General features: G+C 53.4%; 4 protein-coding genes and 1 long non-coding RNA gene across 5 annotated transcripts in view; 3 read left to right on the top strand and 2 right to left on the bottom strand.

The window, feature by feature from the left end:
* Ltbr (lymphotoxin beta receptor) overlaps positions 1 to 2,258 on the bottom strand; it is a 6,935-nt gene extending 4,677 nt beyond the window's left edge. Inside the window, 6 exon segments of the mRNA XM_028892344.2 lie at positions 386 to 465; positions 634 to 730; positions 1,088 to 1,240; positions 1,317 to 1,442; positions 1,694 to 1,790; positions 1,917 to 2,258. Of these exon segments, the coding sequence (XP_028748177.1) occupies positions 386 to 465; positions 634 to 730; positions 1,088 to 1,240; positions 1,317 to 1,442; positions 1,694 to 1,790; positions 1,917 to 2,009 (646 nt within the window). The 5' untranslated portion in view covers positions 2,010 to 2,258.
* Positions 2,259 to 8,496: 6,238 nt separating this feature from the next.
* Scnn1a (sodium channel epithelial 1 subunit alpha) lies at positions 8,497 to 31,779 on the top strand. Its single transcript, XM_028892350.2, has 12 exons — positions 8,497 to 10,147; positions 18,095 to 18,368; positions 19,126 to 19,316; positions 23,918 to 24,021; positions 24,346 to 24,509; positions 24,961 to 25,059; positions 25,248 to 25,365; positions 29,362 to 29,440; positions 29,549 to 29,606; positions 29,760 to 29,815; positions 29,966 to 30,041; positions 30,482 to 31,779. The coding sequence occupies exons 1-12, from the start codon at positions 9,612 to 9,614 to the stop codon at positions 30,863 to 30,865; spliced, it is 2,139 nt and encodes a 712-aa protein (XP_028748183.1). The 5' UTR covers positions 8,497 to 9,611; the 3' UTR covers positions 30,866 to 31,779.
* Positions 31,780 to 36,291: 4,512 nt separating this feature from the next.
* Positions 36,292 to 49,619, top strand: Tnfrsf1a (TNF receptor superfamily member 1A). Its single transcript, XM_028892331.2, is given in 11 exon segments — positions 36,292 to 36,633; positions 43,755 to 43,908; positions 44,049 to 44,177; positions 44,450 to 44,599; positions 44,799 to 44,877; positions 47,479 to 47,555; positions 47,678 to 47,791; positions 48,059 to 48,087; positions 48,266 to 48,638; positions 48,750 to 48,818; positions 48,821 to 49,619. Coding segments are annotated over 11 exon segments (1,452 nt in total). The 5' UTR covers positions 36,292 to 36,594; the 3' UTR covers positions 49,060 to 49,619.
* Positions 49,620 to 49,795: 176 nt separating this feature from the next.
* Plekhg6 (pleckstrin homology and RhoGEF domain containing G6) lies at positions 49,796 to 67,185 on the bottom strand. Its single transcript, XM_028892330.2, is given in 19 exon segments — positions 49,796 to 50,006; positions 50,180 to 50,537; positions 50,540 to 50,844; positions 51,705 to 51,847; positions 57,057 to 57,172; positions 57,259 to 57,391; positions 58,904 to 59,023; positions 59,332 to 59,469; positions 59,675 to 59,824; positions 59,970 to 60,080; positions 61,529 to 61,678; positions 62,002 to 62,052; positions 62,285 to 62,380; positions 62,755 to 62,919; positions 64,132 to 64,287; positions 65,503 to 65,708; positions 65,905 to 66,026; positions 66,571 to 66,752; positions 67,100 to 67,185. Coding segments are annotated over 16 exon segments (2,340 nt in total). The 5' UTR covers positions 65,641 to 65,708; positions 65,905 to 66,026; positions 66,571 to 66,752; positions 67,100 to 67,185; the 3' UTR covers positions 49,796 to 49,996.
* On the top strand, positions 57,308 to 60,799 carry LOC114708800. The gene is made up of 3 exons (XR_003736847.2): positions 57,308 to 57,379; positions 59,449 to 59,552; positions 60,045 to 60,799. It is a non-coding gene; the product is annotated as an uncharacterized LOC114708800 (long non-coding RNA).
* Positions 67,186 to 68,311: the final 1,126 nt, after the last annotated feature.

Raw genomic sequence — 68,311 nt, 5'->3', positions numbered from 1 at the left:
GATGACATGGGTATGCCACCACACCTAGCTTTCCAAGTTTTTCTTTCTTCTTTTGGTGGTACTTGTTCTACCCAGGGCCTTGTGCATCCCAGACAATCACTCTGCCCCTGAACTATATGCCAGCCCCTTCCAATTTCTTTAGAAGGATTCTTTCTTTCTTTCTTTCTTTCTTTCTTTCTTTCTTTCTTTCTTTCTTTCTTTCTTTCTTTCTTCTCTCTCTCTCTCTCTCTCTCTCTCTCTCTCTCTCTCTCTCTCTCTCTCTCTCTCTCTCTCTCTCTCTTCTTTCTTTATTTTTTTGTCTAATCCTGGGAGGAAAGATGCACATTTCCTTGTTTTCTGGCATTTTCCCAGACTCTGCCTTGTGAACCTCAGCCCAGCCTCATACCTGGCTCGGATTGATTTCTACAGACGGTGTCAGAGCTGGGGGTGCCTGGAGCTGCCTCCACCAGGCCCTGGTTCTCACATCTGTGGAGGAAACAGGAGTGTGAGCCGTTGCTGCTCTCCTTGGTACCTGGTGCTCCAGGAACACCAGGCAGGGAATGGCCAGGGGAGCACATGGAGTCAAGGATGCTGGGAATGCCAACAGTTGGGCTTCCTGGAGTTGGGGGAAGGATGGGAAGGGGGTACTCTCACCTGGTATGGGGTTGGCAGCGGGCTGTAGGGGAGGAAGTATTCTGGAAGTATCCTGACTTGCAGGGGACACAGGTGATGTCAGTCTCCATATCTTCATCTGGCAAAAGAAAGGCAGGCCGGTCAGGGTGAGTGGACAAGCGTGAGCCCAGCTGTGGGCTTCCTTTATGCCTCCTTGCCAACCCATCTGTTCTAGAGCTGTTACCTTGCCCAGCTTGGCTTTGCAGCCTGCCTTTTCCCCAGGCTTCCCCAGTGCCGACAGGAGCCACATTCTAAGCTCCTCACACCTGTCCCAATTCATGTCTTGGCAGACCCCCTCCTGTGAGCCTTTGCAAGGAATGATAGGTATTTTATGCCAAAAGAGAACTCCAGTGGGGAGTCACCAATGGACACAGCCCAGTGCTCCTTGCCCTTGACACCAGCCTCCTTTCACCGGCTGCCTTCGGTGCCCTCTGACCTGTAACCTCAGCTTCCGTGCCAGGCTTGCATATTACAATTTGTTCGCAGTGCACACACTCATTGTCCAGATAGACGCAGGCCATCCCTGGCTTGCAGCGGCACTCGGGTTTTCGATCGCTGGCGCAGGGGGCAACCTCCTCGAAGCCCAGCACTGGTAGGGAGAGGAAGGAGTCAGAGAGGAGCTGGGGTCCCAGCAGTACCCCTCATCCAGGTGGATCCCTTCTCACCAGAGTCACAGGAGCGGCACATCTGGCAGATGGAGAGATGGTTCCAGTGTTCATTGTAGGAACGATCGGGGCAAGTCTCGCAAACGGTGTCTTGGCTCTGGCTGCATGCGGCAGAGACAAACTTGCCTGTGAGGCAAGTGGGGCAAGAGGGGTATCAGGAGACAGAGTCTTCTCCCACCTCCGCGGCTTGCTGCATGCCACAGAGCCTCTCCTTGGCCTCTTTGTCTTCATGGCTACGCAGCTCCCTCTTCGAATCTCAGTGGCCGCGGGACAATGGCTAATGCTTCTGGGTCTCTCTCTACCAGCCAGTTTTACCAGTGTTGGTATCGCTCTGACCTACCTTAACCACCCAGGCTTCCCGGGGCCACTGTTCTCACCTGGGGGGCAGCGGGAGCAGCAGACTTGATGCTTAGACTCGTAGTATTCCTTGTCCTGGTCCCAGCAAGTTTGGTTTTCTATGCGATATGGGGGCACCTTCCGTGGGGAGGCGGAGACAGAGGAGAACAAGGCAGGGTCAGCTGCGGTGGGCAGAAGGGCCGGAGCGAAGTCTGCCCAGGCCCCCATTCCCGCCTGGCCCGTCCCACCTAGCACCTCCCTCACCAGCTGGAGCTGAGATGCCGTCAGGATCCCGCAGAGTCCCAGCAGAAGTGGCCCCCGGGCCAGGCCGCAGGGAGAGGCCCCAGGCAGGCGCATGGCGGCCTTTCGGGTCGGCTGACCAGACCGGGTGGAGGCCTGGGAGGAAGGTGGGAAGCCCGGACGTCCTGAGCAGCGTTGGCCACGACTTCCCAAGCCTGGCGGCTGGGCCGACGTGCCCCCGGGGGCCGGGAGCGGCCGGGCCTGGCCTCCAGGGCTCCAGCGCCGGGCTCAGGAAGTGGGAGTGGAGAGAGCCGGCCGGGGGCGGGGGCAGGGAGCTCTGGGAGCAGAGGCCGGCCTGTCGCAATCGCGACGGGGGGAAGAGGAACAGGCTTGGCGGCCTCGACGCAGGGCGGGAGGGGGTGGCCGGGAAAGCACGTGAGAGCTGCAGGCCCGGAACCCGGCCTCCACCTTTCTTCTGAAGCCCGGCCCTCCGAGGGGCTGCGGATCGGGACCACCCGCGGGCGGAAAAGGGGCGGCAGAGTCAGTAGCTAGCCATCTGTCAAGCTGACCTCCAAAAGCCTGGGGCAGAGCTGACCTGGGTACACATGGATGTTGAGGCAGAGCAGTGGGCAGCTGGGGGCCGGATTTGCAAAGCGGATGCACCAGGGATTGACACCGGGCGAGACACCCAGAGGTGGCCAGCAGATGCAGCGTCTGGCCAGTCACCCCACTTGGCAGAAACTGAGGGCCTGCCCCACTCTGTGCCTTTTTAAAGAAAAGCTACCACAGTAACAAGCCACCAGGCCTCCACCCTGCTGGCTCACCCATACCACACATTATTGGGCACACAAGACACTGGAGAGCATGCAGCTGGCCTTGAACCTGTCCTTCTGTCCTCTAGGGATCTCTCTCAAAGGGAGAGTGGGGGAAGATGTGAAAACCTAGGTCCTGGTGAGTTGGGGACCTCTGGGCTGGGGCTGAGTAGCCCAGTTCCAGCTTGTGTGCCCATAAGCCTGTGACTCTCTGAACAGAAGGACCTGAGAGCCCAGCCAGTGTGGGTACGTTATCCCTGGAGCAGACCTGCTCAGGGTGCCAGGCTGAGGAGCCCAAGTCCAAGCTTGCTCAGCCTGGTGGCCCTTGTGTGACACCCCCTCTTTCCACCTTCCACTGGCTGCCCCCCCCAACCCCCTCACCCAAACCACTCTCCAAAGTTTAGCCCATGCCTCCAGGAAGCAGCTACAGAGCCCCCAAGGAAGACTAATGTCTGCTTTGGGCTATCTGTCTGCTCCCTACTAGGCTGCGGGCTGGTCTATTGCCTGGTTTGGATATTAAGTCTGGGCTCACAGAGTTTAGCATGATCTGGCTTATGCCACATGCCAGGTACACACTCATGGAATAAACGAAGGCCGTCCACCCTGCTTAGCCGCTCTGGCAGAACCGTCTGATTTTCAGATCCCAGCTCATGTCAGCATCCGTCCTGCCTTCCCTGTGACTCAGGGGAGCCTCGTTTGGGATGAGGGGAAACCTTGAGATAGCTCACCTGAGAACTGGCCTTCTTCACGGTAGATCAGATATCCAGACAGGCCTTCGGTGCAGATGGGAAATGCTGGTGCAGGGGGAGGGGACCTGCCTGGGCTTTAGATTCGTCACTCTGTCCCCTCACTGGTGTAGGCCCAGCAGCCACACTCTGCTGGCGACTGTCTGCATCAATAGTCTAAGGCCAAGGCTGCCTGGCGAGGGATGAGATGCCTGAATAGCAGACTAGCTCTGGCTTCTCTTCCTTCTAGGCTCATGGAGTTGGGGCAGGGACTAGACTCACTTGGGTCTCTTAGGAACATAAAGGAACAGGTGTGTGGCAGCCTAAGATAATCTCCACTCTTCTTTTTATATTTTATTGGGGAAACTTCACATGTACTATCCCAAAAGAGAGAAAATAGTATTGAGATCCACCATGTTGTCACTACCTAGCTTTAACTCGTGGCCAGTCTTTTCTCTTCATGTAGTATGTATATCTTAAAGCTCACCAGTCTTCTCATGTAGATTAGTGGATTCTCACTTCATTTTTCTCACTTGTTTATTTGTATATGTATGTAGTAAGTGTGTGAGTGTGAACACTTTCTCAATCAGGACTCAGGTGGGGAGGTGCAACCGACCTCCTGGTAGCCTACAGGGACCGCAGATAGACAACTCAATGCAAAATGGTTATTATAATGGCCCTCCGTCCTACTTTAGGAATGTAGAGACTTAGGGGTAAGAAACCTTCCAATTCTTAGAGAGCATGGCATCATCTTTGTTTCTTTTCTCTTGTGCTTTTTACTAGCTTCCAGAAACTTTTTATCAATGTTCACTGGGCAATACCAGATGGGAAGACTCCCAGAAGGTGTGAAGGGCTCTTCTCCCAGGCCTCCTTCAGAGAGGCTTGCTGAAAATACCCTTCTTCCTGCAGCCCATGAATACTCCCCAAAGAGAGTTGGTGTGAGTGGGTCCCTCTAAATCCTCCTGTCTTCTTCCTCACATTTCCCTTAGCCAGCTGATGGCCTTAGCCAGCCCAATCAGGCTGGCAGACACTGAGAAATGAACCTACCAGATGAGAAGTGGGCTTCTCCCGTGTTTGGAATGTCACTGGGAATAAAGCCTTACCCAGTTAATCTCAGTCTTGCTAACTTTGCTCCCTAGAAGACATTTGGCAATATCTTAAGACATTTTAGGTTGCAACTGCTTGGAATTCCCACTGTCGCCTAGTGCACAGAGGCCAGGGATATTACTATGACCTACAGTGCAAGACAGGCCCAGACAACAAGGAATTGCCTGGCTGGGAATGCCAGCAGTGCTGAACTTGTTAAGCCCCGTACTAACCGGAGGACTAAGTCTCTAAGGGGGAACTCCTAAGCATCATCTTTCCAGGTCACTGAACTGAGGATGGCAGAGAGAAATCTCCTAGTCCATCGGGCAGATCTATACCACGTAAAGGGACATAGAAGGATGCCGTTTGAATAGTAGGCAGTCCTGTAGGTAACACTAAATCTAAGAGTAAAGGGGTTCATGTAAGTGGGCGACTCATTTTTATCCTAGAAAGCATAAAAGCTGACAAGGGAAGAAGTGAAGGAAATCTCGATAAACTAACGTACCACAAAGCAGTGTGCTGTCTGAGAAGTTCAGATGCCTGATGTTTTCCCAGTGCACACTCCTCTCTGTCAAGGACAAACCCTGGATCTGAGCCGAGGTGTGAAATCCTGCTGTCTGCTGAGGGGTAGACAAGCAGAGACCATTAAGTTATGGCATGCATTTGCAACTTCAGCACTTGGAGGTTGAGGCAGGAGGATTGGGAATTTGAGAGCAGTGTGGGCCACAGAGTGAGGGTCTCGGAAACAAAAGAAAACAAGAATAGTAATTACTGGTCACTGAAGTTACTGAAATTAGCCTGGCACTTGTCCTCAGAGAACTCATAATATGATCTACACATATGTAGGCATGTGCATGTAAACACAGGTGCATGTGTGGGCCAGTTCATTAAGAGTAAACAGCAGGAGGTGTTGAGGTAGGCTTTGCCTGGCAGTGTGGAGGAGAAAGTGGTTCCTTCCAGTCATCTATCTCTGGGATGAAGAGTCAAGAAGACCTGTAAGTTCTAATGCTCAGCCCACTGCAAACCCTGAAGGGTCCCTTCTTTCCTGATAGCCACTGCAGTTTATGGCCATGCTAACAGTCGGCAGGTGGCTGGTATGGGGCAGGGAAGGCAGACTCTTATTTAAGGGATGGTTTGGAGCTTTGGGAGAGGCAACAGGAAGCCCTGGGAAGGGGATCTTTCTCAGGCAAGGTAAAAAATGCCCCTGACATGCCATACAAGACTTACTATTCTGGAAGGCAGGAAAGCAGCATCAGACTTGGGAAACAGCTCACCCTAACCCTGGGTGGCCCTGAGGTCTTGGTTTCCCTCAGGTACTGAACAAGGGGATAGATGCAGTCAGCTGGCAGGGCCTTTGTCACAGCTGACACACCACTTCCTGCTCCTTCATTTTTCAAATGAGAGCCCTGGGGCCTGCAGAGGTGAAAATGTCCTTTCTTCCTTCCTTCCTTCTTTCCTTCCTTCCTTCCCTTTCTCTTTGCTTTTCTTTTTGAGACAGAGCTTCACTATGTAGCCCTGGCTGTTCTAGCACTCACTGTGTAGACCAGGCTGGCCCTGAACTCATAGAGATCCACCTGCCTCTGCTTCTCAAGTGCTGTGACTAAAGGATGCACCACTATGCTTGGCTTAAAAATGTCTTTTCAAAGACAATTTAAAAATAAAAATGGAGCTGGGCAGTGGTGGCACAGGCCTTTAATCATAGCACTCGGGAGGCAGAAGCAGGTGGATCTCTGTGAGTTCAAGGCCAGCCTGGTCTACAGAGGGAGTTCCAGGACAGGCAGACCTGTTATATAAAGAAAACTTGTCTAGAAAAAAAAAAGCCAATAAATAAACAAACAAACAAAAATGGGAGTCATAGAGTGATACCTATGATATGGTCCCACTTATGATTTTTTTTAACCTTTTAGAAATGCATATGAACCGGCATAGTCATATCTGTAATTGTAGTACTTGAGAGGCCGAGGCAGGAGGATCATGAATTCAAGGCCAGCCTGGGTTATAAAGCAAGTTTAGGTCAGTTATACACTGAAACCCTGTCTCAATATACAATACCACAAAACATGTTCAGTATAAAAGACACACAAAGAAATAGATAGATGAACAAGTCATAGTGGGTCCCTTTGGGCTGGAGGAAAGAGAGAAATAGGAAGCTTTTTGTTGTTTTACGTACTGCATTGCTGGGAAAATATACTAGGACAAAAAATGTGTCTGCAGCCCCAGCACTTAGAAAGCTGAGGCAGGAGCATTACTGTGAGCTCCAGGCCAGCATGGGCTACAGAAGGATCCCCTGGTTTGGGGAGGGGTGTGTGTGTGTGTGTGTGTGTGTGTGTGTGTGTGTGTGTGTGTGTAATATTTGAAATGGGGCTCTGACCAATTCTATTACAGGCCTCAAATATCTATTCTCACAACAGGCTTGCACTGGCCCATTCCGGATCTCTAACACTGTAGTCTCCAGCCAAGCCACTCTTGCACTCTGTCAGGACACGCCAGCGTCACCACACTCTTCAGAGCAGACATTCTCACAGAGTCCTTGAGATGAAAACTATTTGTCATGCCGCCTTAAGCCAGTCCTTGGGTTTCAGGCCCAGTTAGCAAACAGAAGAGGCCGGGAGGAGCTGGCTTCTCAGAACCTCCCAGATCAAACAGTCGGGGAACCGGGCACCTGGCCTGTGGGACACTAGTTTAAAGACTCGGTTCAAGGAAGAATGGAGTTTCTAAGGGTGGCCAGGGCTATGGAGCGGTGGGCACAGTTCAAAGACATGCAGCCAAGGAGACAGTAGCTAGAGAGCTGATAAATCCCTGGGCTCTGTCTGGGAGTGACTGAGCCCTCCTGGCGGTCTGGTTCCCCAGAGTCTATGGCTGGTCTGTCTCAGAAGGCAGATGGCAACCCCAGAGGAGAAGATTTCTGAATTCTGAAGTTTATAACTGCTGCTATTTTGCTCTGTGACTTCAGAGAACTGGTGTGTTGTTTGGGAGGGTCAGTTTCTTCACCTGGAAAATGAGGAAAGAGCCAGCCTCCCTCTTCTTATGGGAGGGTTCATGAGTGTGTGTCAGGGCATCTGTCCAGCAGCTTAGTCAGCAGGCGGAACCCTGGTGGTCCACAGGCTCTCGGTTTAAGAATGAGGCGAGGGGGACCCTCCTCTTCTTTATCGGGTAAATGCCAGTCTCCAGGGTGTCCCTTCAAATGGGTCCCTCCTCCTGCCTCCCCCAGGCTCCCCCCTGCACTTGCTTCTTATCTCTCCAGAATCCTTATCTCACTATATTTCAACTGCTTGCTATGCAGACCTAGTTCTTCCCGTGAGCTTCTGTGGGTGCTCAGGTCTGTGTCTGCAGGTCTGGGGATAACAGAGAACACTTGTGTCTGTTGCTGCTGGAGAGAGCGTGAATGGTAGGAGGAGCCAGTGGGCATTCTGGGCGCTGGGGCTGCCCTCCCCAGGGCTCAAGTGTGGCTATCACGGCAGGCACACTGTGCAGGGCCTGGGCTGTGTGAACGGCGCTCCTGTGGCTCCTCTCACTGTCATCTCTGCGTCTGAGCCTGCCTCTGAGGCTTCCAAACCTGTGTGCTCACTACTTGATGCGTGCATCTCTCTTCTCTTGCTGGCTTAGGCTGAGAGGGAGACTTGGGAGAAAAGCACATCCCTGATGTCACACATCTTTTTCCTTCTAGGACAGTGTACTCAGCCTCCTTGTCCCGGATACCAACATGGACACAGCTCCCGCTCTCTCCCAGTGTCTGCCATCCCTGCCGTCCCTGGGCTCTGGTCTGTGCCCACAGAGCTCTGCCGGGCCCCCACACCCACATTACCTCTGGTGCCCACATTCCTGCAACCTTGTGACCACAACAGGGGACATTACACATTCCTGGCCTAGCAGCCAATGGTGTCAAAAAGAACAGAATGTCCTAGGACCTGGCCCAGCCCCCTGCTTCACTCGGGCCCCTCCCAAGTCTGGACAGAGCCAGGTAGGTGGGGTGAAGAGTTCAGAGGGAAGAGGATGGGGAAGAGGACGGTGGGGCCAGCAGGCACTCCCAGTTCTCGGGGACCCCTTCTCCTTCTCCTCCAGGGTCCTGGGTGTGAGGCTGACTTGGGATGACCTTGAGGGACCCCATCAGAAGGGACCCTGGTTTCTGGAAGTTCACTTAAGTTTCTTTTCCCTGGCTGTCTGGCCTGACGGGAGTGTCCCTTTGGGGCTGGCTGCCTCCTCTTCCTCCTCCTCCATCCTCCTGTCTGTCTCCTCTTTCTGCCTTCCCTGTTCACCGGGTTTCCCCAGCTAGTCTCAGTCATCCTCCTTCCGCCTTGCCTTCCTGGCTTTCGTGTGGAGACTCCTCTCTCCCCGCTCAGGTTCTCCAAGCCTCACCAATCTTCAGTCCCTAGTCTCCCTGCCAGCCAGTTCCCCATCAATCCCTGGCCCAAAGTCTTCGGCAGGTAGGTACCTGCTTCACCTGTCCCCACCAGCCCTCCTCCCTGGGGAGCTCCCAGACCGGACTCCTCCTTTGACCCTCCCCCTGCACGCTCACCTTTAATTGAGATGCTAATGAGGCTCCCGTGGTTCCCATCCCTGGCGGCCGGGCAGGCTCCGCGGCCAGGCACTGCACCTGTCAGGTGAGAGGGTGGAGAAGGCTCCGCTGCCAGATTCAACTGGAAAGGAACCAGTCACTGGCCGGCCACACCTGGGAGCTGGAGGCAGGAGGCAGGCAGCTCAGGTCTCCTGCAGCCCTGCGGTTCCGAGGGAGAGGAGGAGATAGCAGGGAGCCGGAGGCCAGAGAAGAGGGCCCAGGAGGAACCAGGGAAGGCAGGGGAGGAAGTGAGGCAGGATCAGAGAGCCTGGCACAGACGGGAGACCCAAAGAGAAGCAGGAGGCTGCTGGGCCAAGAGGGCGTGAAATCACACCGCCAGGGAGGAAAAGGGCAAGAAGGAGAGGCTGCTAACTGAGGCACAGCGCCTGCTGTGGAGGACCAGGAGGCGCTAGCGGGCAGGTGAAGGTGGCTGGGAAGCTCTGTGGCTACTCCAGAGGAGCTCGGTGCTGCCTGCCTGGCCCCAACTGCAGAAGGTCAGCTGGCTCCTGGTAGGACAAGGGGAGAGTGGACTGAGCGCAGGATGCGGGCACGGTCAGGGGCAGCCCGGTTCTGCCTTCACGCTGATGATGCCGGAGCGCACCAGAGCCCCGAGCTCAACCTTGACCCAGACCCTCACCTCCCCGACTCACCTAAGGGCTCCATGAAGGGCGGCAAGTTCAAGGAACAAGACCCGTGTCCCCCTCAACCCATGCAAGGGCTGGCGAAGGGAGACAAGCGAGAAGAGCAGGGGCTGGGTCCCGAACCCCCAGTGCCCCCGCAGCCCACCGAGGAGGAGGAGGCGCTGATCGAGTTCCACCGCTCCTACCGAGAGCTCTTCCAGTTCTTCTGCAACAACACCACCATCCACGGCGCCATCCGTCTGGTATGCTCCAAGCACAACCGCATGAAGACGGCCTTCTGGGCCGTGCTGTGGCTCTGCACCTTCGGCGTGATGTACTGGCAGTTCGCCTTGCTCTTCGAAGAGTACTTCAGCTACCCTGTCAGCCTCAACATCAACCTCAATTCAGACAAGCTGGTCTTCCCGGCCGTCACTGTCTGCACCCTTAATCCCTACAGGTCAGTCAGTCCTGGGCTGTTTTCCGGGTGCCACAGGTGTGTGTGTGTGTGTGTGTGTGTGTGTGTGTGTGTGTGTGTGTGTGTGTGTGTCAGTGGTACAGCATGTGCTTAGCATGCACGAGGCCCAGAGTTCCACCCTCAGCAGCACAAAAACAAGCAAGCCCCAAAGCAAACAAAAGTGGTGATGGGGCTGTGAGGCCAGTGAGCTGGCTGAGGTCAAGGTCTTGCAGGTGCCGTGGGGGTAGATAAGATCTTTGTACAGAAGGGAAGTTGGCTGTGCAGTGGAGGAGGTAATATGGGGGTGGGATGCAGGGTAGGAGAGTGGGATGGGAAAGTCTTGTTGTCACATGTCCCCAAAGTCCCAGGCTGATGTATGCAGGTGAGCCAGGCTCAGTTGCCTCAATCACCTGCCCGGGTCGCTGACCCTTGAGGGCTTTGGTGTGTTCTCAAGTTTTGGGTTTCATCAGTGCTCTTGGCCAGTTTGGGTCTGGAAACTGGACTGTTGCCATGGAGAAGAGAGGAGGGCCGGGCTGGGTGTTTGTACACAGCATTTGTCTTCCCTCAGTTAACCAGACACACTGCTAGGCACCCAGCAGGAGAGGCCTGTTGATAATCCAGTGGCCTTTATCGAGGGCCAGGTGCTTTACTAGGTACGGGATGGAAAGGCTAAAACAGGGTGGGAGAGGTAGGCGTGTAAACAAATACTGTAGCACACCGTGATTAGTACAATAAAAACCAAGCTGGTCTGCCTTCAAGGAGTGTGAGGTCTCTTATGAGTGTTTGAACGAGGGTGAATGTGTGTGAGCACACACATCAGGAATGCAGGCAATTATGGAAGGCTGGGATTGGTCATACGCTGCGGGTGGAGGCTCCCTCAGGTAGCCTGTCAGGTCCAAAGATGTGTCATGGATTAACAAGGGTTGGGAAGTCCTATCCTGGAAAGGAAACCTGCCCCCGTATAATGAACACAGCAGGAGTCACTAAGCTGAACACACGAGGCTCCTAGAAGTCCTCTACAGTTTCCTTGTGTCATTCTCAAAGACGTGGGACACGGGGACCAGTAGTATTTTACGTATAGGATAATGAGGCCAAGAGAGACAAGTCAACAGTCACCCATTCTGACCGAATCCTGATTCATCCTGTTTGTTTGGTCCCCAGACTCGGCCTTGTCTTATACTCAAGAGATGGGACTCCGGATAAGTGAAGTTTCCAATCTCTGTTTACCTTCATTTCAAGGCCTGGGCTGTTCCCTCCCATGGCCTCATTTTCCCAGCAGGCTTTCTTAGCTCTTTTTCACCTTAGGCCAGGCAGGGTGGGGGACATAACAGGCAGAGAAGTTCTGGGAGGGGCGGGGCCAGGGCCTGGAACGAGGTTGTAGACACTCAATGAATATTTGTGGTCACAAAGATGAGGAGATATGGGGAAGGCTGGGGTGAGTGTGTGGAGGCCTGCATATTTTCTAAGGTTCTGCTGGGTGCATGGCCTTGGACAGGCCAGGATAGAACTCCAGGGAGTGGACACCACACTGCCCCCAGACTGGGAGTAGCTGTCCACACAGGAAATTTCCCTCTTCCTGGAAGATGATTGCAGGAGGGGGGCGGGAGGGGGGGAGAACACACAGAGGGGAGAGAGGGCAGAGGGAGGGGGCAGAGGGGGGCAGAGGGAGGGCTCCCAAATACGGGGGGGGGGGACTGAAGACCTACTGTGTACTTGACTCAGTGTCGGGGGTCTGTAAACACTGCTCCTCAACCCTGAAGTCTGGGGAGTGGGCGTTTTTTATGGATTTGCTTCGCTGCTTTCTTTTCTTTAAAGACAGGATCTCAGTGCAGCGCAGGTTGGCCTTGAACTCCTGGGATATTAGGGCACTTGCTACCACATCTGTGCTATTTCCAGTTTTCAGATGAAGATAATTGATGTTCAACAAGATGAAATAATTAGACCCAAAGCTGTATAGCTAATAATGAAGAAAAATAACAGTAACAATACCGTTAATCCATATTTATGTCCCAGATGGTTTTCCAGATGAACTAAATCTGAATGAAATGTTATAAATGGGCCAGGTGAGGCAGCTTATGCCTTTAACTCCAACACTCTGGAGGCAGAGGCAGCCAGATCTCTGTGAGCTACAGGCCAAACTAGTCGACATAGTCCCAGGCCAGCCAGAGCTACATAGTGTTGTTAGCTGTCCTAAAGACCCAGCCTGAATGTATGTAGTGATTCCAGCTCAGCTGCCCCGTCCACCTGCCCAGGTGTCTGACCTTTAAGAAAAGGAATATTATTAAATGATTTCATCCCCACAACAGACTTGGGAAATATGTACCATTGTTCCCTCCATTTTATAGATGAGGAAACAGTTCTACTCAGACAGGCAGGCAAGCAGTGAAACTAGGGTGAACAAAAATCACTCCCATCTAAGAGCTAGTGCCTCTCTGGTTAACAGTCAAGTCCAAGATCAAGTGTGACTTCAAAGTCCCCTCTCCTATGACAGCAAGGCTCATGGACAGTGGAGACCATGGACTTTCTTTTCTGCACATGGCAGAACAAGGGGCTTGGCATGGTGTGGCCCAAGAGAGGGCCATTTCCTCAGAGAGCCGCAGAAGGAGGTGGGCTCTGAGCTGGAAAGCCACCCTTGACCTGCACTCTCTTCTCAGTCTAGATGCCAGGCTTTCCTCAGTGTCTGGCAGGGAGAGCCCAGACTGAGGCCCGAGACACTGGGCTGGCCAGTGGTCAGGTCCTTCTCTGTTCGGGCACCCTGGTGCTGGGGCCAGAGTTGTTCAGTGCGAGAGTTCTTGTACAGGCAGAGCTGCGTGCGCTTGTGCCTCGGTGGGTGCTCCCGTGTCCTGGTGCCAGTAAAGAGGGTCTCTCCTTTTCACCTGGGCTTAACTGGGTTCTGTTCTGGGGGCTGAACTCGGGTTGCTCAGCTTGTCAGCAGGGCATCTCACTGGCCCCTGTGGAGCTTCCGGAATAAGAAGGGCAGACGAGAAAATTGAGGCTCCAAGAACCTAAAAGTAAAAAGAAACTAAAAGCCACCAGCTGTTGAGAGGAGTAAGAATGGGAATCCGGGTCCTTAGTGCTCTTTTGGTACTGTCCTTACAACCAAGAGGTCACATGGTAGGTGAGTGGCAGGCGTAACCCCCTGTAATGGCGCTTATCTCTGATAACGAATACCCGTGGCAATAAAAAGTGATGCTTAGTCCTTTTCATATGGTATTAGCCCACTGGCAGGCAGGAACTCTTTGCCACCTATGTGGGGTTCATACTTCAGTGACAAGGCGAAGACCTCGTTATATTGCTGAGGAAAAAGTTTTATAGCGTGAGTTGTTATTTTTAGGGACTGGGTATCCATAAAAGATGTCTTAGGTCACCAGGGGTCAGATTCTAAGTGACCTGGGCCAGCTCATTAAAATGTGGAATTCTACACAGCATCATCCTGAGGGAGACTGCAGCTGGGGTTGTGGTGGCCAACCCCAGGAATAATGGATCCTGCTTAGCAGCAACAGCCTGTGTGGAGGCAACAACAGTCCTGCTGTGAGCCAGAGAGCTCTGCATAACCATCTCTCTCAGCATGGCATCCACACTCACCGCACTGGCTGTCCTTCCTCTCAACGGCTCCTGAGCACCTTTGGTTCTTAGATTGCTGTCACTGGCACTGAACTCCGTGTGTGATCTCAGAGCTTAGAACCCACTCAAGAGAGAGAAGGGCTACTTGTTGGGCATCTACATGTGAATGTACTGTGATACAAGCTGAGGCTGTAGGGTCTGTGAGTGTGCCTCCTTAGCATTGTTCGGAGCTGTTTGGGAGACAGCCTGGGAAAGTGATCAGAGAAGGTCAAGACTTTGCTGGATGAAGCACAGAGTAGGGCTAAGCACACGGTACACACCGCCAAAGAAGGAGACAGGCTTGTCTCTTGTCCTCAGCTCTGCCAAGTATTCCAGAATGCCGGCTGAGAACGCTCTGGAGGTCCCTGGGTGGGTGTTTTGGAGCCCATCAAATAGATCAGGATGGAGGAATAGACACAGATGGGAAAAGAGGCGTGTCAGCCCCCAGACCTCTTAGGATTCCTGTATCCTGCCAGCCTGTTGATTACAGAGAAGGAGAGTCAGAGGGGAGGCTAGCTTCAGAGAAAAGAGATGCCAACTCCGAACACTCATTAGCCAGGAGTAGTGGAAAAATCAGGGACCGGGGAGTCCAACAAGCCTGGGCTCAAAGCTTAGCATCAGTATTTCCCTGGTGAGTGACCCGAAGGTAGCCGCCTATGGATGGGCTTCGGTGTCCTGAGTTATGGAACGAAGAGAGTAAGGTCTGATGGAAATGGACTGGGAGCAGGGAGTTCACCCACCTCCCACAGGTGGGTTGCCTGACAGGAGGGAGGGCACTGAGCATGGCCCAGGAAGGAAGTCAAGGCCAGCTGGGCGGACCATCTTGCAAGCATCCCGATGCAAGTGTCTTGACTCCTCTGTCTAGCCCTGGTCTCAGGACAAGCACTGAGTGTATACTGTGCCTCGCTCCGTGGTCAGTTCAGCACTAGTGCCAGCCAAAGGCTCTGAGTCCTGTCAGATGCTTAGTGACGGGATGTCAGGAAGGTGACACGGGAATACTGTCTCACATCAAAAAAGGAGAGAAGTGTCCTCGGGGAGGGAGCCATCCCTGCATGGAGCTGACCCAGGTGCAGGATGGAGGGCTGGGAGACCAGACTGTTGGGGTGTGTGTTCAAGGGTTGGGAGACCAGACTGAGGGTACTGTTGGCACTCAGTCCAGAAGGGGCCGGAGGGAGCTGAATGCCGGGATTGTCACTGAGAAGAATCTGGCTCAGGGATGACATGGGCTCAGGTGGAGACAGAGAAGTGGTGATACAGTGATGAGGAAAAGGGAGATGAAGGTGGTGACCGTGTCATAGGAAAAATTCCAGCAGAGCCGGGGACCGGATTCTTCCTGCATGACTTTGAAAAAGCGAAGAGACACTTCCCTGGGCGTCAGCTGGATTCCTTACCCACCATTACGTAGCTGGGGCACCAGAGTGCCCTTCCAGCAGGGGGCAGTGTGTGTGTGTGTGTGTGTGTGTGTGTGTGTGTGTGTGCGCGTGTGTGTGCACGCGCGTGCAATCTAGTAGTCTTTCTGGGGCAGAATAGAGGATACCAAAGGTTGGAGCACATTCTGACTCAGGTCCTGGCCATTTTATCTTGGAAAAGGGCATCACAATGGCATTAGCCCAGATCACTGAGCCGTATATGTAATGGAAGTGCCTGGCTCCTCAGAAGTGCTCATAGTAGCTGCCATGGCTATTCTTGGAATCATCAGTGCCGAACCAGTCTCTCAGAAGGCCTGGGACACACACCTGAGAAGGGATGAAGGGCTGGGGACAAAGAGGAAGATGCCGAGGGTCCAGCCAGCTGGACTTTCAGGGTGAAAACAGCCCAAAGGGGAGGGCTGGGAAGCTTTGAACTGGATGGTGGTACATTAGGACCATGGATGAGATTTTAAATAGCCTTGGGCTGCAGGTGAGGCCCAGTGGTCGAGGGTGGATGGAGTGCCCAGCATTTATGAGGCCCTGGGTTTGACCCTGGGGACCACAAAAACAAACAAAACAAAACGCTATTTGTGTCAGACCCCAAATGCACAACCCCATATCTCTGGCAGTAGAAGCTTGTTTTCTTCTTCTTCTTCTTCTTCTTCTTCTTCTTCTTCTTCTTCTTCTTCTTCTTCTTCTTTCTTCTTTCTTTCCTTCTCTTCTCTCTTCTCCTTCTCCTTCTCTTCTCCTCCTCCTCTCCTCCTCTCCTCCTCCTCCTCCTCTCCTCTCTTCTTCCATAGTTTCTCTGTGTAGCCCTGGCTGTCCTGAAACTCACTCTGTAGACCAGGCTGACCTCGAACTCAGAGATCCGCCTGCCTCTGCCTCCCAAGTGCTAGGATTAAAGAAGTTAATTCCCACACTCGACTCTTGAATTTTTCTTTACGTGATATTTAACATTCAAGATATTGGGGGCTGGAGAGATGGCTCAGAGGTTAAGAGCACCGACTGTTTTTCCAGAGGTCCTGAGTTCAATTCCCAGCACCCACATGGTGGCTTACAACCATCTGTAATGAGATCTGGCACCCTCTTCTGTATACAATAAATTTATATAAAAAAAATACCTTTCATTAATATAAAGAAAATTATTTCAAGATAATTGGAACATTCAGTTCACTCAGTCCATTCCTCTTTTACGTATATTACATATGTTGTTTTTTGAGACAAGGTCTCACTATGTAGCCCTGGCTGACCTAGAAATCACTATGTACACTAGGTTGGTTGACCTAGAACTCAGAGATCTGCCCGCTGCTATCTCCCCAATGCTGGGATTAAAGATGGGTACTGAGAATTGAACCGGGGTCCTCTGCAAGGGCAGCCAGTGCTCTTGACCTCTTAAGACATTTCTCCAGCCCCCTTTACAGTAAATATTTCCAGTAGTGTAAATCCTCCAGCTGTTTTCTTTTCCATAGTTGTTTTGGCCACAGCAGGTTCTTTGGAAACAAGCATTATGACGAGTACCTGCAAGCTCAGCTGCTCCTGAGGCCACGGAAGGAAGATTCCAGATTTGAGGCCAGCCTGAGCTTCATAGAGACTCTTTGCATTTCCATAGAAATCTCAGAATCACCTGCCTGCCACTTACTTTTAAACTGTTTGCTGAATTTGGGGTCTGGATTGTATGGAGTGTAAAAATCAAGTTGGGGGACATGGTGACAGCTAGCACATGAACAGCTGTATGATTCCTTATGTTTTGTCTCTTGGTCTTCAGCAGGGTTTCAGTGTGCTCTTCAGTGTAAGAAACCCAGCTTCTCTTTTATCAGACTTACTCCTAAACTGACCAGATTTATGATGTTATTTTCTAAAATTTTTATTTTTATGCACATGTGTATATCTGTGAGCGTATGCCACATGTGTGCGTGGGGTTGGACCAGAAGAGGGAGTCAGATTTCCCTTGAACTGGAGTTACAGGGGCTGTGAGCACTCAAATGTGGGTGCTGAGAACTGAACTCGGGTTCTGGAAGAGCAGGTTCTTGAATGCAGGACCATCTCCCCAGCCCCAGTGTGGTGTTATTTTCTTTTCTTTTTTTTTTTTTTTTTTTTTTTTTTTTTTTGTTTTTTGTTTTTCGAGACAGGGTTTCTCTGTGTAGCTTTGCACCTTTCCTGGAACTCACTTGGTAGCCCAGGCTGGCCTCAAACTCAGAGAGATCCGCCTGGCTCTGCCTCCCGAGTGCTGGGATTAAAGGCGTGCGCCACCACCGCCCGGCTATTTTCATTCTCTATTTCTTTGTTGCTAGTATTTAGGAATACAATTAATATTTGTGCATTGGTTTTTGCATCCCGGCCTGTCTTAATTTACCATCCGTACTTTGTTTCATAGACTGTAATTCTTAGGCCAGTTATGTGGATGTCCATCATGCAGACAATAATACGGCCAATACTGAGTGAGGAATGTAAGAATTTATATGGAACAGTGTTTGGGTCCTCCCCAAATCTCATTAAAGGGAAGCCTCTGCAGAAGGGAAGGGTGGGTACTACATCCGGTATTTTTACAGCAGTTCAGGGAGATTCTGAAAGTGCATTTGCTGAGAAGTCTTGATTTGAAGACAGGGTTGACAGGCACTCCCAAAGGCCACCCTCCCCAAAGGGGCGGTGACGACCAGGGCTGCCAGGCCATGGGAGTGAAGAACCCCCCACCCCACCCCCAATCCCGGGCAAACAGGTAGCAATAATCGAAGTCCTGGCCTAGGCTTCCACTGAGAACACATCTGCTTACACCCCTACCCCAGACAGTTCTGGAGCCACACATCTGCTTACACCCCTACCCCCAGACAGTTCTGGAACCATTAGAACGGTTACTGATCCCTCCCGTTTATGGAGAAAACCATGGCTCAAGGGCGGCGGGCCACCCCTAGACCGATCTCCTCCCCATTGGCCGTTTCAGATACACTGAAATTAAAGAGGAGCTGGAAGAGCTGGACCGCATCACGGAACAGACGCTCTTTGACCTCTACAAATACAACTCCTCCTACACGGTCAAGCCTGGGTCCCGCCGCCGCCGCATCCGCAACCTCGGGAGGGCCCTTCCACACCCCCTGCAGCGCCTGTACGCTCCGCCTCCGCCCTACCCAGCCCGAGCGGCTCGCAGCTCGTCTTCCAGTGTACGGGACAACAACCCCCAAGTGGACCGGAAGGACTGGACGATCGGCTTCCAACTGGTAAGCCCCGCCCCTCGGTCCAGGGCCCGCCCACGCGCTCGCCCCGCCCAATGGCCCCGCCCACTTCTTTAGACTGAGGCCTGAATAACACAAAGAAGTAAATAAATAAATAAGTAGATAAACGCAAAAAACGAACCTTACAGCGCCCTGTGCCACTTTGCTGGCAGCTTATGTGGCAGGGGATAAGTGGCGGGGCGTAAAATCTGTTGTTGAAAATACACATCTCTGGCTGTGGCGGGGAGGGGGCGTGGTGGGGCGGACGAAGACAATTACCTGTGTAAACCAGGTCCTTGCCTGTGCTTGCCTGTGCTTGGCAAGGGCTCTTGTCCCCTGAGCTCCAGCCCCAGACCCTAAACATATAGACTAAAAGAGGAGATGGGAGAGAGTCAGCTAGTGAAGGAGAAAGGGAGGCCCTGAAGAGATGGGCCACACCCCCAGCATACTGGAGTTCTAGGCCCATCTCTATCGTGGGAACAAACCTTTTGAGCGCTGAGTTTTCACACCAGTGGAAGAGGAAGAATTCTTGTGTCTCCTCCCGCCTGGTTGTGTAAGTTAACTACACCGAGGAGAAACTGCCCATCGCTGCCTTAATCCTGTGCTCCCCTGGCCAACTCTCCTAGGGGCTTGTGTTTCTCCCCCTGTTCTACCTACACCCTGTTCCCTAGACCTGCTCACCAGCCCTCAGAACACCTCACCTCTCAATCTTGGACCTTGGTGGCTCCCTGATGGGCGCTGACATTCCGATCTCTATGCACAGTGCAACCAGAACAAATCGGACTGCTTCTACCAGACGTACTCATCTGGGGTGGACGCAGTGCGGGAGTGGTACCGCTTCCATTACATCAACATCCTGTCCAGACTGCCCGACACCTCACCGTCTCTGGAGGAAGAAGCCTTGGGCAGCTTCATCTTCACCTGCCGCTTCAACCAGGCCCCCTGCAACCAGGCGTGAGTAGCCCCGCGGCAGCTGGCTCAGCGGTTCCTCAAGAGTCTCCTTCCCGAGTCCTCCTGAGGGCTCAGGGGATGCTTGCTGGTTGGATAAGGGAATGCCTGAGAGTGAGTAATGCAGAAACACTAGCCTGAGGCCCAAGTCTGTCCCCGAAGGTCACCTGTAGACAGCAGTGTGCTGGGATCTGTGGACTGAGGTCTCAGCCCGAGTTCCCACTGCCGTTCTGTCTCTCCTCGGCCCGGTGACTCTTCCGTTTCACACCATCCTTCAGAGCCTTATACACAATCCTCTTACTCGAGTGTGAGGACAGTGATGCCAATATCTATTTTAAGAGTAAGCCAAGTGTGTGAGACAGCAGATGTGAGGGTGCTTTATACACTCCGGGGCATGGTGGGGGTCAGCCCTCTTGCACCCAGACAGGTGAAGTGCCGTGCCCAGAGGCCCAGGCTGGCCTGAGGACTCTCCACATCCCACTGTCCCTCAGGGATAGTCCCTGTTGGGACACCCGTCATAGTGTCCTTCCGCAGAGGTCACAGCCACTTATTGAAGCTCTCCGAGAGCTGGTAGCAGGTGGAAGTGAGGCCTCCCTCTGTAGCCCCTGCCTCCTGCTCCGACTTTGTCTTCTGCCTCTGCTCCTGGGAGTTCAAGGGCATCTCCTGCCGGGGGTGGGGGGGCTGGGGGGTGCTGAAGTAATAGCTCCACTCTGCAGGGGGCCTCTCCCTCCCATGTCACAGAGTGGCCAGCAGGGCCAGGTGTCACCTGCTTCTGCTCCGACGTCTCACTCCGTCTGCTCGCATGCTCCGTCACACGGCTCTGTACCTGTCTGTCTGTCTGCACTTTTTGTTTGTTTAAGGATGAAAGCCAGCAGCTGGGGAATGGGCAGCGAGGCCTGGGCCAGCCGCACCTGTCGCCGCCCGCCCAGCCTCTCTGTCGCTTTCCACCTGGAGTCTCTGTCCCCATCCTCTCCCTTTGTCCACTCCTTCCCCGCAAGTCCACAGTTCATCTGAGTTTGGGTTTCTTCTTCCTCAGCTCAGAGTTTTAGCCTCTCCCCCCAGGACTGTTGAAACATCCCTGTAAGCGGTCTCACTTTCAGCCTCCAAGTCCTCACCTCATTCTTCACAGGAAGTCTTTGTCCATCTCTGTTGCTAGAACAGAGTACTACAGACCGGGTAATTTATGAAGAAAAGCAGTTCATTTCTTATAACACTAGAGGTTGGGAAGTCTGAGAGCCTGGTGCCGGAACCTCCTGAGGGCTCCCATTACATAACACAGCTGAAAGGGGAAGGGAAAGTGAGCATGTGAAAGAGAAAGCGGGAAAGGCTGGCCTGAACGCATAGTAGCCCACTCTTACGTTAGTCAACCCTCTCTGGAACTCTGTGTTACGTAATGCTATGGATCCATTCATGGGGATTTGTCCCGTGACCCTATCTCTTCCTATTGATCCCATCTCCAACACATTGGGAAGTAATTTTCCAACACAAGAGTCGAGAGGCACATTTGAAACATAGAGGGAGCTTTACTTTGTTATATCAACTGTTATAGTCAGTCCTGTTCAAAACCCTCCAAAGTAGGGGCTGGAGGGCTGACTCCGCGGTTAAGAGTGCTGCCTGCTTTTGCAGAGGACCGGCCCTGTTTCTAGTACCCACATGCAGCGCACAGCTGTCCATAACTCCAGTTCTGTGGGATCCAACACCCTCTTCTGGCCTCCGCAGGCACCAGGCATGCATGTGATACATAGATATACAAGCAGGCAAAGCATTCATATGCACACAATCAATGCAACAGAGCCCTCTGCAGGGCCTGGTGGCCTTCGGAGTCTAGGTGAACTTCCTTAGCATGGCCTTCTGGGACTTCTCTTCTTCCTCTCTTTTGATTTCCTTTTTCCTTCTGTCTTTTGTTCTGAAGATCAAACCCTGAGCCCTCACAACATGCAGGCAAGCACTCCACATCACTGAGCTGCATCCTCAGACACATTTTCCCCCTTATAACATGTAGTAAAAGTCTTCCTTTTCATATGTACAGTTTAGTGGTTTTAAAATATATTTAGAGTTGTTATATATATGTATATATATAGTTGTTATATCTAAATAAATTATATTTAGAGATACTATGGCTACTATCTGATTTTAGAACATTTTCCTCACCACCCCCAAGAAACCCATTTACCCATTAGCAGTTCCCCATTCCATCTCTTTCAAGCCCTGGGAACCACCAATCTGCTTCCTGTCCTTCCAATCCTTCCATAGATTACTCTTTGTGGAGATTTCATACAAGGGAGAGGGATATAGTTCAGGGGTAGATTGATTGCCTAGCACGTACCAGGCTTTGATATCTATCTACCTACCTACCTATCTATCTATCTATCTATCTAACTATCTATCAATGGCATCTTTTGTGACTTGCGGCTTCTTTCACTTCACCTATGGTTTCCATCTATCCTTAGCACGTGTCAGAACTCATGTATGAGCAAATAATACTGTGTTGTGTAGACATATGCCAACCGTGTGAGGTGGGGCAATGCCTGCTCTTTGGCCTTTATGAATGACATTGAAGTGAATGTGCCTGAGTAGGGTTTCACACTGATGATGTTTTTTAGTTTCCCTTGGATGCACTCGGGAGTGGCATTCCGGGTCGCACCACTGTTTAGCATTTGGAGGCACTGCTAGACTGTGCACAGGGACACATTTATTTACAGTCCCAGCAGCAATCCCGAGGGATCTAAGTTCTCCACATCTTCCACCTGTTACTGTCTATCTTAAAACAACAACAACAACAAACGGCCTTTAGTTATTTGTATGCGTGCCTGTGTGTGGGCAGAGATGGTCTTCTGGAGTTGGTTTTCTCGACCTTAGGGTGGCAAGCTTGGCAGCCATCTCGCCAGCCCCTGTTTGTCTTTTTTACTTTAGGCAATTTAATGAGTCACTGCCACCTTAGTGGGAGGGCAATACAGTTCTTACCAGCGTTAATATTTAACTTAGTCCTCAGTGCCCTACCCTAGCTGTTTCTGTGATCTTCCTTGGACAGAGGAGGAGATTAAGAAACTTGTTAGAGCCAGACGTGGTGGTGCATGCCTTTAATCCCAGGCAGAGGCAGGCGAATCTCTCTGAGATCGAGGCCAGCCTGGTCTGCAGAGTGAGTACCAGGATGGTCAGGGCTACACAGAGAAACCCTGTCTCAGAAAACTCAAAAAGGAAAGAAAGAAACTTGTTTGGCCTCCTTTCTAATATTTCTTAGAGTTAGTTCAAATATAAGGAGTTGAACTTTGGAGTCTTTTTTTTTTTTTTTTTTTTGACAAGGTCTCACTCTTATCCCAGGCTGATCTGGAGCTCACTATGTAGCCTGTAGCTCCAGCTAGCCTCATGCTGGCAGAGAGCCTCTGTATCACCCTCCCAGGTGCTGGGGTTACAGGAGTGTATGCCACACCTGCATGGGGCTTTGTTCTTTAAATTTTTTTATTACGTGTGTGATTAAGAGGATGTCCGTGGGAAACATGGCTCACTCAGGGCCACATGACCAGAGCCACACTTACTTCTGGTCAGTGTCCCCTCTCACTTCTCTACTGGTCACAGACCAGAGCCTCATTTTCTTCTCGTCCTGTTCCCAGAGAGCAGGACGTGGAGCACAGGGTTCCCCTCTCCCCACACAGCTCGCAGAACCTGTGGTCTGCTGTCAGTCTGTGTTTCTACTGCAGCAGCATGGCCCGTGTGATTTTCCTCTTGATTCCTAAACCTCTTACAGACCAGCACTGGACCTGTGAATCTGAGATCTGCAGGTGCACAGAGGCCTCTGGAAAACATGGCTTCATTTCCTCCCTGTGTTCTGAACGTCTTCCCCTCTGCGCCATGCTCACTGTGGGTTTCATTCCCTCTAATGCTGTTTTCCTCCATCTCTCCATTTTCCTCATTGATGCATTCAAAAGCTACCTATTAGTGAACTCCTGTGTTGCCTGTGTGTGCCAGGAACCAGATCTGACACCAGAATAAGACAAAGATGAATGAGGTGTGGTTCCTGTCCTCAAGGATGTCACAATCTGAATGGAGAACCAGGAGTTAGATCCTGAGAAGTTAGGGGCATCACAGATGTCTTAATATAACATGAGAGGACACAAGAAACCAAGCAGTGAGGTCAGAGCTGGGCTGGCAAGGAAATGCCCGAGTCTGATCCCAGGCCCATCAGCACCATCTATGTGGCCTTGGCATTCCCACCCCCTGGGAGGGAAGAAGGGCCAAATGTGGTAGATTCACACCCTGGATGGAATGTAGCAGGTAGAATCAGCAGATCTGATGGGGCATCATGGGTGGATCTTAAATACAGAGCTTAGGAAACCTTTGTTTTGTTTTTTAGAAAAGAAAGATAAGATCTATAGCACACAAGATCACTTACATGTGGCTGTCTGTGTGGCCTGTCTTGTGTCATGTAGAATGAGGCTGGAGTGACCGAGAGCACAGCCTCCCAGTGTTGTGTGGACACACAGGGGTGACAGGAAACAGGTGCTCCCTGAGGCTTGGAGGGGAACGATTTCTCCTGGCTCACCTTGCGTAGGCCACTCACCTCCTGGACTCCCTCTCTGACCCCACTGTCTGCTCTCTTACCTACTAAGGAATTATTCTCAGTTCCACCACCCCGTGTATGGGAACTGCTACACTTTCAACAACAAGAACCACTCCAATCTCTGGATGTCTTCCATGCCTGGCGTCAACAACGGTGAGCTGCTCCTGTCCTCCTTATACCCTTCCTGCCGACCGCCTCGCCCATGTTTACTCCCCTTGCGTATGTTCTAGAGATGCTGGGTCCCACCTTGATATGCCCCCTTGTTATTCTGGAAGGGTCCATTCTGTGCTTTCTCCCCCAAAGGTCCCCTACAGCCCATTCTAGGTATGGAAGGAATTCTGTGCTTTAAACCTGGCCCGGGATCGCTCTGGGTTACCAAGTCCACCTGAGGAGCTTTGTTCCACCAGGAGATGACGGACTCTGCGAGGGTGAGAGCGTGGGTCTCCATCCCCAACTCTTCTCCTGCTGCGTCCTTAGGTCTGTCTCTGACACTGCGCACAGAACAGAATGACTTCATCCCCCTGCTGTCCACAGTGACGGGGGCCAGAGTGATGGTGCATGGGCAGGACGAGCCTGCCTTTATGGATGATGGTGGCTTCAACTTGCGGCCTGGTGTGGAGACCTCCATCAGCATGAGGAAGGCAAGGATGCTCTGACTGGGAACCTGGGAGGAGAGCCCCTCGGGAGGTAGGGAGGGAGATGGAAAATGGGAGGTGGACTTGGCAGCAAGGAGATTGAAGGGAGGTCATGTGAGGAGCTTTCAGGATGTGGAGGTTTTCAGGAGGTGGAGATTTTCAGGATTGGAACTGGATAGAGAGGCTAGCCAAGGGGGCCTGGGAGGCAAGGCTTTAAGGAGACCTCCATTGCTAAGAAGGGTTCAGGACATCCTTGGGATTCAGAGGATGCTCTGGACCCATGAACAGGCTGGAAAGTAGTACAAGGAGGGGTGTTTTTTTTTTTTTGGGGGGGGTGCTGGAACATGTTTTGAGATGGGGAGGCTGACGCGTTGTGGCAGGGATTGAGGGAAGACAGAGGAGCCAGGGGGAAGCTGTGCCCCTCACCTGTGACCTCTTGCTGTGCCTGGGTTCCCAGGAAGCCCTGGACAGCCTTGGAGGCAACTACGGTGACTGTACAGAGAACGGCAGTGATGTCCCTGTCAAGAACCTGTACCCTTCCAAGTACACCCAGCAGGTACACAGTGCGGGCTGCAGACATCCCCGGGACTGCAGCTGGGTGGAGGGATGAAGGAGGAAACGGGCTGGGAGCAGTAGAAAGACCACGGCATCCAGTGGTTAGAAGGGCTCAGCCTTCCTGTACGTGGGGCCCCCCGGGTGGGGTGGGCCAGGCCTGAAGCCTCTTGCTTCTTCCTTCCCCTTCAGGTGTGCATTCACTCCTGCTTCCAGGAGAACATGATCAAGAAGTGTGGCTGTGCCTACATCTTCTACCCTAAGCCCAAGGGCGTAGAGTTCTGTGACTACCGAAAGCAGAGCTCCTGGGGTGAGCCGGGGAGCCCCGCACTGTCCACAGCCCACCTCCACTTCCCTAGGTGCCTGGTTCCCAGAGCCCTTCTCTGGGTCGGCTTCCCTCCCATGCCCTAGTCTCCGGCTCCTGTTTGCTTTTCTGCCCATTGGCTCTGCCTCAGTTTCCCTCCCCCCTTCTCTTCTGGTCTTTGGCTTTTGTGAGTTTGTGAAGGAATTGTCCTTTTAAAAAATACCCTGCAGCAGAAGGAAGGAAGTGTGTGTGCCTAATGAGCTCTCCTGCAGCAATTTCAGTGGGCCTGCTCATTCTTGGGGTGCTCAGCAGGGCTGGCTGGCTGGGAGGTCGGGGTGGTGTTAGGTACAGCACCCAACATCTCCCTGGGGCCCAGGAAGACATTATTAGGAGTCCTGTGTTTCTGTCTCATCTCTTTGTGTGTTAGAAACTATGTGCTATGTCCTTTCAGCATTCCAGGGATGCAATTTGTGAGCTTTAAAAAAAAAATTAACCTTTCTTTTTCCTTCCTTTCTTCCTTCCTTCTTTCCCTCCTTCCTTGTTCCTTCCTCCTTGTGTGTGGTGTGTGTGTGTGTGTGTGTGTGTGTGTCTGTGTCTGTGTCTGTGTCTGTGTGCCGGTGTGCTGTGCCACGTGGATCACAGATTCACCTCTGATCTTCAGGTTCGGGAGCTTCACCCACTGGGCCATCTCTCCCCAGGGATGTAATTTGTAAATCAAATGCACCTTCCTTTCTTAGTGAATGTTTTTACCCAGAGCAGGGCACAGCCAAACAAGTTGCAGAGTCCTGGCATGTACTGCTCATCCGGCCATTGTCTTGGACACACCCTCTTCCCTTCCACTGTGGCAGAGCTAGCCTAGAATGCTGGGAGAAGGATGCCCTAACAGGAAACTGTGGCATGGCAGGAATCCCCATATGCCTGAGCTGCATGCTCTCATCTGCACAGACGTTTGTCCTTCAGACCCCTCCTCCCAGAGATTTACATGCCCAGCTCTCTAGCAGGGTGAGAAAGAGAGGAAGCGGGACGTGATCCGGGGGCCATTGCTGGAGGAGACAAGGCACCAGACACCACGTACACGGAGAAAGCTCTGTGGAGTGGTTTCACCTCTGTCCCAGTCCCACCTGTCTGGGTGTCTGCCTCCTTTCTTGCCTGGGACCCCTTCTGACAGGACTTTTCCTCTCACTTCTCTGGTCAGGGTAGCTTCCTGCCTCCTACCTCCTCCTGCCTCCTGCCTCCTGCCCCTGCCCCTGCCTCCTGCCCCTGCCTCCTGTCCCTGCCCCATCCCCTGCCCCCTGCCTCCTGCCCCCTGCCCCCTGCCTCCTGCCCCTGCCCCCTGCCTCCTGCCTCCTGCCCCCTCCCCCTGCCCCCTGCCTCCTGCCCCTGCCTCCTGCCCCTGCCTCCTGCCTCCTGCCCCCTGCCCCCTGCCTCCTGCCCTCTGCCCCTGCCTCCTGCCCCCTGCCTCCTGCCCCTGCCCCATCCCCTGCCTCCTGCCCCTGCCCCTGCCCCCTGCCCCTGCCTCCTCCTGCCTCCTGCCCCTGCCTCCTGCCTCCTGCCCCCTGCCTCTGCCCCCTGCCTCCTGCCCCTGCCCCATCCCCTGCCTCCTGCCCCCTGCCCCTGCCCCCTGCCCCTGCCTCCTCCTGCCCCCTGCCCCTGACTCCTGCCCTGCCTCCTGCCCCCTGCCTCCTCCTGCCCCTGCCCCATCCCCTGCCCCCTGCCTCCTGCCCCTGCCCCCTGCCTCCTGCCTCCTGCCCTGCCTCCTGCCCTGCCCCTGCCCCCTGCCTTGGAGGATCACTGATAATGAGAACTGGAGGGAACTCAGAGGCCACTTGGTATCACTTTCTTTCTCAGACGGACAGACAGAAGCCTGGAGGGCAGGGGGGGAGGGCATGCATCCCCAGTATGAACAGGGCAGTGGTTACCAGCTTGGTGGACCCTCCTCTGTTCCTCTCCCTGCTTTCCAACAATTCTTTCTAAGCTCTTTGTTTTATTTTAGGGTTTCTGTGTAGCTCTGGCTATCTTGGACCTCACTATGTAGACCAGGCTGGCCTTGAACTCATAGAGATCCACTTGCCTCTGCCTGGGATTAAGTGCTGGGATTAAAGGTGTAGTGATATACTGTGTACCCTAATAAACTTGCCTGGGGATCAGAGGACAGAGCCAGCCACTAAATTAGACATAGAGGTCAGGCAGTGGTGGCACACACCTTTAATCCTATCACTAGGGAAACAGAGGTCCGTCTGGATCTCTGTGAGTTTAAGTCCACACTGGGCTACATGAGAAAAACAGAACCAGGCAGTGGTGACACATGCCTTTAATCCCAGGAAGTTAGATGGCAGGACACAGAAAGGTATATAAGGCTTGAAGAAACAGGAACTCGCTCTCTTGAGGTTGAGGATTTCACAGAGGTAAGCTAGTGGCTGGCTGTTCTGATCTTTCAGCTTTCACCCCAATATCTGGCTCTGAGTATTTTTTATTATAAGACTTTTTAAGATTTGTGTTACATAAAGGTGTGCCGCTGCCACCGCCACCAGCCTAGGTTCTATTTATTTATTTATTATTCATTTACTGAGACAGGGTCTTAATACATAGGTCTGGCTGTCTTGGAACTCACTATGTTGATCAGACTGGTCTCAAGTTCACAGAGATCCACCTGCCTCTCCCTTCCAATGTTGGGATTAGAAAGTGTGTTCCACCACCGTCTGGCTCAATAATTCTTTTAAGATTTAAAAAAATACATATTTTTTTTAAGTTTCCTTGGAGCTCCTCAGTGCCACTGGAGGGACCCCATATCCCCATTCTTCTCTTTGTCATCTTGTTTTACTGAGGTGATTTGCATCTAACAGAATCATTCACTATATAGTTTTAGTTAAATATGGTTGTAGTTTTTGATGTTGGGCTTTTATTCTGGTCTCATAATCACTATCAATTTTAGAACTTTTAAAATTACTCCCAGAGAAACTTGTACCTATGAGTCGTCCCCCAAGTTTCCCACCCCCCTACTGCCCGCTGTTGGGAAACCACCAGCCCCTGTGTTGGACATTTCATGTAGATGGAGCCATGAACATAGGGCCTTTGCCGCTGGCTTCTTTCACTTAGCAGTGTTTCCGGGGTCCATCCATGTTATAACGTGCACCAAAACTTTGCTCCTTGTTGCATAGATACACAACTTTTGTTTGCTGAGACAGAATCTCATACTGCAGCCCAGGCTGGCTTCACCTTTGCAGCAATCCTCCTGCCGGAGGTTCACGAGTGCTGGAATTACCAGCGTATACCACCATTCCCTGCTCGCTGCACATTTTGTTTCTTCACTTAGCTGGCTGATGGATATTTCGGTTGTTTCTAATTTGGGGTTTTGTGACTAATGCTGCTGTGAACATTTGTGTACGTATCTTCATGTGGATCTGTGTTTCAGTTTTCTCCTCATGTACCTAGGAGAACAGCTGGGCTCATGGAAATTGTTTAGCCTTTCTGAGGGACTGCCATACTTTTGGAGATGGCTGCACTGTCTCATATTCCCAGCAGGAACAAATGATGGTCTCAGCAGTCCTTGTTGGTGGTTTTTGTTTTTTAAGCCACCATGTGGTTGCTGGGAATTGAACTCGGGACCTCTGGAAGAGCTGCCAATGCTCTTAACCTCTGAGCCATCTCTCCAACCCCCAACCGTTTTCCTAGTGATTGTAAAATTGTATCTCATTGTGGTTTAACCCCTTTATTATGCAATCATTGTTCCCATTTTCTCTGACTTTTAATTTTTGTGCCTTTTGAACACATGTTTATATGGCTGTTCCCTGTCCCCAGCTTAGCTTAATTTCTTTTTTTTAATTTTATAATATAATTTAATTTTACATTAGCTTAATTTCTTAAACAGTTTTGTTGTGGTTGCCACTCCTGAGGTGCTATTGAATGCTCTTGTAAAGTGGGTGCCCAGGCAGTGTGGAAGGCTCTGTGTGTGTGGAAAAGGGGGAGATGCCCTCAGAAAACAGGCCTTCTCTGCACCCACAGGCTACTGCTACTATAAGCTGCAGGGCGCCTTCTCCCTGGACAGCCTGGGCTGTTTCTCCAAGTGTCGGAAGCCATGCAGGTGAGGGTCCTTCCCCGGGTGTGGGCTGGGCAGCAGCTCTTGGCTGGGTGGGATGGAGGTGGCCAATAGAACCCTACCCCACCACTCAGCACTTGCATCTGTCTGCAGCGTGACCAACTACAAGCTCTCTGCTGGCTACTCACGATGGCCCTCTGTGAAGTCCCAGGTAAAGGAGGAATGGATGTGCATGTGAACACAGCTGCACACATGTGCAAGTGTGCATATTGTACATGTTGATATGTATGACTGACACCATCCATCCTGTCAACCTGAGGAATACAGGGGTCACCTTGTGTCGTCCCCCTCATTTTTTTCCCAGGATTGGATCTTTGAGATGCTGTCCTTGCAGAACAATTACACAATCAACAACAAAAGGTCAGGCCTGCTCCCGGGCTCCCGGGCTCCTGGGCAGGATCCCTTGGGAGGAAAGGAGGTCTGGGAAGAGGTTCTGATGGGGGTGTTGGGAAGAGGGTCTTTAGCGTTCACCCTCCAACACATCTTCCCACTCTCTCCCCCTCCCCAAAGAAATGGAGTTGCTAAACTCAACATCTTCTTCAAGGAGCTGAACTATAAAACGAATTCGGAGTCTCCCTCTGTCACGGTAGGGCCTGTCCTAGTCAGGGAGCCTGTGGTCTCCTGGGGCCTTGGCAAGGGTGGCTGTGAGGGGGGGAAGAGGGCTCACATTTGGGGGCCAGAAGGGTTTGTGCCCCAGAGGTAGAAGATAAGGAAAAGGAAGTGGAGTCCCGGGTAAGGTGAGAGCATTGAGGAGGGATCTGTGGTGTCAGGGCAGGTGGTGGGAGGCGTGTGTGTGCGTGCGTGCGTGTGCGTGTGTGTGTGTGTGTGTGTGTGTGTGTGTGTGTGTGCACGTGCGTGTGTATGACAGACAACTGGGAGAGGCCCTTGAGGCGCACCCCAGTTTTTGTTGGTCTCCTGACCATTTTTCTGTGGGGGATGATGGGCAGGAGCTGCCCCTGCGTGGTGGGCCCTAGGTGCAAAGGGAGCTGGCCTGGTGAGCGGGTGGGTGCTTCATTCTCTCCACAGATGGTCAGCCTCCTGTCCAACCTGGGCAGCCAGTGGAGCCTGTGGTTCGGCTCGTCGGTGCTGTCTGTGGTGGAGATGGCGGAGCTCATCTTTGACCTGCTGGTCATCACAGTCCTCATGCTGCTGCACAGATTCCGAAGCCGCTACTGGTCACCAGGACGAGGGGCCAGGGGTGCGCGGGAAGTGGCCTCCACTCCAGCTTCCTCCTTCCCCTCCCGCTTCTGTCCCCACCCTACGTCCCCACTGCCTTCCTTACCCCAGCAGGGCACAACCCCCTCCCTGGCCCTGGCCCCTCCGCCTGCCTATGCCACCCTAGGCCCCTGCGCCCATCCACTGGACTCCGCAGTGCCTGGCCCTTCTGCCTGTGCCCTGGGGGAGCACTGAGAGAGGAGAGTGCTCCTCTCACCCAGGCCAGTGCTCCTGGGCACACTAAAGCTGAAGGCCGTCTTCAGCAGCACCTCCCACAGCTGCCCGGCTGTCTCTGGTGTGCCTGAGGGAGTAGACTAAATAAGGGGCCCAGGAAATGGTCCAGAGAAGAGTGGCTGGTGAGCGTTCCTGCTTCTGAACACGGCTTTCCACACAAGCTCAGACAAGTCTCCTTTTCCCTTGGATCAGCCAAGCCAGACTTGGAGCTTTGACAAAGAACTTTCCTGGGAAACGACCAACGAACAAATATAAACAGGGCGCAGAAAAGCAGCCACCGGTTTCCTACCCCATGACCAGAGATTGGCCTGGCCACACTGCCTTCAAAGACACAGATGTCTGCGCCCCTTCTTGAACTTGGGTGGGGAACCCCACCCAAAAGCCCCCTTTGTTAGTTCTTTGGCAATTCCCCTTCCCTGACTCCCCAGGGTGGGGGCTAGAGTCAGATGAGTATCGTCAAGGTTTGGCCTTTCTCCTTCATTTCCAAGCCTCTTCTCTCGTTTGACACACTGGAGCTCCGTGCCTCGGCAGCGGCGCTGTGACCTTCATACTTGTCTTAGCTATTTTCTCAGCCTAGAAGCTTCCCCTACCATCTCCTAGAGAGCCTCTGTGCGCCCCCATGACCCCTGTTGAATGGCACCATTACTTTCGTGAACTCTTTTGCCCTATCCTGTCTCCCCCAGAATTACCCCCTCCCCTCGTCCCCACAGTGCACTACGTTATATGTTCACATTCTTTGGTATCTGCCTCTGAGTAGACTGTGAAATCTTTGTGATCGGGGCTGCGTTTTGCTCATTTTTATATCCTTCAGGTCTAGCCCACTATCCCACTTGAAGCAGATAGGCAGGTGCCCAATAAATGCGTGTTACGTAAAACGTTGTCTGCGGAGCTGAATGGGGCCCCATGAAATGGGTAGGGAGTGACTGCCAGTCCCAGAGGCACTGCCTACGTTTCTTGGGAGGCCCTAGAGGGGAGGGGAGGGCACAGGCAGCCAGGCCAAGCCAGTCACTGTTTCACATCATCAAGTATGCTCTTCTTCAGACTCCACCCAGCTGTGAGGAAACCTCTGCCACCCTCCTCCCCATCACTGCCCTGGTGGTGGAGGAGGAGGAGACTGGGACCAGTTATTCCAGAATTTCAGAGCCTTGGGTAGTCTTATCCAGGGTTGAGAGGGGCAGAGGGAAGCCTCCTGACTTCAGAAAAGGAGAAACTGGGGAATGTCTGAGTGGAACCCCACTTTTCTCATCTACAGTCCCTCTGCCTGCCCCGCCATCAGACCTGGGACCCAGAAGCGACCCTGTCTTGTTGTGTTGTGGGAATAAGACTTGGGATTGTTCCTGTTTTCTCATTCATCACAATGTCTGTCCTTAGCAGCCAGAGGAGAGGGGGTCTTTTTTTTTTTTTTTTTTTTTTTTTTCCTCCTCCAGGAACCCAGTCTGTAGACCAGGCTGGCCTTGAACTCACAGAGTGCTGGGATCAGAGGTGTGAGGGGGAATGGGGATCTTGTAGAAAGAGGGAAGGAACAGGGACTTGGGTCATGCGTGCGCGATGTGAAGACCTTGACTTCCCTTTCCTGGACTCATGTCAATGTCAGGAAATGGTGCCGTTTCAACACTGTCCTGTCAGAGCCTCAGGTGTGGCTGCTCTGGCCTTCTGTTTGGTCCCTGCCCTTCCCTGTCTGGGTCTGTTATGGAGGCTGCAGTCTCCCTCACCCCCCAGCTCCAGGTCCCTTTTATCCACCTGTGCTGCCAGCCCGAGGTCTGTCCTCACCCTCTTGTCTGAAGACCAGTCCTTGGAGGTGGGATCGGAGTGTTTGAGGGAAAAGGGGCCACTTCTCTCATTTGCCTTATCAGCCTTAGAGGTGACGTGGTTAGAGCTCTCACAGCGCCGCCTGGAACCGGGCCCTCCTCACTGATTCATCTGGCCCGTCTGTAAGGTGGGGTACGGACTGTGGCCAGGGCCCGCGTCACAGGGACTTGGAGCCCAGTGCCCTTTGGAATCAGTGTACACGTGCATGTGTGAGGCAGGCCATATATCCTCGGGGGTGGGGTGGGGGTGTTAGCTGAGGCTCTTCCATCCTTTGGTCTGCCTCCCTACCTACCAGCTCTGGTCCCCTGTTCTGCCCACTATCACATTTTCCTTCCTTCCTTCCTTCTCTCCTTCTTCTTCCTTCCTTTTTTTTTTTTTTAAAAAAAAAAATAGGGTATTTTTCATTCTTTCTTTTTTTAATTCATGTATATGAGTGTTTTGCCTGAATGTATGAATGAATACTACATGCATGCCTGGTATCCACAGAGGTCAGAAGAAGACTCCAGATTCCCTGGAACTGGAGTTATGGGTGGTTATAAGCCACTTTGTGGTTCTGGGAACTGAACCCTGGTCCTCTACAGAACAACAATTTCTCTTAACCACTGAGCCATCTTTCCAGCTCCTTTTCTGTATTTTTTTTATTATTATTTTTAAGATTTACTGGTTTTGGCCTGGCAGTGGTGGTGCACACCTTTGAATCCCAGCACTCGGGAGGCAGAGGCAGGCGGATCTCTGTAAGTTCGAGGCCAGCTTGGTCTACAGAGTGAGTCCCAGGACAGACTCCAAAGCTACACAGAGAAACCCTGTCTTGAAAAACCAAACGGGGGTGGGAGGAGATTAACTATTTTTATCTTATGTGTATAGCTGTTTTTTGCCTGTTTGTATGTCTGTGCACCCCATGCATACCTGAGGCCAGAAGAGGGTATCTGATCCCTTGGAATTAGAGTCACTGACAGTTATAAGCTGCTGTGTGGGTGCTGGGAACCCAACTCTGATCCTCTGTGAGAGCAGCAAGTGCTTTTAACTGTGGCCTCTCCAGCCCCAGCCATTACTTTTTCCATTCCTGTGCTCATAGTCTTATTTGTTTGTTTTTTTCGAGACAGGGTTTCTCTATGTAACAGCTCTGGCTGTCCTGGAACTCGCTCTGTAGACCAGGTTGGCCTCGAACTCACAGAGGTCTGCCTGCCTCTGTCTCTGCCTCTGCCTCCCGAGTGTTGGGATTATTGGTGTTTGACACCACTGGCTTTGTGGTCTTTTTCTTATTCTTATCTCCTCTGTAAACCTAGCTGGCTTTTCTCATCCTCAGGTTCACCGGTTCTTAGCCTTTTCTCTGGAATTGAGCTGGAGGGAGCATTTTAGCACTGCATTGTCTCAAAACTCCAAATGTACTGAGAAAAAGCAGCATGTATCCTAAGCCATGAAGGAAATTCCCCGCTTGTGCCAGGCTCTGAGTAATAATGGCTTTGGCAGTTTGCACAGACAATTAAAAATCCCTTGTAATGTTAAACATGGGACCTTGAAGTTGTTATGCATTATTAATACAAATTATTGATATTGTATGATATTTAACATGTGGCAACACTTGCTAATATTCCATATGAATCTAACCACCAAACCAGCCCTGGAGATGTGTCAGTGTGTTTCTTGTCTGTTTTAGTGTGTGTGTGTGTGTGTGTGTGTGTGTGTGTGTGTGTGTGTACATGAACATGTATGCCGGTGGTACTTTAGGGCCTTGCTTGTGCTAGGCAAGCACTCCACCACTGAATTATACCTTTAGGCGCCCCCTCCCATTTATTTATCCTAGCTTGTTCACATTGAAAACCAGCTAGTCTGATGGAGGGTGAAAAGTTTCTGTACCCCGATAAGCCTTTCCCCGACGCAGTAATCCAAATCAGGCCAAATCAGACCGAATTAGACAAAGCCCTGGTTTAATGGGTAAAACACTCCTGGGTGATTCTCTGGGCCCCTAGAGAGGAGATGGGAGAAACCAAAAAAAAAAAAAAAAAAAAAAAAACAAACAAACAAAAAACAAAAAACAAAAAACATGTGTCTGTTTTCTGGGGTGCAGTTTAAATACCCTATAGGAGTGGTCTTGAGCATCTCTGGGGGGAGGAGCCGTGTTTGGAGGGGCTATCTGAGGAGCCGGGTCTGGGCAGAGAGGTGGGGCTTTTACTAGAACATTCCAGACTCTTTGGGAATATGGATGCCAGGGTGCCAAGAGCTTCCACCAGAACAGAGGGAAGCCGGCCTCTAGCAGTGGGGACACCTCCCGCTGCTCTTCAGGGGCTTTGCCTTAGGGATTACAGCAGAGAGGAGGGGAGACATCAGGGTGGGCATGCTGGAGGCTGAGGGCCAGGCGTGGCTCACAGGGAGAAGGGCCAGGAGCTCTGGTTTCAAGCCCCCAAGCTCTAGGCCCCCCGTTCCTGCATTCTCCTTGCACGTTCCACAGTCTCAGCTGCGGGAGGACCTCAGACTGAACTGGCATGCATGAAGAAGGTCACTAAATCTCAAGGCACTTGAGTGAATAGAATCCCAGTGCTGACAGGTTCACCTGGGAGAAGACCTCCATAAATGGGGATAGCAGAAGGTGTCCACCCCTAGTAAGGGGTGGCAGTCAAAAGGTGAGGTCTCACTCAAAGGAGGAGGGGACAGCGTGGCCTTATAACAGTAACCAGGAATCCAAGTTCTTTGTGCTCTGCCTCCCAGCATGCAGCGTCCTGTGGCTTTTTCCTTAGCTGCAGAATGTGGTAGCCAGCTCTGGGTCAGTCCCAATGGATGCATCCGAATATCTAGAGCTGAGTGTGGTGGGGCACACCTGTAATCCCAGCATGTAGGAGGCGGGAGGATCAGAAATACAAGGCCAGCCTCAGCTAATGAGTTTGAGGCCAGCCTAGGCTAAATGAAACCCTATTTCAACTAAGACAAGCATCTTTACAGACACATCTACTGAATCATCATGCCACCTCTTCCCTATGTGAGGGCAAGCATTTTTCACTCACTGAATAACGGGGGAGCCCACCAAGGCTTGGGGGAGGGGCTGTCACACACACACACACACACACACACACACAGACACACACACACACTGTTGGTGGCAGAGCCATAGTAGGCAGCTGGGGAACCGGTCTGGAAGGGACCTCAGGGTAGAAAACTAGGTTTGGTTTTCTCCCCCGGTTTGGGCTGGATGGGTAAATGTCCCGACAGTGAGATGAGAGGGAACCCTGGGGTGAAGGGAGCGCCGCTGAGGGACACAGAGTGCTCACCATGCACCAGGTAGTGCCCTCCCTCAGTAACTCCTGTCTACCCTCCCAGGAGACAGGCTGCCTTCATTCTGTGAATTTGAGAACAGGCTTGGAGGGCTTAGTCCACAGGTCTGAGCTCAGCCACCTAAGAAGCAGAGGAGTCTGAACTGGAATTGGGTGAATTTAACTCTCAAACTCTAGGTGTTCCCAGTTGATTTTAAGTGGGTTTGGGGTGCCCGGCTGTGGGACCCAGGCTACAAAGCGTTAAAAGAACCTTGGCCCTCTCCTCTCGCCTCCTGGTTCCCTCCTCCTCGCCTCTCCCCAGGCTCTTCCGGTCCCGCTCTTGCAACACCACCCCCGCCACTCTCCCCTCCCCTCCCACCTCCTCTCTCCGCTCAGCTTTAATTTTCTCCGAGTTTTCCGAACTCTGGCTCCTGATCGGGCCGCTTGGCTTCGACGTCCCGGAGGACCGTACCCTGACCTGCATCTACCCTCGACGTTCAGCTTCTCTAACCCGAGGCCCCGGTTGCCATTGCCCGGGCCACCTGGTCCGATCGGCTCACTTCATTCACCAGCGTTGCCAACTGCTACGCTGTCCCCAGCCCCAATGGGGGAGTGAGAGGCCACTGCCGGCCGGACATGGGTCTCCCCACCGTGCCTGGCCTGCTGCTGTCACTGGTGAGACGGGGGGGGGGGGGGACCGGAGGGAAGGGTGGGTTGCTGGCGAGGCGAGGCCTGGCAGGAGTGGGCATGTACGGGGTGGGAGGTAGGGGTTGACGGGGTGGAGGACTTCTCCGCTTCAGTTTGCTTAGGCTTGCTCTGCCTCACCCACCCGGGGTTGCCCGGAGAGGCCGAAGGAAATCCGAGAGAAATCGGAGAGGGAGAGAGTTACCACAAGCCAAGCCCCCAAGGCCGGGGCCTGACAGCCGGGGTGTCTCGCTGGTCCTGGGGTGTGTTGGGCTGTAGGGGGGAGGCCAGCTGCGAGGCCAGTGGAATTAGGCGGAGCAGCCCCGTTTCTCCGGCAGTAGTTGAACAGCGTGGGTCAGGGTGTTGGAAGACCGGGTCGAGGGAGAGGGATCCGTTGGTGGGGTCAAGTTTGGGATCGCGTGCTTGGGAGTGAACCAGGAAACTGGATAAAGCTGGGCAGCCGGCCCAGACTTCTTCCCTGAGACAGCCTTTGCCTTTCTGCGCCCAGGTCTGCTTCCAGACAAGAGGTCTCCCTTGACCTAACCCTCCCTAGGTAGCTAACACCTCCTTTATCTAGGCAGTGTGTCCTCCAGCCTCCTCCCCACAGACCTAAAAGACAATCTCATGGTTTCTAATTCCACAGTTCAGATTGGGGAAGTTGGTGGCAGTTTGTTTTCGTCACTGGAAAAATGTCCTTTTCTCTGACTTGGGCCTCGTTTTTCGAGTTTCCTTGATTTCTGTCTACGTGCTTATCATTGTTCCGTGGAGATCCTCAGAGCTGGGGCTCCCTGGCTGTCTGTCCTACCTGGACGGTGTCTCTGAGCCCCGCCTCCTTCACCATGCCTTTTCTTTCTCCACTTTTCCTTTCCTGGCAGTCTCCAGAGCCTCCTCATGGAGCTCCTTCCTGTCTAGTCCCTTCCCTCTTCCTCCGGTTCCAGTCGAAACCAGTGTTTCCAGGACCCTGGACTCCTCCAGTCTGCGTGGTCTTCTCATCCCCGCCTCCTGTCTCCCAGTCTTAGCTCATGACCCTTGTCAAGACTGCTCCTTCTGGGTCTGCACCCATCAACCAGCTGCCCCATCCACTTGTCTCTGTTCTCTCTGGGGCTGGATCACCGGATTTAAGGCTCAGTTCAGCACCCTGACCTGCATGAACTCGGTCATGTGATGTGACTCCCCCCAGCCTTTGTTTTTCTGTTTCCAAAATGGCCATAATGATCACTACCTCATCCTCGGTATGTTCAGGTTGACTAGATGGATGCCTGTTAACTCTTCAATGTGTTAACCTCTCACTCCATGTTAGGCCCTTTTTCAGCTGCTAGGATTAGAGGTGAATGGAGTCCCTGAGGTCAAGTTGATAGTCCTGAAGGGGAATAGCACTCAACAAGTAGAAAGGACTTAGTGAGTGCTCAGGGTCCCTTTTCTCTTCACTAGCAGTGTTAGTAGTCACTACTCAATGGCTGCCAGGGCCTGAGAAAGTGAAAACAGCCTAGCCAGGTAGAGGAGAGATCCGGATCCAGCTGTGGAGGCCCAGGTAGGGATGGGGCGCTATGAACAGAAGCAGAGCCTGAAGACAAGGGACGCCAGAAGGCAGGTGAGGTCTACAAAGGGCTGTCCACTGCCTATGAGGCACAGCGCCTATGAGGTGTCTGGGTGATGAGGAGGCGCTGGGGTCATGAGGGGGCAGGCTGTGACAAGGTCAACACGACCTTGTTACTCTCAAAGAGTTCAACTATAGGAGTCAAAATGACTTTAGAACAGGCTGGAGGAAAAGATCCGCCAAGGCCTTGTGAAGTAGTGTCCTAGAGGCGGAACTGGGGGAGGGGGTTGGGCCCCGGGCCAACTGTCTTTTCTTGCTTAATGGCCTTTGCCGGTCTGCTGGGCTGAGCTTGCCTGCGTAGATCTTTGGCTCACGGAGAGCTCTTGAGAGCGTGAGCTGAGTCCCACCCATCCTGGCATCTCCAGCACCCATGAGGATCCTGGAACGGAGGCCTTGACAATTGCCTGATGGCCGAATCAATTCAGGAGCAAGAGATTGGTCAGATGGGACCAGGGAGGGATTGCTGCATAGAAAAAAGACTTGGAGCTGGCATCTGAAGCCAGGGGGGGGAGGGGGGGCAGAGGAGTTGGGAGCCTGGCTTCGGGGAACGGAGAGATGGGATTTTATGTTGAAGGTGGTCATTACAGGAGCTGAGCGCCTCAGCTGGGGGTTGAGTAGCCAAGGTGGGGAACGTGACACTGGGCACTCGGGAGTGTGTGAAGAAGAACCCTGAGCCAGTCATGATGGCGTACACCTGACATCTTAGAATGGGAGGTGGGAGATCAGTTCAAGGCCAGTTTTGGTTACATAGAGAGCTTGAGGCCAACCTGGACTACATGAGACCATGGCATTAAAACATAACCAAAAAGAAAAAAAAAATCGCGCATAAGGACCCAGGTGGAGGCCTGCTTCCTCCCTCCCCCGCCCCTCGCTTCCTAAGTTAATCTCTAAGCATCCATTCCGTCCAGACTGTGTTCCAAATAGCAGTGAGGGGGCTGGAGAGATGGCTCAGAGGTTAAGGGCACGGATTGTTCTTCCAGAGGGACCCGGGTTCAGTTCCCAAATAGCAGTGGGTTTTTATCTCTGACACGTGTGCCCAGGGAAAGATTTATCCATGGAAATTATGTTGGAAGCCAGGCCCTGCAGGTGCAGAGGGAGATCCACACCCCAGTGGTACAAGTTGGAGCTTGAATGCGAATAAGAAAGTCTGCAGGTAGCTACAGCCCCAGCAGAGGTTTGAGGTAGATGCATCACTGAGCCAGAAGGCAACATAGTGAGACCCTGAGACTCCACTGTGGAGTAGACGGAAGGAAGGCAGTGGCCGTTTCAATAGTCCAGGTGTGGGGCAACCAGAGGACGCGGAGGGGTGGGGGGATTACAGGAGAAAGGCCTGGGTGACCGTGAGGGCTTTGGCAGTTTTCAGTGTTGGAACCTAGAAGTTGGTGGTGTGACATGGGTCTAGGCAAGGAGACTGCTGAGTTCTGTCGGTGGGGGTGGGGGTAGGGGTGCGGGGGGAGATAGGGGGCAGGTTAAGGAGGTCATTGACTGGCCAAGTGGAAGTATGGCTGAACTGACTGGAGCAGCAGTTCTCGGCTTTTCTTCTGGCTGCTTCCAGCTGCACTGACGCGTCAGCTGGGCGCAGAAAGAGAGGAGCACATGGCAGAATCGTGCACCAAAGGACCTGTGCACAAATGCGTGTGTGTGGAAGTGAGTGGACCGTTTCGAAAACGTCTCTCGGAGACAAGTGTGTCCTTGAAGGTATTGCTGGCTCTGTCTGGGATGGAAGGCACCCTAGTCTGTCCCTCTAGTTCTGCAGGCCCGGATCTGGGTGATGAGACCAAGACATTGTCTGATCTCTTAGCTCAGAGGCTTTGTGGTCTGTTTGGGGAGATCATATCTCTTCATTTGAAATAACCAGCTTCTGATAAGAGCCCAGAGTAGATATGGGCAGTTCATGATATTCAACACCAACAGGCGACTGGGTATCCAAAGAGCTTGGGTGGGGAACATGAGTCATTAGTGGGGGCTTGGTGGGTGGGTGGGAGGTAGAATTTTGACAGCTCTCAGAGGAGGCCATGCCAATGAGGTCTTCACCCCACAGGTCTTGACATTATATGGAACAAACACATTTTAACGTAATGAACACGTGAATGCGGGGGACGGGCCTAGCGAGTGGGTCCCCAAAAGGTGGCTGGGTCAAAGATTGACCACAGGGTCCACCTCGGCTTTTCTGCCCTATGTGCAGCACCAGCACAGGAAGTCACACCTTAAAGCCTCCCAGGCGGAAGCTGAGGAGTAGTTAGAGAGACGCTGTACCACTGTCTCAAGCATCCTTCTTTCTACAGGCACCCTCAGCTTCCTGCCCCTCCTCTGCTCCGGGCAAAGGCCTTTGGGTTTAGGTCAGGACTTCGGACTTGGCTCCCCGACACTGAGGTTTGCCTCATAATGCAACCGCGAGGAGGGCTGCTGGGTGCTTACATGTGGTGCCTACTCAGAGAACCAGGGCCCTGGATTCCCTGGAGCACGTGGGACACAGTGTCGGTTCTGCGCCCTTCCGTCTCTCTTGTTTGTTTGTTTTTGTTCTTTGAGACGGGGTTTCTCTGTGCAGCCCTGGCTGTCCTGGAACTCTGTCGCTCTGTAGACCAGGCTGGCCTCTCAGTGCTGGGATTAAGGCCAGACTCTCTCCATCTCTTCTGGCCGTAAGAGGCCTTCTAGGTTATGAAGCCTTAGAGCTGGCCCTGTTTCTTCAGGATGGTCTCTGGAGCCCCCAAACCCAATGCAACTGGCCAGAAGCAGGCAGGCTATGGGAACGTGGTGGACGAGGGGGGTCGGAGGGCGGCCTGGTTTTGTTTCTTGCTGGCACTGGGGAGTGTCAGGGGGCTGGCAGGAAAGCCTGGGGAGCCAGGGAGCAGGGATCCTGGGACAGGGTTTATCTACTGAAGACTTGTTTAATTTTTGACGAGGGATCAGGGCAGGTCCCAATCTAAAGGAAGGATGTCGGGGAGGGGGGGAAGGGGAGGAGAGGGCCTGTCCTCTGGGAGGAGCCTACTGACCTGGTGGGGGAAGCCAGGGGTCAGGAAGACTTCCCTTTGGGATGAAATGGAAAAAAGGAAGCGTTTCCCCGAAATCTGTGGGCCCAGTGGGACAGGGGTCCGTCGCCTGGCTCTTTTTAAGGGAAAAAGGATAAGGAGCCCTGAGTGGGGGTGGGGAATCAGACTGCTCACCGTGAAGGGAGGAGGAGGGGGGGTCCTCCTTGCCAGCTGGGCTTTTCTTTCTGCTGACTCACAGCCCTTGAAGAGCTGGGGAAGCTGCAGTTCCCTGTCCACTGTCCTGGGTCCCCCTCCCTCCCTGGCCTGAGTCACTGGGGCGGAGCTGCTGGGAACAGATATCCCTTTCCCGGATTTGTCTTAACCCCCAGAGTTCTGGAAAGGGAGGGAGGGACACATGACCAGAGAAACCGGGCTCCTTCTCTGGAGGCTCACCCGTCATGTCCCTCCAAGGCTGTTCTTGGCCTGGACCCACCTCTACCTCTTCCTGACGCTACCCTGGCCTGTTGGCTTTGCTTCGTGTCCTCTGCTGGGACTGGAGGTGCCATTGACCTTAGGTGCTCCAAACATTTCTTCTTCGGGGAAAGGAGCCACACTTTCATGATTGGGAAGTTCTTATCCTAATTAATCCTTCCTGTCACTCTGGAAGCCTCTGCACTCTGTGTGGGGGTGCACCCCCGCCTGAGAGATTGCCTGATGTGTTGTGTGTGGCTTCTTGGGTCAATCTCTGGCTGAGGCCCAGGCTTCCTGACCCGTGCAGCTGCAGCTGCTGCAGTAGCACTTGGAGTCACAGCAGCTGCCAGGTTGCACCTCCTTCCAAAAGAGCCGGGGAGGTTGCAGGGCCTTGAAGACAGCTGTGAGTCTAGACAGTTACGGGTGGCCAGCGCTCCTGTCCTGGATGTGATCCGATTGGTCCTTTGCTCCTGCATCTGCGACACGTCTGGATGACATCCTCTCCCTTTGCATGAAATGGCTCGTAGCAGGGGGTGGGGTGGGAAGGAAGAAAGCATGAAGGGCTGAGGGGAGCCCAAGTTGGGAGAGATCAAAGAGCAAGGTCTGAACTGAAGCTGAGATGACTTCTTTCTGGCTTTGCTGTCTCCACGCTGAAGTTCTTTACATACAGGGAAACTTTAGCTGCGGGGAGCTTTGCCAAGGTTATTAAACCCGCCGGCTAGAACGCCCTGCTTGCCCACGGGCTTTGGAACTCCTGGCAGATCCTCAGCTCCTGGTTTGCTGGTCTTCTCGAGTCAGATGACTAGCCTCTGGCCGACTCTAGTCCACGACCCACTTGTCTTTGCTCATCCCTAAACCTTCTCGCCTGCCTTCCCTCTCCATGCGTCCTTGCCAGCCCGAGCTGCAGTGAAAGTTTAGCTGTGGGAGGCATGGGCTGCGAGGGCAGGCTGCTGAGCAAGATTTGAAACAAATATCTAGAATTCGTGACTGACTGAGTGTGTGGCTCAGGGCATGTGTGAGGTTCTTGGCTTCATCCCCAGCTGCCGCCCCTCTCCCCGCTCCCCCGCCAGGGACAAACCCACACATGCATGCCCGTGATCATGCACAGAGCCCTTCCTTTTGTTCCCGCCCACTCCCAGGAATGGTGCTTGCAAGGACATCATCCACCTGTGTCCCCGTCTGATTTTGTGTATGTGTGCCTACAGGTGTGGGTTCACATCCCGGTGTGTCTGTGTGCATGAAGGTCAGAGGTCAACTTCAGGTGTTTTCCTCAAATACCATTCACCTTGTGTTTTGAGACAGGCTCTCTCACTGGGACCGGGGCTCACTGACTCAGCTAGGCTAGACTGCCCAGAGAGCTTCGGGGCTCTGCTTGTGTCCTCTCCATCACTGGGGTTACAAGCCCATTCGACTGTGCCTGGCTTTATGTGGGTGACGGGGCTTGATCTCAGCTCCTCGTGTTTGCACAGCAGACACTTTCCTGAAGCATCTCCACGGCAGCCCTCCCGACAACTTGGTTCCCCCCACCCCCACAGCACTTTGTGTTAGTGCAATGAAATCCAGAAAGGGTTGCAAATCCTGATGGCTCACCTCTGAAGCGTCCACAGATGGGCACACCGTGACACCCGCACCCAGATATAGAAATGCCAAATGAACTTTAGGACTGTCCGTTGGAAGACAGACAGGCTACAGCTGAAGCGGCCTGCTAGCTCTGGGTGAAGACATTCCCTGGTGGGGCAGGGGTTATCTCTGAGGTTCTGTGTGAGACCCCGAGTTCCACCCCTCGCCCTGCAAACAATACCAACAGCTAAACATTTCCCTGACAGCTTTCCTGTGGTTAGCATTGTGAGCTGCTTCAGGGAGCTGACCAGAGTAAAATACAGTCAGTGAGGAGGGGGCTGAGACCTAGTTGCCCAGGGTTCTGGAAACAAACGAAAATCCTAGACTGCACAGTGGACACAGTTTGAGGGAGAATGTTCCTCAGGGGGGATGGGAACTGTGGGGGGAGGGCCGTCAATCTGCTGCCTCTATGGCCCCACCCTGACGGCATTTCCACCTTCTGATTCTTCCCCCAGGTGCTCCTGGCTCTGCTGGTGGGGATATACCCCTCAGGGGTCACTGGACTGGTCCCTTCCCTTGGGGAGAGGGAGAAGAGGGACAGTTCGTGTCCCCATGGAAAGTATGCCCACCCTCTGAACAATTCCATCTGTTGTTACAAGTGCCACAAAGGTAAGGGACCAGTCTTCCTCTGCTTCCTTCTCACGTCCCGGAACCTCGGTCGCTGGGAGTCCCTGCCTTGGCTGCCTCCCCTGGGCTTGGGTTTTGTCCCTTAGCTCTCCACTGCAGCCTAATCCTGACCCCACTCACAGGAACCTACTTGGTGAGTGACTGTCCAGAGTCAGGGAAAGAACCCGTCTGCAAGAAGTGTGACAATGGCACCTTTACTGCTTCCGAGAACCACATCAGACAGTGCCTCAGCTGCAAGACCTGTCGGGAAGGCAAGCCTTGGGAGTGGGCAAGGGCTCAAGAGGGAGCACGTCTGAGAGGGCTTGGGAACACGCTTGTGCGCACATGGATGTTTGCAAGGGGTTAGGAGTTGAGTCTGCTCGTGGGTATGGTGGGAGCATGCGTGCGCACGCCAGCCAGGGCCTGTGTGCACAGGAGGAGTGTTTATGTTACAGAGATCGAGGCACACATGGTGAAGAGGGGGAGTCAGGATCTGTGTGGGAAAAGGGATGAGAGACTCCTGACCGTTTCCTTTCCTCTGCAGAAATGTTCCAGGTGGAGATTTCTCCTTGCAGAGCAGACAAGGACACGGTGTGTGGCTGTAGGAAGAACCAATTCCAGTACTACTTGGGTGAAAAACTCTTCCGGTGCATTAACTGCAGCTCCTGCTTCAACGGCACCGTGACTATCCCCTGTGAGTACCACTCACCCAAGTCCAGACCCTCTCCCTCCTCAGGAGTATCCTGCCATTCAGGCAGAGGTTTCCACTTCTGTCCCCCCTCCCCATGAGGCAGCATCTTTTCCTCGTTCTCTGGTCTGTGGGTCTGAGCTCCTATGTGTGCCCTCACCCCGGACTGCAGGCTCACCTCCTCAGTCCTTCTCTCTTTTCTCAGGTAAGGAGAAGCAGGACACCGTGTGTAGCTGCCACTTAGGATTCTACCGACATGAAAATCAATGTGTCCCTTGCAGTCAGTGAGTATCTATCTGCCAAGCAGGTGGGGGAGCTGGGATGGATGAGCAGCTGTAGCTGGATTAAAGGAGGCATCCTACAACTGGATGAGAGAAAGGCACTAACTACATCAAGACATCAGATAGTCCTTTCTCTTTCTCCGGTACGTTAGGGGGTAGGCAAGGTGGCTTCGCGGGTGAAGCGCTTGCAGCAAAAGTCTGACAGCCCGAGTTCAATCCCTGGAACCCCTGTGAAAGGAGAGCACATCAGTTCCAGAGTCACCCTCTGACTCCACACATGCGCCCTAGCGTGCACGCCTCGCCAGTGCTGCGCAGTTGGACGTGAGCACCACCGCGCTCTTTCCTGCACTATTTGGCGTGTCTTACTATTGACGATACCTTGGGTTTGCATAGGGCACACCCTTGTGGTGATTCCTTCCCAGTCTCCTTGGCAGACTTCCTCATTCCTATGACTCCAGTGTTCTTACACCTTTGCTTCCAGAGAAGTAACTCTGAGACTCTCATAGTTGAACTGAGCTGGGGTTAAGTCCCAGCCCACCCATTTCCTGGCTGTGCAACCTTGGCAAGTTAGTACATCTCCACACCTTACGTTTCTTAACCTTTAGAGTAAGGAGGTGGGGTGGGTGGAAGTGTGGTTCAGTGGTAGAGAACTGGCCTAGCATATTTGAGGCTCTGAGTTGGATGCCAGGATCAAAAAACTCCCAAACAAAAAACTAGACCAGCAACCTATGAAACTGTCTGAACCAAAGCTATTTACTTTCTATTTTTTTCCACTCAGTTTCATCTCAAAAGAGCTCGTATACCCAATCCCATGTGTTTTCACCCTGACCTCGTGAGGTAGACAAAAAAGCCTTTCCCTATCTTCAGATTTCTGCTGAGAACTCACAATCTCACATTCCTCTGCTCCGTTCTCCAGTGTGGTTTTCTCACACTCCCCCCCCTCCTCCCCGTGACAGCTCTCAGTGGAGGGCTCTCGGGTTGCCCCAGAGACAGACGTTCGAGACCCGCCCATGCCTGTGTGACCTGTCATCTCCAAAGTCAAGCGCTGTAAGCTGTGGTGTCATCAGAGATAAGGCCTTCAGCTTCTTGGATGAGTCATCTCTCTGGGCCTGTGGCTTAATCAGCTTAGAGCTCAGGAAGGTCTATTTTATCACGGCTTCATTCATTCAGCTCACAAACGGTGTTCGGCGTTGTGGCTGTTGAGCCTGGGCTGAGGTAGAGCATCATGATGAGCACACTGTGGAGCAAAGCTGCTCATCTCGTAGCAGCTGAGAGGCAGAAAGGATGAGAGTGGGGTCAGAGGCAAGACCCCAGGGACCTGACTTTTACTAGGCTGGAGACGGAGCCTTCAACACATGGACCTGGCGGGATGTGCCAGATCCCAACCGGAGGCCTCTCTGTGCTACAATTCCACCAGCAAACACAATGAGAGTTCACTGACAGATGCCACCTATCCAGCCCACACCATGCCAGGGATCAGTACTTGACCCTTAGTCCCAAGAGCTAAGAGGTGGCACCATCTCTTGAGACACTGGCTGTGAAAGTGAAACCGCTTGTTTGTGCCGTGGTTCTAGTCGATGACTGGAATGGATTTTATATTCTGACCATAACTGCCTCTTAAAATTTATTTATTTATTTACTTATTTTCGAGACAGGGTTTCTCTGTGGTGTTTTGGTGCCTGTCCTGGATCTCACCCTGTAGCCTAGGCTGGCCTTGAACTCTGTAGCCCAGGTTGGCTCTGCCTCCTGAGTGCTGGAATTAAAGGCATGCGCCATCACTGCCTGGCTTTTTTTTTTTTTTTTTTTTTAAAATATTGATTGGTTGTGGAATCCAGGCTCTTGAATGATATTCAAGTGCTCTACAATGGAGACACAATAACCTCAGCCCTATCAACCATTTTATTTTATTATTTACAAAGTTCTTTTGTTTCGTTTTGTTTTTGATTCAGGGTTTCACTGGGCAGCTCTGGCTTTCCTGAGACTCACTATGTAGACCAGGCTGGCCTTGAACTCACAGAGATCTGCCTGCCTCAGCCTCCTGAGTGCTGGAATGTGCCACCATGCCTGGCACTTCAAAATACTTTGTAAAAATATTATTTATTTTCATTTTATGTCTATGAGTGTCTTGCCAGCATGTATGTCTGTGCACCATGTGAACGCCTGGTACCCTCAGAGGCCAGAAGAGGGCATCAGATCCACTGGAATTCGAGTTACAGATGGTTGTGAGCTGCCATGCAGGACTTGACTACTTTAAACTTATCAACACAGCCTATTGCCCGTTCTCTCCCCAACCCCGCTGTCCTCTCTCGATTCTCGTTCTTGACGGGGTCTCCTGTTGCCCAGGCTGACCCTGACCTTGCTATGTAGCTAAGAGTGACCTTGAACTGTCCTTCTTGCCACTGCCGCCCAAGTGCTGGGGCTACATGCATACCCTAGCACTCCTTTAACTAGGAAAATGAAATGGTTGTATGAGGAGCTCTTCCATTCTTCCGCATCAGTTCCCAAGGCAGGTTAAGTCCCACTGTACTAAGAGATAGCAAAAGCAATCTCAGGGCCAAGAGCTCCGGCAGCCTTTCTACTCACCAGTATTGTCTCTTCGCTCAGATGCAAGAAAAATCACGAGTGTTTGAAGTTGTGCCCCCTATCTTCACTTAAACCTGACTCCAACGCCCAGGACTCAGGTGAGGCGGAATGGCCTGGTGCGCATGCTCACGGGTTGGTGGGCTGGCCCCCTAGCTTCTCCCCCTCCCCTCCCCAGTCTCTGCCACTGCCTCGCCCTGAGCATCTTCCACTTTGTCTGCAGGTACCGCAGTGCTGCTGCCCCTGGTCATCTTCCTTGGGCTTTGCCTTTTATCCTTCATCTTCATCAGTTTACTGTGCCGCTATCCCCGCTGGAAGCCCAAGGTCTACTCCATCAGTGAGTGTGGGCTGTGCGGGTAAAGGTGTGGGTGGAGCTGCGGGAGCGAGCGGGGCGTGCAGGCAAGGGGGGCAGACACGAGGCGTGGCCCCTTTGCTCAAAGCTAAGGGTCCTGGATGGTGGGAGGGACGCCATACTATATCAGTAATTCTCTTGTCCCTGGGGTCACATCGACCCTGAGGCATGACACCACAAGTCCCCAAGGCCAGGGTGCCGGGGTTGAAAGGGAAGTGAAATTCATGATGCTTTCTTTCTTTTTTTTCTCAGTTTGTGGGGATTCGGCGCCTGTCAAAGAGGTGAGAGGGGAAAGTATTTCAACTTCCTGACTATTCCTTCCCAATTTCTGATACCCAAATTACTTGGACTGGGGGTGGTGGGCTCCCTTAGTTCCCCCACCCCCACCCCCACAAAGAATAAAGAGCCGGAAGGGGTTCTTTTTCTTCCCCCACTAATGCGATGCCTTCTCTCTTTCAGACGGAGGTCCAAGGAATTGTTACTAGGCCTCTAACTCTAGCCCCTGCCCCAGCCTTCAGCCCCACCCCCGGCTTCAGCCCCACCCCCGGCTTCAGCCCCACCCCCGGCTTCAGCCCCACCCCCGGCTTCAGCCCCACCCCCGGCTTCAACCCCATCCCCGGCTTCAGCCGGGTTTCCAATACCCTCATCGCCTCCAGCCCCACCTTCGACCCTAGTAACTGGCGGAACTTAAGGGACTTGTCACCTGAAGGGACAAGGGAGGTGGTCTCAAACCAGGGTGCTGACCCTCTCCTCTACCCATCTCCCCACTCCGGGCCAGTCCCCACCCCTGTTCCGAAGTGGAAAGACTGCGCCCACCCCCAGCGACCAGACAGTGAGTTTGGGTTCCCGGCGGCGGCGGGGACATCACTCCTGGAAGGAGTCCCGCAGGGCGGAGGCCGAGACGGCAGGGCTGCCGCTGGAAGCGCACGGTCCTTGTCCCCAGCTGCAGACCCCGTGACGCTTTACACGGTGGTGGACGAGGTGCCTCCGTCGCGCTGGAAGGAGTTCATGCGGTTCCTGGGCTGAGAGATCACGAGATCGAGCGGCTGGAGCTGCAGAACGGGCGCTTCCGGCGCGAGACTCAGTACAGCATGCTGGAAGCCTGGCTGCAGCGCACGCCACGCCACGAGGCCACGCTGGACGTGCTGGTCAGCGTGCTTCGCGACGACATGGACCTGGCTGGCTGCGCCGAGAACATCCTGGAGGCGCTGGGAAGCCCCGCCTCCTCGTCCGCGCCCCGCCTCCTGCGATGAGGCCCCACCCCCGCCTCAAGGGAGGGACTTAAAGGACAGTCCTGGCAAGATGCCCCGCTGCTGCCCTGTGGGCCTCTTCCTTGGATGAAAAGGAGGGAAGGGCCTTGAAGGGGCAGGCTTGAGCTGGCAGCCGCTTCCTTGGTGCTACCCAGTTGGTGTACATAGCTTTTCTCAGTTAGCGAGGACTGCCCCAGAGTCAGCCACTGTGCATGGCAGCATATGTGCCATCTGTCTGCTCCCTGCAGGCTGGGGGTGCCAAACGTCAGAACATGTGATTGTAGAGGAAAGGGACGCTATATCTCATTCCCACTTGGGATGCACAGGGCCCAAGCAAGGCTGCTTTGGGGCCTCCCCGGTTGGTCCCTGGGACTTTCTCACAGTAGGTAAGCAATAATTTTTTTTTTTTATCAATTATCTCACACTAATGGAAACTCGGCCTCCCTTTGCTCCCTGCCTGGACGAACAGAGCTGAACTGTCTAAGGTAGGGGCAAGCACAGAACAATGGGGTCTCCAGTTGGAGCCGTGGACGCTTGTAAATACACTAAAAGTCTAACAATGACCTCCGACCCTGGAAAGAGTGGTCTGTGGATAGGAGAGGCTGGGCAGAGCCCAGAACCTGTAAAGTGGCATGGGAAGTCCAGCCATGCTGCTAGCTCACAGACTGCAACACGACCCACGGGTGCCCTCCTGTCTCCCCCCTCCGCCATGTTGACCAAGCATGGTTGACCAAACAGACACGTTTCCTGGGCACTTTATGTAGGGCTCAGGGATGAGTCTGTGAGACACAAATGTAGAGTTCTCAGAGCAGGAGGCGGGTGCCTGGGTCAGGCGTGGTTTGAAGTGGGTCCTCGAGGTAGAGTCCAGGGGGAGGGTGGTGACCAGCACTCTTGGGGAGACAGTTCCTCTAGGAGATGTGCCCAAGGGCTCCGCCACGCCTCACACTTCTCTGTAAAGGAAGGAGACAGCTCCATTAGGTCAAGGTCCAGCAACAGGAGTGGGGGGACAGTTACAGCTGAGTGCCCTCCCCTGTGTCGGTCCCTGCCCTCACCGCCTTCCTTAGAATGGCCCCTCACGTCATACTGCCCTCTTGTCCCATGGTAGTCCCCCTCCTGCACTTACGATGTGGACAGGGGGGTGTCCAGGTGTATGACGTGGCTCCCTCTCATTCTCTGCAACTGGGCTCGAGTCAGCTGCCTGGGCTTGCCATCCCCAGGTTCCGAGGCTCCCTCGATCCTCTGGGTGGCCAGCTCCTCCCTTATCTCCCTGAGCATATCCTCGGCCCGCCGTGGGCTGGGGCAGAGTCCAGGGGATAGAGGTCCCTCTTCTTCATCTGAGGACTCCCAGGGGCTTTCCTCAGCAGAGTCAGTATGGGTGGGAGAGTGGCTGCGCCGTTGTGCCCTGTGTAGGGTTTCTACCACCACATCCCGTGTGGTCAAAGTCTCATCTTCCTCCTCGGACCAGGCTGGGGGCCTCTCCTGGGTAGACTGCCTCCTCTCAGGATCCCATCCGGAAATTCTGGGGCACTTCGTCGCTGGGGAGCTTGGGGGTCAGGAGGCTGGGGCCGCAAAGGAACATCTCGGAGTTCCAGGGTGGAGAAGGTAAGACGAGGGTCCCTACGAAGAGCTTTGGACCGAAGCCTGTTCAGCGGGGAGTGAGAGTTCTTGGGGGAGCTCGTAATCAAGGTGCCATAGCCAGAGTCCGAGGTGTCATCGGGCATAGAGGGAGTGTCTTCATCCGTGTCTTCAGTCACCACTAGGCGGGGGACGATGCTGAGCTCCAAAGTCCTGTGGTTAATAGCAGAAAGTCAGACCGAGATAATGAGGATCAAATTCAAGCCCAGGAAGTCTCCCCCATTACTCCACTCAGAAATGTCTCCTCCTCCAAACTTACTGTCCTGTCTCTTCACATGACACTGTTTTCGCCACGCCCTGGCTAGAATTGTGCTCTATAAAAGACCTTGGGTACCCACTTCTTTTACACAGCACATACACTGAAATTGGTATTACACACAGAAGATTACAGTCCCTGTGCAAGGTCACGCAATTTACGAAGTGTTGCATATTTTAAAAAGAAAAAGTCGAGACTTTGAGCTAAGTTGGGTGTGGTTGCTCAGGGGGAATGTCATGAATTCGAGGTCAGCCCAAGCTACATGTCTTAAAAACAATAAGAGCTAGGGCTGCCTCTGAGCTATTCTATCCACAGCACCTGGTTCAGACCTCACATCAAGCAACTGGTCTCATATTTGCTGACTGGGTCCAGTGGGGGAGGGGGTTCTTTTTCTCTGAAAGCATGTTGCTAAGCAGCTGTATCATCCTGAATGAACCTCTTGCACTCTGGGGATTTGAACTTGCTGTGTCCTGGAAGTGCTGATAGTCTGAGAATCCATATCCACCTTCATTCTGGAGCCTGCTCCTCACAGGGAGCTCACACGCCATGTTTCTGCTTCCTTTGCCCTGTGCCCACCCTGTCCCACGCATCCCTTCACATGATTGCTACCCACCTGTTCCACTCTGAGCTTCTGCTGGTGTTCCTGTACCCACACCAGGGCCCCCAAGGCTGTACTGACTCATCTTGGGCCTGTTAAATTTCCCCTCCCTCCTCCCCACCTGTAGCCCCCTCCTTTGAGGGCGCCCTTGAGTCTTACCTCCCCTCGGCACTGCTCTGAGAGTCCTCTGGGGAAGGAGTGGAGGGTCTGGTGCTGGGGTCCCTGCCCTGGTCCCGATAGATGGCCAGGAGCTCCCTCTTCTGTTGAACATACTCCTCAGCCTTCAGCTTCTGCAGAGTGGCCTGGGGAGGAACTTCCATTACTATGAGCTCTCATTTATTGAGCACTTGCTGTATGCTGGACACTGTACTAATGGCTTTACCAATGGTGTCTTTACTTCTAACACCCCTCTGAGGCACAGGTGTTTACACTTCCTTTCCTACCAAGAAAGAACCAGAAGGCTAGTGACCACCTTAGGAGTATTCTTATAGGAAGGGAGCACAGTGGTGCCAGGATGTGGTGGCACCAAGCTGCAGAGCTGGTGCTGGAGGCAACTGGGGAGGACAGACTCCCTTTCCTCCTCTATCACATGCCTGCTTTTCCTGCCTCTGGGGATGCTCCTTGTCTCTTAGGAAGCTCCATGACTGGGATGAGGTGCTGCAAGAGCTCTGAGCCATACTGGTCCTTAGGTTGCTCTTTTGGGCACATTCTTCTCCCATCACCTTGGCCTCTATCCTGAAGGTAGGAGGAGCAGGGGTATGCCTGTCCTAGGCTGAGGACTCTTCTGTCCCTCAGATGGGTGTAAAAGCAAAGCTGTCCCAAGATGGAAGAGAAGATGACACATGTCTGTGTTCCTTCTCCGGAGTTTTCATACAGAATAAAGCAGTGGCAGCTGGGAGATGGCTTGCAAAGTACCTCCATATGCATGGGATGCTTTGTCACACACCGTCACCCGACAGTGTGGAAAGCATGGCCATGAGCTCAGTTTACAGCTGCCAAGACTGGTTTTAGATGCAGCTCCTGGCCAAGGAGGCAAATGGAGAGGAGAGCTGGGTGAGGATGCTCTGTAAGTCCTAGTTCAGTGACTGCAAGCTCTGCAAAGGCAGGCTTGATGGGCCGGCCATGAGCTACCACAGGAGGATTGTGTAGGGGGAGACAGCAGAGCCCGAGGACACACACACACAGGACAGGGTAGGTGGTAGGGGGAGGCTTGGCATGACGGTAGAGGTGGCTGCTATGGGCAGAGTGGGCATCAGTATTCATAGGTGTGGCTAAGAAAATTCTCAAGTGCTTCCAGGCTGGTAAAGAAATGGCCATAGGCTGGGCATGATCCCAGCATTTGGATCATAGTGGATCCACCTGAGGCAGGTAGGTGGATCTCTGAGTCCAAGGCCAGCCTAGTCTACATGGAGGGTTCCAGGTCAGCCAGAACTATACAGTGAAACCCCATCTCAGAAAGTAAGCAAGCAGGAAGGAAGGAAGGAAGGGAGGGAGGGAGGAAGGAAGGAAGGAAGAAAGAAAAAAGAAAGGAAGGCTTGTAGCTGGAGTCTTCTATCTCCCTTCCCTGGCATTCCCATCACAGCAGCTGCTAAGGGGCTACATCTGGCATAGAGTAGGGACCTCAAGGGTCCCCCCCCATGCCCCAGCCCATACAATGCTCTGCTCTGACCGATGGAGCCTGGTGGCTCCATATTTGTACTTTCTGGTCAGCTAGGGGAATGTGAGCCAGCAGCCCTGGGCTCCTAGGCTTCTCCAAAGCTTCTGTAGGAGCGTGGGGGCGGCTGGGTAGGACAAGACATGCTGGAGGAGGGTTGGGCAGGCATAGGAAGGTGATATCAAGTGGACAGTTCTAACTGTCCTCCCCCTGGCTTCCCGGTCACTGAACCGGAACAGCGGAGAGACCTGGAGGCAGGAAGCGAGCACACGGGCCAGTCCCTCTTCCTCAGGCTTCATCTTTCAGCTCAGCGTGAAGCGGGGAAGGGTAGAAGCAAAAGGATGGTGATGGGCAGCACGGCCTGTTTGTTGCGGGGAGATGCCCTTTGCCCCACAGGCCCCGAGTGCGAGTTTGGGATGGGATGGGGTGGGGTGCCCAGGACAGGGCTGTGGTGTGGAAGGAAAGAATGAGAAGAAACAAGGGCGTCTTTGAGGCATATCCAGTGCCAGCATCTCCACTAAGCTCGTCCCTGTCCCTCCCCAGGAAGAGCAGGAGTCAGGGATCCCAGGCTGCAGAGCACAGGGCTTCCAGCTGCCTCAAAGCCTGAGCAGCGGGAGTCTTCTTGGCTATAGGTGAGCGGTATAGGAGAGAAAGAGCTAGAGGGTGGTGCCCCACACTGAAGAAAGAGGGGGCTCCAGAGCAAGATTCCTGTGGAGAATTTCCAAGATAGAGTGCTCCCACTCTTTGCAGGTCCTTGGGCACAGAGCGTTCTCCCAGTACTGGATGGCAAGGGATCTGTCTGTAAGTGGTGCCCCTTGCCTCTCTCGGCCACCATACCAGTGCTTTCTTCCAGCTCCACACCTCCTACCACGCCTTTCTCCTCCTCTTCCTCCTTCCTTCTTTGTTTTGTGAGACTAGGTCTTTCTATGCAGCTCAGATCCAGAACTTGCTGTGTAGCCCAGGCTAGCCCTAAACTCATGATCCTCCTGCCTCAGCTTTCTGGGTGCTGGGAGTACAGGAGTTCTCAGCTAGTTCACCCCTTTCCTATACGCAGCACAGTGGCACACACTTGTGGAGCACCGTGGTGCCCAGGGCCTCAGGCCAAGCCCCTGGCTTGCTGGCTGTCACCGTCCCCTCCCAGGTGGCAGGCCAGGCTTAAAAGGGCAAGTAACTTGCCGAGAACACAGGGTGGGCTCTGGGTTCTCCTCTAAGTCTTCTTCTTGGCTTCAACTGGCCCCACTTGCATCTCTTGGCCTGTACCTCCGAGGGTTCTTTTTTCCCCTCATCAGTTCCTTTTCCTCTTCCCAGCCACCAGGTCTCCCCACCCCCGCCGGCAAGCTCATTTTAAGTTAAAGCGTGAGCAACCTCTGTAAACCCCAAAGAGATACCTCACCCACACTTCTTCAAGTAAGGAAGAAAAAATCTGAGCCCTGGGTAGTTGAGGAACTAAGAGATAATCTCGTGTGTGTGTGTGTGTGTGTGTGTGTGTTTGTGATATGTGTATGTAGTGTGTGTGCATTTGTGATATGTGTGTTTGGTGTGTGTGTGTGTGTTATGTGTATGTAGTGTGTGTGTATTTGTGATATGTGTGTTTAGTGTGTGTGTCATGTGTATGTAGTGTGTGTGTATTTGTGATATGTGTGTTTGGTGTGTGTGTGTGTGTGTGTGTGTGTGTGTGAAGACTCATAGTAATCCAGAGAAGGATGTTTTGGATGGATTGCAGTATTTCAGACTTTGAGTTGCTGGGAGCCTCGCTATAAGTCATGGAGCAGAACTGACACTCTGTTTGTCACCCTGCAGAGACTATCAGGGGCTGTCATTCTGTGTATGAACACCAGTAAGTTTCCAAAAGGAGAATGTGGGAGAAAGGTTGTTCTAAGATTGGGAAAACTGGGTGATAAAAGAACAATTATAGATGTAGTGATGCAAATACAGCTGTGCACATACATGCACCCACCCACCCACACAAGCAAATACACGTACATAGTACTCCCTGTGGCTGCGGATGGAGTTCGAGGTCAAGCACTTTCCTGATTCAGGAAAGACCCTGGGTTTGAGCCCCAGCTCTGCCAACAAGCAAGACAAAACTAGCCTAACTCAAATCTCCCCCTCTCTTTGCCATTCTGCTCCCACAGTGGGTTGACTGGCAGACTGCAGAAAGCTAGGTCTGCAACCTAAACCCCAGAAGCCACAGATGTGCCCGCTCTCAGTCGGGAAAAGGGTCTTTGAAGACGTGACAGAACCCGAGGTGTTGATCTCAGACAGAGCGCCCTGCACTTCAGGTGCATTCTGAAGTGGACGTCTGCTGTCTTCATAAGAAAGGGAGGGAGGCTGGAGAGGTGGCTCACAGGTTAAGAGCACTGGCTGCTCTTCCAGAGGTCCTGAGTTCAATTCCCAGCAACCACATGGTGGCTCACAACCATCTACAATGGGATCTGGTGTCCTCTTCTGGTGTGCAGACAGAACACTGTATCCATAATAATAAATAAATATTTAAAAAATAAATAAAAAAGGGAGGAAATTTGGACACCAGTATACCGAGGGGAAAGCCAGAGATGGGAGGTGTGGGTTCAAGTTCACTGCTCCAAGTCCAGGGCACTGAAGCCATCAATAGTTGGGAAGAGTCACAGAATCTCCCCTAGAACCTGGGCAGGAAACTCAGTTCTGTCAACACCTTGATTTTGAACTTGTGGCTTCCAGAACTGTGAGGGACTCTGTTTCTGAACTGCTTGTTTTGTGTGGATCTGTGGCTCCATCAGCGCCAGGGTCTTGTTCATGCTAAGCATGCACTCTCCCATGGAGCGACACTCTAGCCCAGTTTCAGTCATGAAATTTGTAGTTACTGTCACAGTTTTACTGACAGCTCTCTTTTTTGAACTCCTGCTTTTATCATATAAATCTGCTTCCATCACTACCCTGTTTAAAACCTCCACTGTGGGACAAAGTTCACGCTCTTAGCAGGGCCTTAGAGACGGGCACGATCCTGTGGCATAATCTCCTGGACCCACATTTATATGTCACACCCTGGCATTGTCAAGCCATCATCCTGCTCTGTCCTGCACATACACATGCTGGTGCAACCCACACAGTTATATGCATACACACACACACACACAATACAGGACAGACAGACAGACAACACACACACACACACACACACACACACACACACACACGGTCCTGCACGGTCCCAGCTGAGCTCTAGAGTTTGTGTGACCTTGGGCCAGCCCTGTCTCCTGCCTATGAAGTGAGAGATGGGACCAATGTGACGCTCTCCCAGCTCAGTGGTTCTCTCCACACACGAGACTGTGACTTATTTCTGGACTTTTGTGTTTGGCGTCCCCTCCTTCCTCTGTGCCCCTGACATTGCCTTTGTCTCCCTGGTACTCCGCTGTCAACTCTGACGCCATGGCTCCTCCCCTAATCTCCCTCTGCGTGGCAGAAGGCGGCCCCCCCTCTCTTGCTGTCTGCTGCGTATTTGCTCTGTTATTTGTCCTCTGATTACCCTAATGAGCTACAGCCCAGATTCCTGCAGGGCAGGAATGCTGTGTTCATTCCTTCGGATTCCCTGGCACCTAGTCCTAGCGTCTGTCCCCAGACAGCACCCCCCTCCTTGGGTGTCTGAACAGAAGATAAAGTTTAGAAATTCGTCGTTTCAGTGTGGTCATTAGGGTGTACCCCGTCTTGGGCTGGCTCAGTAGCTGGCTATGGGCTTCCTTAGACTCTGTCCTCCTCTGGGAGGCACCCAAGTCTGGTCAGGTCTGCACCTGCACTCAGCCCAGCCTCTCTGCCCTCCTTCGCCCTTCTGAGCTCCAGGGGTGCGTGCTCACCCCTCTCCAAGCCTGACTGCCCCCTACCTGAGCCTTCAGGGTCTTCTCCAGCCACCGTGCACGATCTGCTGGGCTGGGACAGTGCACAGTGAGGGCACTGGAGACACACTGGAATTCAGTGAGGTGGATCAGCAGGAAGCTGTCTGCATGGAGAAGAAGCTCTGCCTTAAGGACTGGACCTTATCTGACCCCAATCCCGACCCTCCCTCCTCTGGTAGAAGAGACATACGGGGGTCTCGTAGTGGTCGGCACACAAGTTTCTCCAGCATGAGAGGGGGACGGATGACCTTGGCCTTGTCCGCCCTGCGCTGAGGCTTGGTTACCAGGAGCACATCAGAGAAGAGGAACAGGTACACATCCAGCTGTGAGAGAAAGAGGCAGGGTCAGCCAGAGCCAGGGAGGGGCTGGGCCGGGATCCTGGCAGTGCTATGGAGTGCTGGGGGGGGGCATAGATTTGGTCCCATCTCTTGATTTATAGGCAGACAACAGGTCTGGCTCAAGATCATACAAACAACTGATGTTCAGGCAGGACCAGGACCATGTCCTTTTGTCCAGCCCACCACACTGTCCCATGGCTACCTTGTGTGTGTTGTGTATTACGCATGTGGTATTTGTAAGTGACTGTGTGGGTGTTTGCACCAGTGTGTCCATGTGTAGGAGAGAACAGGATGCTGGGTGTCTTGCTCTATCACTTCCACTTTATTGCTTTGAGATGAGGTTGACTGGCCAGGGAACTCTTAGGATCGGCTTGTCCTGCTCAACCATCCTGGGGCTACAGATGCAAGCAGCCATGCCTAGCTTTCTTTCTTTTTTATTTCAGTAATGTGTGTTTCTGTGTGGATATGTGCATGTGAGTAAAAGTGCCCAAGGAGGCCAGAAGAAGGTTTGGATCAGCCCCTGGAGCTGGAGATATGGAAGTAGTATGCTACTTGACAATGGGTGCTGAGGAATGAACTTGAGTCCTCTGCAAGACCAGCAAGTGCAGCCTGGTGGTAGTGGTGGTGGCGGTGGCGGTGCTGGTGTTGGTGTTGGTGGTGCACGCCTTTAATCCTAGCACTTGGGAGGCAGAGGCAGGTGGATCTCTGTAAGTTTAGTACTGGCCTGGTTTACACAGTGAGTTCTAGGACAGCCAAGGCTACACAGAGAAACCCTGTCCTGGAAAACAAAACAAAACAAAACAAAACAAAACAAAAACCAGCAAGCGCTATTAACACCCGAGTTGCCTCTGCTTCTTATGTGGGTGTTGAGGATTTAAACTTTTAAACTTAGGCTTTCACTTTTTTTTTTTTTTAAAGTTTGGGACCAGTTTGGTAACCTACAGCTTCTTGATTTTTCTTTAAAAGATCTACCTATCTATCCATCTGTCTGTCTGTCCATCCATCGATTGATCGATCTATCTTCTTTTTGTTTGTTTGTTTTCGAGATAGGGTTTCTCTGTGTAGCCCTGACTGTCCTAAAATTCACTCTGTAGACCAGGCTGGCCTCAAACTCAGAGAGATCCACCTGCCTCTACCTCCCGAGTGCCGGGATTAAAGGCGTGCACCACCACTGCCCCGCTGAAAGATCTATATATTTTTTATTTGCTGTGTATAGATATTTTGCCTTCATGTATGTGTCGGCACACCACATGTATGCAGTGCCTAGGGAGGTCAGAAGAGGTGTCAGATCCTTGAGCTGGAGTTATAGACTGTGGGGAGCTGCCGTGTCTGGGTTCTCTGCACGAGCAGCCAGTGACCTTAACTGCTCAGTCATCTCCCCATGCCCGGGTCCTCAGGCCTAAAGAGCAAATGCTCCCACCCAGCCACCTCTCCCAGCCCTGTTTCCAGCTTGCTGGCCTCTCATCCGGGTCCTTCCACACCCTGCTTCACCCTCACCTTCCCTTCTCGCCCTTCCTTCACGCGCACGGGTCCTTCCAGCAGTAGCTGCCTCGTGTGCTCCTGGGCAACCCCTAGAATAGGAGTCATGAGATCCAGGGTGGAAAACTGACGCAGGTTCTGAGGGAACAGAGGAAGCAGGAAAGGGATCAGGGCGCCATGCCGGTGTGCCTCTCCATCCCAACCCAGGGTGGCTCCTTGTGCAGCCACTAGCCCATCCTTTCTGTACCCAGAGCCACAGCACACACCCCAGGGTCCCCTCTTTAGTCTCCTCGTTTACCCTTTGGGCTCCTCCCACAGGAAGAAATAATGGGCACACCCCACGGTGGCACTCAGGTACAGCGTGCGGTGGCCTCTGTCCTCTCCCGGCCAGGCTTCTCCTTTATCTGCTTTCCTGGAGCCTGGCATTTCTGGAGCCCCATCCTCACCTTCTCCACCTCCTCGTTGGAGGGCTCTAGCACCTCATAGGGTCCTATGCGCTGGGCCGCGGCCGCCAAGCTCTCCTGCTCTTCACCCTGGCGGACCTGTCCGTTTATATGTCGCAGGAAGGACTCCACAGCTGCAATCTTGGGGTGCGAGGAGCAGAAGAAGCACAGCTGAACCCAGCCTATCCACCCAAGGGCAGCTACAGCACTCTAAAACAGGCCTGGTGAGTCAGTACTGTGTGAGGACCGAGACCTCAGGGACCTCTGGAGATAGTCTTACCCCTCACCCAACAACCAGCTCCCCCCCCCACACACACAAGGGCCGTAGCCTCACCTGAGTACCTACCATGGCGTTCAGGGCCTCCTGGGCTCGGGGTTCGGGGCTTCTCTTGAGCACAGCCTGCAGCAACAGTGGGTACTTGGTGATGCGCTGGTGGGGTTTGATGAGCAGGTCGCCCAGCGTCTGCCTTCCCGAGCGTTTGTGTTTCTCACACCACTGCCGGGGAGGTGGGTAGAGCTCAGGAGTCTGCAGGGACCCTCCTGCCTGCACCTCGAGTGGCTGCCTCAGCCTTGCACCCCCAACCGAGGCCTGGCATGACCCGGCTGAACCCCTCCAGCCTCTATGTTCCACGGCACCCCACCTGCACGAACGTGTGGAACGAAGGGTTCGTGTCCTGCTGCTCCCGGGCATAAGCCATGGTCTGCTTCACTCGCAGGCAGTACTGAACGTACGGCAGGAACCGCTGGCCAAACTGGAGCAACAGATAAAGGGCAGACCGAAGAGGGTCGCGGGCAGACCGAAGAGGGTCGCGGGCAGACCGAAGAGGGTCGCGGGCAGACCGAAGAGGGTCGCGGGCAGACCGAAGAGGGTCGCGGGCAGACTCTGGCTGCAGAACACGGCTGCAGGCTGAGGAGAGAAAGCCTCACGCGGCCCCTCAATGACGCCCCGGCCAGCCTCTACCTCCCAGGATGAGCCAGGCCCCTCATTCTGTGCTCCAGAGAAGAACAGACACCCCGAGAGTCAGGCCCTGGCTACCCCTGGAGTTCATTCTGTCCGTGGCATTGGCTGTGCCTGCTCCTCAGGACTCGCTCTCTTTCTATCAATAATTCAGCTCGACTGTTTTCGGCACACTGCGGCTCCTATTTCTATGACCTAAAAGTTATCCAGAAGCCCTGCTCAGAAGGAGGTGGGGAAAAGCTCCCAGGAAACTGCCCTCATCCCCCGGCTTTTTACCCCATCCCCATGTTTCCTGCCGGCCCAGAAACACCATAGAAAAAGTCTAGACCCAGCTGTCCTTTATCTCCTACCACTCCACACTCAATCACTCAACGCCTCTGTGGCCTTTTATCAACCCCTCTGGCCCCACTACGTCCTCCCAGGCATCTCCTTGCTTAGGCATCGTTCTTTCAGAGACTTTTTTTTTTTTTTTTTGTTTTTCGAGACAGGGGTTCTCTGTGTAGCTTTGCGCCTTTCCTGGAACTCACTTTGGAGACCAGGCTGCCTCTGCCTCCCGAGTGCTGGGATTAAAGGCTTGTGCCACCACCGCCCGGCTTCTTTCAGAGACATTTAAAAAAATTTTATTTTATGTGTATGAGTGTTTCGTCTGTGCGCACACTCGCACGTGTGTGTGTGTGTGTGTGTGTGTGTGTGTGTGTGTGTGTGTCATTTGCATGTCTAGTTCTCTTAGGTTAGGTCAGGTCCCCTTGAACTAGAGTTTCAGGGGGTGGTGAGCTAGCACGTAGGTGCTGGGAAACAAACCCGGGGGTCTTCTAACTGCTGAGCCGCCTCCCCAGCCCTATGGGCCTCATTCTGCACTCAGTTATTTGCTGATGGGTCTCAGAGGAATAGTTAATGTTTTGTAGCTGCCAAGCAGGGCACACTTGTTATTACAGCACTTGGGAAGCTGAGGCGGGAAGGTCTTGAATTTGGGGCTAGCCTGGGCGACAATGCCAGACCCTGTCTTAAGAGAAAGAGAGACAGAGAGAGAGAGAAGGAAAACAAGTGAAAATTGTATAGCTGGTGAGAACACACCCTCGTCTGACCCCAAGGTAGGGAGGGATATTTTCATTTCATGAAGGTCTCCAGAAGGTCACGCTTGTGGGATGGAATGGAGGAGATGAGGTTATATTTTAGAGTTGTGCCCCCTGGATCCTTTTGAGCTGACCTCATCCTGCTCTTTCTGGGTCTCCCCACACTCACCGTCAGGAAGCCATTTTGTAAGCTGACAGGGTCCAGAGGCTGGCCAGAGGTTCGAGTCTCTTCCAGGATGGGCTGCATCACCTCCTCCCAAAAGCTCCGGTGGGCTCTAATCAGGTTGGGGACAATTCCAAACAGGGTCTCAGCTGACACCTGGAGGAATGGGCAGGACTTATAACTGACCTTTGTGGGGTCACAGCCAGGAAGGGACAGGTAAGGACTTTCAGCTTCAGTGACAGGGCTGGGGAGGAAGTGAAGAGCCCGGCAGTGGCCTGGGAGACCCTCCACCCCTGTGGCACCAGGGGAGCTAGGGGCCTGCGGCCTGCTGGGGGGGTCTAATGCAAATGGGAAGTGCAGGGAAATCAGGGGTGTCCCAGAAAACGGGGCGTGGGAATTCAGCCTGCCCAGCCTGGAGGACTCGCTGCCCCCCCCCCCCCCCCCCCCCCCCCCCCCCCCCCCGCCACATTTCCACTCACTTCAGTCAGCAGTCCCACTCTCTGTAAATTCAGCAGACCAGCTGCCAGGAGCTAGAGGCGGGGAGGAAGACAGGCCTCAGCACCCGATCTCCCTCCTCCAGGGTCTCCCCAAGCCCACCGTCTTCAGCCTTCTCCTCCCGACTCCGAGCAGGTCTGAAATGATGGCCTGGGATCTTGCCCTCCAGCCCCCAGCCCGGCCCTTCTGCTCTGGGAGCGGGAGCGTGGAGATGATTCTAAGGACCCAGGGAGGGAGGAGATGAGGTTGAGGCTGAGGGCGGCTCACATCAGTCATGATCTTGAGCTTCCTCAAGTAGCTCAGCTCCGTGGTCAGGAGCTCCCACAGTGCTTCCTGCTGGTGGCACAGCTCACGGTTCATCTCCTGAGGGGAACAGTGCTGGTTCACTTGGGGAACCGCTGACAAGAGCGGGTGCCATCTGTTAGGTGCTGCATCTGTGCCATGGGTTCTGGTCCTCCAACGCAGGACCGTTTCATCCTAACCAGCCCTCTAGTTTGTGGGTAGCACCACCCCCATTTTCTCTATGAAGCAGGGGAGGCGTGGAGAGGTCCTCCGCCGCAACCCAGGCCTCACAAGTTGGTGGCAGAGCTGGGATTTGAACAAGATCTCTAGAGGCTTTCCCCTCGAGGTGCCATATCCCGAGGCTTTGCCTTTCCCAGGGCAGAAGTGAGATACATGTATGCACGTGTGGAGGAGGGTCTGATGCATTATGGGGGCACAGACCATGTCAAGCCCACCTTGTGTCCAAGCACTAGCTCCTTCCAGGACTTTTCGATGGTCAGGCCACTGTCACCTCCCTCTCCTATCTCCCAATGTCTCCGGTCCTCAGGTGGCAGGCGGGGCATCCCAAACATGCTGAATGTGTGCAGTCTCACCTCCAGCTCATGGGCCTTGACGACTTCCTGGGAGAGCAGAGAAAGGGATCAGTCTGACATGTCCCCAACATCTGGTGCCCAGGCTCTGGAAAGGCTGTGTGTGCACACACATGCATACACACGTGTGCCTGGCACGGCATGAATAAGGTTGCTATTACCCAGGAAATGAAGTTACACTTCTGTCTGCAGAAAGATCCCTAGGGAGAGGGGTTTGAGGGGACCTCCCTGACCAGAATGATGCTTTCTTGAGGTTTTCTCACTCAGAACAGGGTGAGGGGCAGAGGCAGGTTTTTCAGAGTGGTTTTTAAGAATTGATTTTCTTTACTTAAAAACAAACAAACAAACAAACAAACAAACTTCTTGGGTCATGCTGTAAATTGAACCCAGGGCCTTCTGCATGCCAGGCAAGCCTTCTGCCACTGAGATATACACACCAGACTAAGGAATCTTCAAGTAAGGACCAGGACTAGACTTAAGAAAGCACGGTCTCAGTTAATGACGGCATAAAATGTACCATTTTTGTTTGTTTTTAGATGGAGACTTACTATGCAGCTCAGACTAACCTTGAACTTGCAATCCTCCTGCCTCAGCCTCCTGTGTGCTGAGACTATAAATGTGCATCACCGTGCCTGACTTAAAGTGGAGGTATTTGTGAAGCATCACGCCTTAAAATTTAGAACTGTTTTTGGTACCAAATGATGTGGGAAACAAAGAATTAACTCTAAGCCTCACTCTACCCTTAGTGTGCCATGGGAGGACGTGGCAGGCTCACGGCTGGGGTGAAGGTTGATGGGGGAAGTAGGGATGAGTAGATTATCCCTGGCGCATACATTACTTGGTACTTTCCAAAAGCTGGGAGTTTAATATTAATAGTTTAGCCTAGCTGGGTGGTGGTGACACACACCTTTAATCCCAGCACTCTGTGAGTTAGAGGTCAGCCTGGTCTATAGAGTGAGTTCCAGGACAGCCAAGGCCATTACCCAATGAAACCCTGTCTTGAAAAACAAAACACAACAAACAAAAAGTTTAGGCTCATGGGGTCCAGCACATTGGCCACACTGAGAGCCATTCCTGAGATGGCTTTTGCACAGAGCTGTGCCTGTCTGAATTCTCCAAGGTGCTTGCAATCAGAGGTTCCCTGACAGTGCTCAGTTCACGGAGTTTCTTCGCTTGACTGTCCCTGGAGGCCATCATGGCTGGGGGTGTGAACACCGAGACAGAAGTAAAGGGAATCCTTACCTTGAGTTTGGGGGAGTGAGGTGGGCCAACCCCAAAATGGCCTCCATGCCTCTTCTCTGGCTCTGGTTCCCGAAGCATCAGAGGAGACAGGCCTCGAGCATGGCCAGAGCCCTTGGCAAAGGGAACATAATGCTGGAGGCGTCGGCGACTGGGGTCCTGGGGAAAGGGAAGACAGGGCAAGTTCTGGGAGTGCCAGAACTACTTAGAGAGGTAGAAGGGGCTGAGCTTGGCTCTGGACATTATCCCTCACTCCTGCAAGTCAGGCTGGCTCGCTTCTCTCATCAAACCAGTTTGGTGTGAGTTGTCGCTGCTTTGAGTCACAGTGGCTGCTGCCAGGGAGGGCAAGTTCAGCTGGGCAGGGGCATGCCTGCCTGCTTCCCCGGGAACCCGGAGGTAGCAGCTGAGGCCTCTTGCAGAGCAGGGGCACAGGCACACACATGCCTGGGCTCTGCAGCTCCAGCTCACCCAGCCGCACACATACCCTCTGTGCCAAGGGCTCGCAGGTGAACGATACATGCTCTGCTCTGAGTTCACTCCTTTGTGGACAGCTAGCCTCCCTCACACGTGGGAATGAGAGTTCACAAAGGTGCAGCCTCCTCCCTAGGGGCTGCAGCTAGTGTCCTGTGCCACTGGGAGTTGCTGTCCTTCTGTGTGAGAGGTTGGATGAAGCCTTAGCCACAAGTCTCCTCCCAAGGCAGGCCTGGTCGGTCACATTCCTTGTCTGCCTTGGCCTGAATTACCCCACATACTTCCTAGTGTCCCTTTCTGCCCTCTGCCTGGGGTAGTTTCCATCTCCAGGGGTGGAATCCTTCAGGGAGGCAGGGAATGCCCCCAGCCAGAAGTGGGCCTGCTCTTAAGGAAGCTCCGAGGGCAGAAACAGCGTAGGCCCTGCCTTCCACGCCCCTTCCTCTACTAGGCTTGGAAGTGGGCCAGGCAGATGGAGCCGGGGGCGGGACCAAGACAATTCCCTCCACGCCCTCCTTCCCTGTGAGAACGGGGGCGCCCTGAACCTTTGCTCTTCTTCAGTCCTGACTCAGGAAGCTTTTGACTCCTCCCAACTCGTCACAAGCAGAGACTGAGAGATGTCTTTCCCACCGCACCGCACTGCACTCAGAAATACCTTCCAACCCCTTCTCCGTGGGTGTGGCTCCACTGTGTTCCCTGACCCTGTCTCCGTTGTCTGGGGCTGGGTGTGAAGTCCTGGGATCCCGGCCCAGGCACGGCCCTCCTCTCCCAGCAACCCCGGAAAGCAGAGGAGGTTAAGGGACAAGAATAGAGCAGCCTGTGAAACTTTAAGGGGACAGACTTCAAAGCTTTGGTGTCCTCCCTCATGCCCCACCCAGGTCACCTTCCGGGCACAGGCGGACTCACCAATACAGGGCCTCCTCTGGGATAGATATTCCCAGCAGTGCTCTGGGCAGAAGTCGAATGACGGCCCCCATAAGTCTCAATTCGGGAAGCAACCAGGCCTTGGAGGGGGCCCTCATTTGGAGGATCAAAGACTTGCATTGCTTCTATACTGGGTCACCCCCAGAGGATCATAACGCCAGTGTCCAGGAGAAAGGGGGTTCCCTTTTCTGCAAGACAGAAAGCCCAGGCTGGATGAGTGAGGAATGTCTCCGCAGGTCAGAGAACAAGGGAAGACAAGGGGTCAGAGTGGGAAAGAAGAGGGCCGGCTGGTGACCACTTGGGGGAGGTGGGGAGTGTGTTATCTGTAAGTTGGTGGGGGGAGGGCAAGTCCAGGTGCATGCTGGGTAGGAACATCTGCCTTACGTTTAGGAAACATTCCCACTTTGGCCTCAAAGGATGTTGTAGTCTCAAGAGCAGCTGGGAGCAAGGGTCACAGAAAATCTCTAGCACTCTAATAGCCCCGGGTAGAAGGCGTCCTCTTGTACCTAGAGATACAGTGTGCTTCCCTGTGCTGCCTTTGACAACACCACAGGAACTCCGCAGACGGGAGAGGTGAGGCTAAGGACAGCCAAGCGGGTCTCCCATGTTGGGACAGACTATGGGCTCAGAATGGCTTTTATTTTCTTTCCTGGTTTGAGGCGGGAGGGTCTCATTACTTTAGTAACCCAAGTTGGCCTGGAACACACAGTGTAACTCAGGCTGCCTTTCAACTCTGGATTCCCCTGCCTCAGCTTCTAGAGTGCTGCGATCGCAGACATATTTCATCATGCTTGGCAACTTTTACATTTTTTTAAATAGTTAAAAAAAAAAAAAGCAAAATGAAAACTGTTTGGGGAAAGTGAACAATACACACAGCTCTCATTCCGTGAGTTACAGCTAGCTTAACCACAGTACAGCCAGCCACCTTGACTGGGTGGCTTGCTGTCCATGGCTACTTTTCTGTTAGTTGCAACTGAGACCCATCTGAGGTCAGAGCATCTACAACACGTTTTTCTTGTCCCTTTACTGAAAAGTCTGCACACTCCTTACCTGGACCCCCACGGCCGCCACGCTCAGCTGGAAGTTGGGAGAGCTGTCAGATGGGGTCGTTAGGGACGAGCCTAGCAGAAGCAGCGCTCTGGTCTCCCACTAACTTCAGCCTTTTCCAGCCTCTGAGGACACCATCATGGAGCTGGAAGTCAGATGCAGGACTCCACCTCTCCTTCCCAAACCTGGATGGAAGACCCATCCCTTCCAGTAGGCAGGGCCTGGAGGGAAGAGGCCCTTAATGGGAGTTGGGCTCAAGCACACTGTACAGGGAGGGACAGGTTTCCCACCAAGTGGGCCTTTGGCGCCTCTCTCCCCAAAGTTTCTCTGACTTGGGCAAAGAGGAGGTTGCTCATTCTGTCTCCCGCCCCCGGCCAACAGTCCTGCCCCTGAGGTCAGCCCCCCACCCCTCCACCCCTTTAATATCCCTCCCCATCTCCCTGCCTCCTCCCCTCCTTCTTCTTAAGCCCTGCGACCCTATCGCAAGTTCCCGGTTCCCTGCCCGCCGGGCACCCGCCCTCCCAGCGCTCACCTGTGCACGCAGGTGTCCCGGCTTCCGTTGTCCTCGATGCCTGCTGGGGCCGGTGGGACTCGGGGTCGTTGTCAGCCTCCTCGGCGATGACAGCCCCTCTATCCCAGCCTGGGACTGGGACCCAGCGGCCCGCGGGACCGGGCTGCACCGGGCCGGGAGGAGCGGCGAAGGTGGAGGCCGAGGGGCGGGACACGGGCTGGCACCTCCCCCTCCCTGCGGCCCGTGCTGCGCCGCGGTCGTGGTCACCTAGGCGGGGAGGACAGGGAGCCGGACTCCCGGACACAGCCGCCAACCACCCGCGGGCCGGGAGCTCTCACTTCGTGGTGTGCGCCCTCTCCCCACCCCCACCAACTAACCAGCCATCCGCCACCTGGTCGGGGCTTGGGGGCTGGAACCTGTTCCACCCGCGGGCCACCAGCGCGTCCTCCCTTCCCAGCCAGACCCCTGCCAGGCGCCAGGGTAATGAGGGGTAAATGAGAGGTTGGGTGCCGCTAGGCGGAGGTGGTGAGGGTAATGACCAAGTGACTTGTGGCAGGTACCCCTCCCTCCCTTTGCACGCCCGTCCCTCTTTCCTGTCCTAGACCGTTAACCGAGCCAGCCTGGAATATGGAAGGGCCTGGGGATCCTCAGCGCCTCGCTGTCCTCTGGCCATGAAGTCCAAAGTGTAGCGCTTATCTCCAATGGTCCTGCCGGCCTGCCCTGGCAACGGGTGTAAGGTTCTGTGGACTTTGCTTTGGATTCAGGGTGAGCCAGGTGATTCAGGTGGCCAGGCTGAGCCCAGACCCAACACCGCTCTCATTCCCTAAGCCTGGAGGGAAGGGGAATACCAGGTGGGGGCCTCACCCACCGCACTGCTCGTGGGCCGGTGTGGCCTCCCTAAGGGCTACACAGACGGAACCGTCTCTCGAAAGTGGTCCTGCACTGCCTGGGCCAGCGTGAAAGGCTTTTTCACGTTCCCGAGTCGTGCCACCCGGTCTGAGGGATGTACTGGGTATTTGAAATAAGAGGTATCCCGTGGCTCTGTAGAGGTCCTGGGCAGGTCTGAGGCCCACGTTGGCATCTTCCTTCTGTCAATCGACTGGACTGGGTCTGACACAACCTCTTACCACGCAAAGCATCCTGAAGTCCACGAAACCCTTTCAGAAGTCATTTCCGAGTTCAGAGCAAAAAGCGCTCGCTCTAATTCTCACTGGCTCCCAATGGCTCCTTTTG

Source organism: Peromyscus leucopus, chromosome 3 (genome assembly GCF_004664715.2).
Source record: "Peromyscus leucopus breed LL Stock chromosome 3, UCI_PerLeu_2.1, whole genome shotgun sequence".
NCBI lineage: Eukaryota > Metazoa > Chordata > Mammalia > Rodentia > Cricetidae > Peromyscus > Peromyscus leucopus.
Note: the sequence above shows the minus strand (reverse complement) of the source record. Positions and strands in the feature narration are given on the sequence as shown.

Excerpts from the sequence above, each read along its gene's own strand:
- Scnn1a (XM_028892350.2), top strand. The coding sequence starts at position 9,612 with ATGCGGGCACGGTCAGGGGCAGCCCGGTTCTGCCTTCACGCTGATGAT. Across the intron at positions 19,317-23,917 it reads CAGGCCCCCTGCAACCAGGC|GAATTATTCTCAGTTCCACC; the intron begins GTGAGTAGCCCC and ends TTACCTACTAAG. Across the intron at positions 30,042-30,481 it reads CGGAGTCTCCCTCTGTCACG|ATGGTCAGCCTCCTGTCCAA; the intron begins GTAGGGCCTGTC and ends TTCTCTCCACAG.